A 72,089-nucleotide genomic window follows, 5' to 3' on the forward strand; every position below is an offset into this window, starting at 1 on the left:
ATCGATGTCGGTGATCAGGCCTACCACTGTTGTGTCATCAGCAAACTTAAGGATGGTATTGGAGTTGTATTTGGCCACGCAGTCATGGGTGAACAAGGAGTACAGGAGGGGACTAAGCACGCACCCCTGAGGGGCCCCAGTGTTGAGGATCAGCGTGGTAGATGTGTTGTTGACTACCCTTACCACCTGGGAGCAGCCCGTCAGGAAGTCCAGGATCCATTTGCAGAGGGAGGTGTTTAGTCCCAGGGTCCTTAGGTTAGTGATGAGCTTTGTGGGCACTATGGTGTTGAACCCTGAGCTGTAGTTAATGAACAGCATTCTCACATAGGTTTTCCTTTTGTGCAGGTGGGAAAGGGCAGTGTGCAGTGCGATTGCGATTGCATTATATGTGGATCTGTTGGGGCGGTATGGGAATTGGAGTGGGTCTAGGGTATCCGGGATGATGCTGTTGATGTGAGCCATGACCAGCCTTTCAAAGCACTTCATGGCTACCGACGTGAGTGCTACGGGGCGCTAATAATTTAAGCAGGTTACCTTCGCTTCCTTGGGCCCATGAGCAATGGCGGTCTGCTTGAAACATGTAGGTATCACAGACTCAGTCAAGCAGAGGATGAAAAGGTCAGTGAAGACACTGTAATCCTAGATTCAGATCATTCTGTCAGGCATTCACTTGGCAGCAAGAGCCTCTCGGTGGATGTTGCATTGTACCCAAGTGGCGTCGGGAGCAACTGCTTGCACGCGCATTACCACTCCACTATGTCTCCCTGTCATGGCTTTTGTGCCATCAGTACAGATACCCACACATCTTGACCACCAGAGTCAATTTGATGTCACAAAGATGTCAGTACTTAAAAAAAATATAATCTCCTGTTGTTGTGGTTTCCAGAAGAGATGTCTTCCTTAATCAACCCCCCACACACGTAACGGACATACACTAAAGAAACGTCCTTCTTTTTGAAAGAAAAGCTATTTTCTTGTCCATTAAAAAAAATCTAATTGATCAGAAATACAGTGTAGACATTGTTAATGTTTTAAATGACTATTGTAGATGGAAATGGCAGATTTTATATGGAATATCTACATAGGTGTACAGAGGCCCATTATCAGCAACCATCACTACTGTGTTACAATGGCACCTTGTGTTAGCTAATCCAAGTTTAGCATTTTACATTTACATTTTTTACATTTTAGTCATTTAGCAGACGCTCTTATCCAGAGCGACTTACAGTAGAGTGCATACATTTTATTACATTTTAAAAAGCTAAGACGAACGTACTTTGGTGCGAAAAGTGCAAATCAATCCCAGAACAACAGCAAAGAACCTTGTGAAGATGCTGGAGGAAACAGGTACAAAAGTATCTATATCCACAGTAAAACGAGTCCTATATCAACACAACCTGAAAGGCCGCTCAGCAAGGAAGAAGCCACTGCTCCAAAACCACCATAAAAAAGCCGGACTACGGTTTGCAACTGCACATGGGGACAAAGATCGTACTTTTTGGAGAAATGTCCTCTGGTCTGATGAAACAAAAATAGAACTGTTTGGCCATAATGACCATCGTTATGTTTGGAGGAAAAAAGGCGGAGGTTTGCAAGCCGAAGAACACCATCCCAACCGTTATGCACGGGGGTGGCAGCATCATGTTGTGGGGGTGCTTTGCTGCAAGAGGGACTGGTGCACTTCAGAAAATAGATGGCTTCATGAGAAAGGAAAATTATGTGGGTATGTTGAAGCAACATTTCAAGACCTCAGTCAGGAAGTTAAAGTTTGGTCACAAATGGGTCTTCCAAATGGACAATGACCCCAAGCATACTTCCAAAGTTGTGGCAAAATGGCTTAAGGACAACAAAGTCAAACAATCAATGAATCAAATGTATTTATAAAGCCCTTCTTACATCAGCTGATGTCATAAAGTGCTTTACAGAAACCCAGCCTAAACCCCCAAACAGCAAGCAATGCAGGTGTAGAAGCACGGTGGCTAGGAAAAACTCCCTAGAAAGGCCAGAACCTAGGAAGAAACCTAGAGAGGAACCAGGTTATGAGGGGTGGCCAGTCCTCTTCTGGCTGTGCCCGGTGGAGATTATAACAGAACATGGCCAAAATGATCTGGTTTCCATGGCCAAGTTTCCATGACCAAGATGACTTTGATCTGGTTTCCTTTAAATATCATCCAATTTCATCAAAAACCTGATTTTGACTCTCAATGAACTTTAAACTAACAATATTTTGGTGCTTTTAGGGTTAAAACAGGGGGCTTTGGTGATGTGTAACATGTCTGTTGTCTTTACTAGTTTCCTGCGGTCAGGATTACCGTAAAATGACTGTTTGAGACTGAAAACATGCTGTAATCTCAGAAAATACAGTCTTGGAAAAATACAGTGTCCTGTACAATGGCAACAACATGATGTAGCCTGTGTGTGTGTGTGTGTGTGTGTGTGTGTGTGTGTGTGTGTGTGTGTGTGTGTGTGTGTGTGTGTGGCCAACTAACCTCTAATCCAATGATGAGGGTGCTGCTACTGTAATGTGACCATCTCTCTCTGTGTCAGCAGATGCGTAATGAACTTACTGCACCCTTGCTCACATACACAACAATCACGCAGTGCAACAGTCAGTCATGACGGATAAATGAGGTAACTCAGTGCTTAACTATATTTGTCGATAGCTCAGTATACATTATTCCAATTGCGTGTTTACTCTATACGTGTGTATTTGTGATGCCATAGAAACTATTGTCTTTATAGCCCAGCTCTGAGAACCACCTCCAACCTGTAGGCCTACTACAGTAGACTACATCCTGTATCTCTGTATATCTGACCACATCCTCTCTGCCCCTGCCTCGCCTCCTCTGCCTCTGCTGTTACTGCTACAGGTAGTCTGAGAACATCAACAATACTTCCCTGACATCGGTGGTCGCTGATAGCGATAGTGGTAGCTCAGCAGTTCAGAGTGTTTGGTCAGTAACCAAAAGGTTTCTGGTTCAAATCCCCCAGCCAACTAGGTGATATATCTGTTGACATGCCCTTGAGTAAGGCACTTAACCCTAACTGCTCCTGTAAATTGCTCTGGATAAGACTGGTAGGAGTGAGAGAGCCTAGCTTCGGGTCAGTAGCTTCAGCCACACATACATACACCAATTGATACTCACAACTGCCTGATTGACAATGTTCTTGTCATGCTTTCTGTTTTTTTCTTCATATTATGTCTATCTCCGATAAGCTACCCAGGAAAGGGCAAAACATTGTACATATTAGATGTTGCCTTGGAAATAAGGTTTATGAAATCAAGAACTTGCTAAAATCACATAACATTCATATATTGCTCATCTCAGCCTCATCTAAAGCCTCTTCTTTTGGGGTGCTACTATAGGCCATACACCTTTACATACACCTTAGCCAAATACATTTAAACTCAGTTTTTCACAATTCCTGACATTTAATCTGAGTAAAAATTCCCTGTTTTAGGATCACCACTTTTTTTAAGAATATGAAATGTTAGAATAATAGTAGAGAGAATGATTTATTTAATATTTTATTTCTTTCATCACATTCCCAGTGGGTCAGAAGTTTACACACACTCAATTACTATTTGGTAGCATATCCTTTAAATTGTTTAACTTGGGTCAAACGTTTCGGGTAGCCTTCCACAAGCTTCCCTCAATAAGTTGGGTGAATTTTGGCCCATTCCTCCTGACAGAGCTGGTGTAACTGAGTCAGATTTGTTGGCCTCCTTGCTCGCGCAGGCTTTTTCAGTTCTGCCCACAAATTTTCTATGGGATTGAGGTCAGGGCTTTCTGATGGCCACTCCAATACCTTGACTTTTTTGTCCTTAAGCCATTTTGCCACAACTTTGGAAGTATGCTTGGGGTCATTGTCCATTTGGAAGACCCAATTGCCACCAAGCTTTAACTTCCTGACTGATGTCTTGAGATGTTGCTTCAATATATACACATTATTTTCCTGCCTCATGATGCCATCTATTTTGTGGAGTGCACCAGGCCCTCCTGCAGCAAAGCACCCCAACATCATGATGATGCCACCCCCGTGCTTCACGTTTGGGATCGTGTCTTTGGCTTGCAAACCTCCCCCTTTTTCCTCCAAACATAACGATGGTCATTATGGACAAACAATTCCATTTTTGTTTCATCAGACCAGAGGACATTTCTCCAAAAAGTACGATCTTTGTCCCCATGTGCAGTTGCAAACCGTAGTCTGGCTTTTTTATGGCGGTTTTGGAGCAGTGGCTTCTTCCTTGCTGAGCGGCCTTTCAGGTTATGTCGATATAGGACTCGTTTTACTGTGGATATAGATACTTTTGTACCTGTTTCCTCCAGCATCTTCACAAGGTCCTTTTCTGTTGTTCTGGGATTGATTTGCACTTTTTACACCAAAGTACGTTCATCTCTAGGAGACAGAACGCATCTCCTTCCTGAGCGATATGACGGCTACGTGGTCCCATGGTGTTTATACTTGCGTACTATTGTATGTACAGATGAACGTGGTACCTTCAGGCATTTGGAAATTGCTCCCAAGGATGAACCAGACTTGTGGAGGTCTACAATTGACTCAAATGATGTCAATTAGCCTATCAGAAGCTTCTAAAGCCATGACATCATGTTCTGGAATTTTCCAAGCTGTTTAAAGGCACAGTCAACTTAGTGTATGTAAACTTCTGACCCACTGGAATTGTGATACAGTGAATTATAAGAGAAATAATCTGTCTGTAAACAATTGTTGGAAAAATTACTTGTGTCATGCACAAAGTAGATGTCCTAACCAACTTGCCAAAACTATAGTATGTTGACAAGAATTTTGAGGAGTGGTTGAAAACTAGTTTTAATGACTCCAACCTAACTGTATGTAAACTTCCGACTTCAACTATATATGTGCTATGCTTGGTAATGTGTGTGATGTTAACAGAGAATTATATTTTCTGGGTGACCTGAATAAAGACTGCTTTTCATTAAGCTGTCCGCTCAAGAGAAAGCTTCTCACTATAACCAGTCTGGTTCACATTGTTAATCAACCTACCAGAGTGTTTACGAACAGTACAGGAACTACATCATCCATGTGTATTGATCATATTTTTACCAATTCTGCAGAACTCTGTTCTAATGGTGTATCCATATCCATTGGATGTACTGACCATAATATAGTGTCCATATCTAGAAAAGCCAGTTCCAAAGGATGGGCCTAACATAGTGTATAAGAGATCATACAAAACGTTTTGTACTGATTCCTTATTGAAGACACAGAAAATATTGGTTAGTCTAATGAGGAGCATCCAGATGCTTCACTTGAAGAATTTATGAAATTGTTTCTTCCAGTTATTGATTATTATTATTTTTTTTACATTTTAGTCATTTTTAGCAGACGCTCTTATCCAGAGCGACTTACAGTAGTGAATGCATACATTACATACATTTCAATTAATTTCATAAATTTTTTTTTTTTTTTCCGTACTGCCCCCCATGGGAATCGAACCCACAACCCTGGCGTTGCAAACACCATTGCAAACACCATGCTCTACCAACTGAGCCACAGATAAGCATACACCTATTAAGAAATTGACTGCTAGCACTGTTAATCAAAGCCCCGTGGATTGATAAGGAATTTAAAAGCTGTATGGTTGAGAGGGACGAGGCAAACAGAGTGGTGAATAAATCTGGCAGCACATTTGATTGTCAAATTTACTGTAAATTGAGAAATGATGTGACTAAAATTAACAAAGAGAAAGAAGACAAAGTATGATGGAAAAAGGTTTTGGAATACTTTAAAGAACATGATGGGCAGAAAGAATAATTCAACTCCATCTTTCATTGAATCAGATGGCTAATTTATCACAAAATCTTTTGATGTTACCAATTACTTGAATTACTATTTAATTGGCAAAGTAGGCAAACGTAGGCATTAAATGCCAACAACAAACTGTGTGCCTTCACATTCATGCATAAATGGCCTAATAATGAAATAAAAGCATTGCAATTTCGAATTCTGTAAAGTTAGTGTGGGTGAGGTAGAAAGTCATGTATAAATGACGTAATAATGAAAGAAAAGCATTGTAATTTTGACTTCTGTAAAGTTAGTGTGGGTGAGGTAGAAAAATTATTGTTGGCCATCAATAATGACAACCCACCTAGTATTAACAACTTAAAGAGAATGCTACTGAGAATGGTAGCGAACTATATTACCACTCCTATTTGTCATATTTTTAATCTGAGTCTGGAGAAAAATGTTTATCCTCAGACCTGGAGGGAAGCCAAAGTCATTCCACTACCCAAGAATGGTAAATCACTTTTTACTGGTTCTAACAGCCGACCAATCAGCTTGCTATTTTTGACAACGCAATTTCTCTGTAAACAAATTAACAACAGACGTTCAGCATGCTTATAGAGAAGGGAACTCAAAATGTATTGCACTGACACAAATGACTGATGATTGGTGGAAATAAATTGATAATAATAACATTGGGGGTGCTGTACTGTTTGATTTCAGTACAGCCTTTGATATTATTGAGCAGAACCTGTGGTTGAGGCTTTTCAACCTCTACCATATCGTTATTTCAGAGCTATCGATCTAATAGAACACAGAGGGCTTTCTTTATTGGAAGCTTCTCTAATGTTAAAAATATACTGCTCAAAAAAATAAAGGGAACACTTAAACAACACATCCTAGATCTGAATGAAAGAAATAATCTTATTAAATACTTTTTTCTTTACATAGTTGAATGTGCTGACAACAAAATCACACAAAAATAATAAATGGAAATCCAATTTATCAACCCATGGAGGTCTGGATTTGGAGTCACACTCAAAATTAAAGTGGAAAACCACACTACAGGCTGATCCAACTTTGATGTAATGTCCTTAAAACAAGTCAAAATGAGGCTCAGTAGTGTGTGTGGCCTCCATGTGCCTGTATGACCTCCCTACAACGCCTGGGCATGCTCCTGATGAGGTGGCGGATGGTCTCCTGAGGGATCTCCTCCCAGACCTGGACTAAAGCATCCGCCAACTCCTGGACAGTCTGTGGTGCAACGTGGCATTGGTGGATGGAGTGAGACATGATGTCCCAGATGTGCTCAATTGGATTCAGGTCTGGGGAACGGGCGGCCCAGTCCATAGCATCAATGCCTTCCTCTTGCAGGAACTGCTGTCACACTCCAGCCACATGAGGTCTCGCATTGTCTTGCATTAGGAGGAACCCAGGGCCAACCGCACCAGCATATGGTCTCACAAGGGGTCTGAGGATCTCATCTCGGTACCTAATGGCAGTCAGGCTACCTCTGGCGAGCACATGGAGGGCTGTGCGGCCCCCCCAAAGAAATGCCACCCCACACCATGACTGACCCACCGCCAAACCGGTCATGCTGGGGGATGTTGCAGGCAGCAGAACGTTCTCCACGGCGTCTCCAGACTTTGTCACGTCTGTCACGTGCTCAGTGTGAACCTGCTTTCATCTGTGAAAAGCACAGGGCGCCAGTGGCGAAATTGCCAATCTTGGTGTTCTCTGGCAAATGCCAAACGTCCTGCACGGTGTTGGGCTGTAAGCACAACCCCCACCTGTGGACGTCGGGCCCTCATACCACCCTCATGGAGTCTGTTTCTGACCGTTTGAGCAGACACATGGACATTTGTGGCCTGCTGGATGTCATTTTGCAGGGCTCTGGCAGTGCTTCTCCTGCTCCTCCTTGCACAAAGGCGGAGGTAGCGGTCCTGCTGCTGGGTTGTTGCCCTCCTACGGCCTACTCCATGTCTCCTGATGTACTGGCCTGTCTCCTGGTAGCGCCTCCATGCTCTGGATACTAAGCTGACAGACACAGCAAACCTTCTTGCCACAGCTCACATTGATGTGCCATCCTGGATGAGCTGCACTACCTGGGCCACTTGTGTGGGTTGTAGACTCCGTCTCATGCTACCACTAGAGTGAAAGCACCGCCAGCATTCAAAAGTGACCAAAACATCAGCCAGGAAGCATAGGAACTGAGAAGTGGTCTGTGGTCCCCACCTGCAGAACCACTCCTTTTTTGGGGGTGTCTTGCTAATTGCCTATAATTTCCACCTGTTGTCTATTCCATTTGTACAACAGCATGTGAAATTTATTGTCAATCAGTGTTGCTTCCTAAGTGGACAGTTTGATTTCACAAAAGTGTGATTGACTTGGAGTTACATTGTGTTGTTTAAGTGTTCCCTTTATTTTTTTGAGCAGTGTATATAAAGTTTGGTGTAACACACGGCCGTTTGTAACACTTTGGGCTTCGTGGGTGTGGAGTCAGGCGCAGGAAGCAGGAAAATATGTAAAATATGTAATTTAATAAGTACTGAAAACCGAGGAAATATGTCCAAACACAACAGGGCGAAACAATAACCCCGAAGTCCAAAATACATGTACCACAAAACATACAAAGTGACAACACGTAACAAGCCCGCACACAGAACAGGTGGAGAGGTGGGCTTAAATAATAAAACGAATTACTAATGGGAAACAGGTGTAACTCATAAAGACATAACTAACAGAAAAATGAAAAAGGGATCGATAGTAGCTAGTGGGCCGGTGACGACGACCGCCGAGCGCCACCCGAACAGGGAGAGGAACCGCCCTCGGCAGTAGTCGTGACACCGTTTTCTAGGCCCCATACTCTTTTCTATTTTTACTAATGACCTGCCACTGGCATTAAACAAAGCCTGTGTGTTTATGTATGCTGATAATTCAACCCTATACGAGTCAGCAACCACAGCTAGTGAAATCACTGCAACCCTAAACAAAGAATTGCAGTCAGTTTTAGAATGGGTGACCAGTATTAAACTAGTCTTGAACATCTCTAGAACTAAGAGCATTGTATTTGGTAAAAATAATTCTCTAAGTTCTAGACTTCAGCTGTATTTAATAATGAATAATGTGGCTGTTGAGCAAGTTGAGGAGACTAAATTACTTAGTGTTACCTTGGATTGTAAACTGTCATGCTCAAAACATATTATTTCAATGGCTGTAAAGATGGGGAGACAATGACAGTGACAATGAGATTCTCTTCATTTTTAACACCACATTCCACAAAGAAAATCCTGCAGGCTCTAGTTTTATCTTATCTTGATTATTGCCCAGTCATATGGTCAGCTGCCGCAAAAAAAGACCAAGAAAAACTGCAGCTGGCATAGAAAAGAGCAGGACTTCTTGCTTTTCACTGTAATCAGAGGGCTAATATCAACATTATGCATGCAAGTCTCTCTTGGCTAAAGTAGAGGAGAGACTGACTGCATCACTTATTTTTATAAGAAACATTAATGTGTTGAAAATTCAAAATTGTTTGCATAGTCAATTTACACACATGAACTTACCCCACCAGACATAGTCAATTTACACACATGCACTTACCCCACCAGACATAGTCAATTTACACACATGCACTTACCCCACCAGACATAGTCAATTTACACACATGCACTTACCCCACCAGACACGCCACCTGGGGTCTTTTCACCAGGGCCTAAAATTAACACCCGCCACCCGTCAAATGTGGTTAGATTTTGGCTTTGGTGGGTAACACGCTGGCGGGTGGTCAACGCTCCACACTGTGAGCATTTCTCTCGCATTTGTGAATAAAAATAATCAAGTATGGTCACATTTATAGCTAAATATGCCTTAGTAGCAGTTTTCAAAGTATTTCTTCCGTTTAGTTTCCTAGTTGGTCAATTCATCGCACAAAGTCAAAGAACTAGGAATCCTATAGCCTTTCCCACCTTGCACTGCAACACTGCCTGGCTGGGAGCTGTGCACATGTGAAGAGCTGAGTGAAAGATTCATTTTTAGAAGTGCTGCGCAACCCATAAAAGTTGGTCTCATTAACTTGAAATGAAAGTCTACTGAAGTGAGACTTTTTCCTGGTGTTTCTTGGCTATTTACATTGTTTTGTTCACAAGCTAGGTTGTTTTTCAATGTTTGAGTTTCAACAGCTAGGGAAGAGAAGACAATGGGCTACTAGTCATGACTGGAGCAGTGTACCCACAGTAACCTCCCGCCCTTAAAGGGGTAGGTGAAAATTTTTGTATCCAATATTTTGGTTAAAAGTTTATTTAAATTAAACAATATACCACATTACTTCTTACAAGTAATACATGTATTGTTTTAGAAACATTACAAAGCATGGACATCCATTTCGGGGTGTTTTGTTGGTGTCATTTTTGCACACAAAGGATTTGTGTGCAAAAATGGATCACAAAGTATATTTTAGGCACTGCTTTTCACAGTTCCCCAAAAGAACCTACAGTATTATATAGAGCCATGATTACATGGAACTCCCTTCCATCTGTGATTGCTCATGTGAACAGCAAACCCAGTTTAAAAAAACAGATAAAGCAGCACCTCATGGTGCAACGCCTCTCCCCTATTTGACCTAGATATTTTGTGTGTATGTACTGATTTGTAGGCTATATGTGACGTTTTAAATATTTGTAGTTCTGTTCTTGTCTATTAATGTTCTGTATATGTCATGTTTCATGTTTTGTGTGGAACCCAGGAAGAGTACTTGCTGCTTTCAATAATAAAACACCAACATACCTTCTAATGAATGTGAAAACAAATGTGCATTGTCCCCGGCAACTAAGTTGGTGTATTTAGTGATGGTGTACTACAGTTATACATCACCAAAGTGATATGACATATCTTAATATTTGAGAACCGTTATATTAGACACAGATATGACACTATCCCCTAATACAATAGAATCAGTCAAAAGAGTCCAGAAAAAACACCTGCTTCTCTTATTGTTTCCAATACTGTTGCAATGCATGAATACATTATTCATAAAACACCATCAGTATGTTTTTCAAAACAGTTACCAGGAAATCAGCGAACCCATGGCAGTCACACAGAACACACAACCCAGATTTGTTTGTGAGGCAGGTATGCTTTTACCAGATGATTCTCAACAACTATCTGAGCCTGTGACATAGGCACACACTAGCTTTTGTTCAACAAAGAGCGCTCCCTCTGTGGTTCTCAGCTGAAGCATTGATGATGGTGCAGGACTATGTACAATATTCCCAACGCTCTGTCTACATGTTAAAATCCTTGCTTGTGATACGGCTTTGGAAACCTTTTGAAATTTACTGTCATATAATCAAGAAAGTTTTTTCATAAAACAAAAGGTTAAATTACTACACACCCTTATAGGGCTAGGGTTCCCACATGGCTATATTTCAATGTTACAGCGCTTGTTAAAGGAAGACCGACGGAAGACAGAGGCAACTAACTGTTCTAAATAACTCCGAACACCTGTGTGTATTGGAAGAAGGATGCCAGAAAAGTGTTGTAATCAAAAAATACTGTCGGCTGCAACTGTGTTAAAACTGGTTAAAACAGTGTTTATGTTGCATTTGCAAAATTATTTTTATGTGATATGAAAATAGAGGTCTTTATGTTTTAGAACCGTATCGCTATTGAGAATCGATTGATGTTTAGATGGAATATTTGGCTGTTTTTGCTGCCAGAGCCAGTTTACCTTTGAACATAGCATATAAGGTCTTTAGACTTTAAAGGAGTAGGCTCGCATGCACTCCTTAATAGTAACATTTTGGTCTAAGGCACACACACACACACACACACACACACACACACACACACACACACACACACACACACACACACACACACACACACACACACACACATTCATCCAAAACACATGCACATGCAGACACACACATACACACACATAAGCACATACTCACACAAGAGAAAATTATAGGTAACCTGTTTTGTTTGGCATTGATAGAATAAACCCACTAGAAATAGTCAGTGGTGTAAAGTACTTAAGTAAAAATACTTTAAAGTGCTACTTAAGTCGTTTTTTGGGGTATCTGTACTTTACTTTAATATTTATAGTTTTGACAACTTTTACTTTCACTCCACTGTCCCTGACACCCGAAAGCAGTAGTTACATTGCGAATGCTTAGCAGGACAGGAAAATAGTCAATTTCACACACTTATCAAGAGAACATTCCTGGTCATCCCTACTGCCTCTGATCTGGCGGATCCACTGAACACAAATGATTTGTTTGTAAATGATGTCTGAGTGTTGGAGTGTAAATAAAAATAACAAATAATATCGTGCCTTCTGGTTTAAATATAAGGAATGTGGAATAATTAATCTTTTAGCAATTACATTTACTTTTGATACTTAAGTATATTTAAAACCAAATACTTTTAGACATTTACTCAAGTGTATTTTACTGTGTGACTTTTACTTTTACATTAGTCATTTTCTATAAGATATCTTTATTTTTACTCAAGTATGACAATTGGGTACTTTTTACACCATTGGAAATAGTTAGTCATATCTGAAAGAGGACAAAATAATGAACGATTTAGGTCTATTTACAAGAAAATACTTTTGGTACAGTATGTCTTAGCACTCTGGTTGGAAACACGCACGCGCACATGCACACACACACGCATGAGGGAGCACGCGGTTTCAAACGTTTCACTCAAGCTATAATTTGGTACGCAGGTAATGCGGATGATTTCGGGATCAGAGCGGCGATTGGCTAGAGAGTCGAGCGTGTCACTCTGGCTCACGGGAGTTTAAATAACTGTGTACCTCTCTGTCCCAAACAAAAGCTTCTCATCACATCACTTCTTAATGCGACAAACAGCAGCAAAATGAGGAAATATTGGAGCAGTTTCACAGACGTAATATTTAAAAACCCCGCGGCCACTGACACGGTAGGATGATAAGCAACTGTCTTGGTCTAGCAGTTAATTAAATCATGGTTGTTGGCGGGAGGAACGATATTTTGACCAAAGCCACTTCATTCTGACGACTGTCTTTTTATTTATTTAACTGGGGAGGAGGTTAGCCTACTTATAAAGATAAACGCTTAAAATGTATGACGCGATTAATGGGTTAATATGCTATTATTTGCGCGGTCCAAATAACAAACAGGTAGAATTCAAATTAATCTGGAATAGAGAATTTAACTGTATAGCATACTTCTCTGTCACGGTTGGGATGCTATTCACTGTAAATTAATAAAAACGAATTCCAGTGTGTTGCATGTATGTAACAATGGCTTGACATTGGCTTCTAAGCTTTATGAAATATGCTCTAACTTACTATGTGCGTGTTTGCGTTGTCTGTCTGGCTGTCTGTGATACAGGTTAAGGATGACCATGAAAAGCAGCAGCAGGACTCCCATGTGGGCGGCAAAGATGAGAATATTGACCGAGGGAACTGGACCAATAAGAGGGAGTACATGTTGTCTATGATTGGCTATGCTGTGGGTCTGGGGAATGTATGGAGGTTCCCCTACCTGGCCTATAAGAATGGAGGAGGTAAGTGGACACACGTGTGCACACACACCAGTGGCTCTCGTCGGTGCAGTTAAATTTAGGGATGATGATTTTTGAGCATGGCCTAATTTCTATTACAGCATATTGGATGACTGTCATTCATACTCCATTCACCCAGCTCAATGTTTAGTCTACTACATGATACTCAAATTTTCCCAATACCCATCATGAGGTTGCTACAACCTAGCTTACGAATGAACGTTTATAACGTAGGTACACAGGTTGAGAGACAAATTGGAGTAATCAAGGTGACGGATGGTGACACATTCAATACCGCCTTGCACACTCTTGCCATCATCTAGTTGATCTGGGCTGTAGTCACTAGTCCAAACAGTGGCAACACGGAACATCTAAAAGTAGAGTTTCTATTGGACAAATTCTGATAGTTTCATCCCGTTTTGTTCCGTTTCCTTCTGTTTAAGAAATGTTTTACAACCGGATGGGTGGAATGAATCCACCCCTGATCACCCGTTCACTTTCATAGCAGGCACATACAGCATCATCACTTTGCTTGTTGAATAATTCCTTCTCGGATCTACGCTCTCTCTCCTCTCACCTTTTCCCTTTGCTTGGTGTTAAGTGCACAACACAACAGCTGTCTGTGACTAGGTGAAAAAACATATCTAAGTCAAACCTTCATACCATAACTGCTAACCACTGCACAGCCTACATCGAGTGCGGTTACATGCATACAATAATGCAACTATTGTGGATAGTCAGATTAATTTTAAAGTTTGATTTTAAAAGTTTACACGCTTTGCAAGAACAACGATTTGCCTAATATTCCTGTTTACATGGACACATCTGAAATCAGGCTACCTGATGGCACTGATAAATGCAAAAAATCGGTAATCAAAATAAACGTTCTACCACAGCGAACATGTTATGTTTGGGAAGCATATTTGATTTTGAGTTTGGACATATAACGTTTTATGTGAAAACTACTTCTAAGACATGCATACTACTGTTCAGAAGTTTGGGGTCACTTGTCCTTGTTTTTGAAAGAAAAGCAAAAAACAATTGTCCATTAAGATAACATCAAATTGATCAGAAATACAGTGTAGACATTGTTAATGTGCTAAATGCCTATTGTAGCTGGAAACGGCAGATAAAAAAAGATATATTTATTTATTTATTTTGTTTGTTTGTTTGTTTTATGGAATATCTACAGAGGCCCATTATCAGCAACCATCACTCCTGTATTCCAATGGCACAATGTGTTAGCTAATCCAAGTTTATCATTTTAAAAGGCTAATTGATCATTAGGAAACCCTTTTGCAATTATGTTAGCACAGCTGAAAAGTTGTTCTGATTTAAAGAAGGAATAAAACTGGCCTTCTTTGGACTGCTTGAGTATCTGGAGCATCAGCATTTGTGGGTTCGATTACAGGCTCAAAATGGCTAGAAACAAAGAACTTTCTTCTGAAACTGTCTATTCTTGTTCTGAGAAATGAAGGCTATTCCATGTGAGAAATTCCCAAGAAACTGAAGATCTGGTACAATGCTGTGTACCACTCCCTTCACAGAACAAAGCAAACTGGCTCTAACCAGAACAGTGAAGAGGCGACTCCGGGATGCTGACCTTCTAGGCAGAGTTCCTCTGTCCAGTGTCTGTGTTCTTTTGCCCATCTTAATCTTTAATTTTTATTGGCCAGTCTGAGATATGGCTTTTTCTTTGCAACTCTACCTAGAAGGCCAGCATCCCGGAGGCGCCTCTTCACTGTTGACGTTGAGACAGGAACACGACTTTCCCGAAGTGGATCCTCTGTTTGGTCCACCACTTAGGACAATGGATCGGATCCCAGCAGGCGACCTAGAACAACAGCAGGGTAGACGGAGCGGTCTTCTGGTCAGGATCCGTAGACGGGCACAACGCCCACCGCTCCCATGTATACTACTAGTGAATGTCCAGGCTATTGACAACAAGGTAGACGAGCAAGGGTTACCTTCCAGAGAGACATCAGAGATTGTAACATTCTCTGTTTCACGGAAACATGGCTCACTCGGGATAATTTATCAGAGTCGGTACAGCCACCTGGTTTCTTCACGCATTGCGCCGACAGAAACAAACCTCTCTCTGGTAAGGAGAAGGGCAGGGGTGTATGTTATGATTAACGAGTCATGGTGTGATCAGAACAACATACAGGTACTCAAGTTCTTTGGTTCACCTGACCTAGAATTCCTTACAATCAAATGCCGACCACATTATCTACCAAAAGAATTCTCTTCGATTATAATCACAGCCGTGTACACCCCCCCCCCCCCCCCCTCCCAAGCAGACACCTCGACGGCCCTGATAGAACTTCATTGGACTCTATGTAAACTGGAAACCACATATTCTGAGGCTGCATTTATTGTAGCTGGGGATTTTAACAAGGCTAATCTGAAAACAAGGCTCCCTAAATTATATCGAATGCGCGACCCGGGCTGGATCGTTGTTACTCCAACTTCCGTGACGCATACAAAGCCCTCCCTCACCCTCCTTTCAGCAAATCTGACCGACTCCATTTTGTTGCTCCCAGCCTATAGACAGAAACTAAAACAGGAAACGCCCGTGCTCAGGTCTATTCAACGCTGGTCCGACCAATCGGATTCCACGCTTCAAGATTGCTTTGATCACATGGACTGGGATATGTTCCGGATAGCGTCGAACAACAACATTGATGCATATGCTGATTCGGTGAGCGAGTCTATTAGCAAGTGCATCGGTGATGTTGTACCCACGGCGACAATTACCTTCCCCAACCAGAAACCGTGGATTGATGGCAGCATTCGAGCAAAACTGAAAGCGCGAACCACTGCTTTTAATCAGGGCAAGGCGTCCGGAAACATGACCGAATACAAACAGTGTAGCTATACCCTCCAAGGCAATCAAACAAACTAAGCGTCAGCATAGAGACAAAGTAGAGTCGCAATTCAATTGCTCAGACACGAGAGGTATGTGGCAGGGTCTACAGTCAATCACAGAATACAAAAAGAAAACCAGCCCTGTCGTGGACCCCGATGTCTTGCTCCCAGACAAACTAAACAACTTCTTTGCTCGCTTTGAGGACAATACAGTGCCACTGACACGGCCCGCTACCAAAACCTGCGGGCTCTCCTTCACCGCAGCCAACGTGAGTAAAACATTTAAACGTGTTAACACTCACAAGGCTGCCGGCCAAGACGGCATCCCTAGCCGCGTCCTCTCAGAGCATGCGCAGACCAGCTGGCTGGTGTGTTTACGGACATATTCAATCAATCCCTATCCCAGTCTGCTGTTCCCACATGCTTCAAGAGGGCCACCATTGTTCCTGTTCTCAAGAAAGCTAAGGTAACTGAGCTAAACGACTATCGCCCCGTAGCGATAGTCATCATGAAGTGCTTTGAGAGACTAGTCAAGGACCATATCACCTCCACCCTACCTGACACCCTAGACCCACTCCAATTTGCTTACCGCCCCAATAGGTCCACAGACGATGCAATCGCAATCACACTGCACACTGCCCTAACCCATCTGGACAAGAGGAATACCTATGTAAGAATGCTGTTCATTGACTACAGCTCAGCATTTAACACCATAGTACCCTCCAAACTCGTCATTAAGCTCGAGACCCTTGGTCTTGACCGCGCCCTGTGCAACTGGGTCTTGGACTTTCTGACGGGCCGCCCCCAAGTGGTAAAGGTAGGAAACAACATCTCCACCCCGCTGATCCTCAACACTGGGGCCTCACAAGGGTGCGTTCTCAGCCCTCTCCTGTACTCCCTGTTCACCCATGACCGCGTGGCCATGCACGCTTCCAACTCAATCATCAAATTTGCAGATGACACTACAGTGGTAGGCTTGATTACCAACAACGACGAGACGGCCTACAGGGAGGTGAGGGCCCTCAGAGTGTGGTGTCAGGACAATAACCTTACACTCAACATCAAAAAAACAAAGGAGATGATCGTGGACTTCAAGGAAACAGCAGAGGGAGCACCCCCTATCCACATCAACGGGACAGTAGTGGAGAAGGTGGAAAGTTTTAAGTTCCTCTGCGTACACATCACGGACAAACTGAAATGGTCCACCCACACAGACAGCGTGGTGATGAAGGCGCACAGTGCCTCTTCAACCTCAGCAGGCTGAGTAAATTTGGCTTGTCACCAAAAACACTCACAAACTTTTACAGATGCACAATCGAGAGCATCCTGTCGGGCTGTATCACCGCATGGTAAGGCAACTGCGCCACCCACAACTGCAAGGCTCTCCAGAGGGTAGTGAGGTCTGCACAACGCATCACCGGGGACAAACTACCTGCCCTCCAGGATACCTACACAACCCGATGTCACAGGAAGGCCAAAAAGATCATCAAGGACAACAACCACCTGAGCCACTGCCTGTTCACCTCGCTATCATCCAGAAGGCGAGGTCAGTACAGGTGCATCAAAGCTGGGACCGAGAAACTGAAAAACAGCTTCTATCTCATGGCCATCAAACTGTTAAACAGCCATCACTAACATTGAGTGGCTGCTACCAACATATTGACTCAAATCTCTAGCCACTTTAATATTAATACTTTAAATGCCACTTTATATAATGCTTACATACCCTATATTACTCATCTCATATGTGTATACTGTACTCTATACCATCTACTGCATCTTGCCTATGCCGTTCAGCCATCGCTCACCCATGTATTTATATGTACATATTCTCATTCATTCCTTTACACTTGTGTGTATAAGGTAGTTGTTGTGAAATTGTTAGATTACTTGTTAGACATGGTCGGAACTAGATGCACAAGCATTTTGCTACACTTACATTAACATCTGCTAACCATGTGTGACCAATAAGATTTGATTTGCGGGTACTATTTAATGATGGTGCCAGTTGAGGACTTGTGAGGCATCTGTTTCTCAAACTAGACACTCTAATGTACTTGTCCTCTTGCTCAGTTGTGCACCGGGGCCTCCCTCTCTTTCTATTCTGGTTATAGCCAGTTTGCGCTGTTCTGTGAAGGGCGTAGTACACAGCGCTGTACCAGATCTTCAGTTTCTTGGCATTTTCTTGCATGGAATAGCCTTTAATTCTCAGAACAAGAACAGACTGGGTTTCAGAAGAAAGTTACTTGTTTCTGGCCATTTTGAGCCTGTAATTGAACCCACAAATGCTGATGCTCCAGATACTCAACGAGTCTAAAGTTGGCCAGTTTTATTGCTTCTTTAGTCAGCACAAGTTCAGCTGGGCTAACATAATTGCAAAAGGGTTTTCTAATGATCAATTAGCCTTTTAAAATGATGAACTTGGATAAGCTAACACAATGTGCCATTGGAACATAGGAGCGATGGTTGCTTATAATGGGCCTCTGTACGCCTATGTAGATATTCCATAAAAAATCTGCCGTTTCCAGCTACAATAGTCATTTACAACATTAACAATGTCTACACTTTATTTCTGATCATTTTGATGTTATTTTAATGGACAAAAGAAATGTGCTTTTCTTTCAAAAACAAGGACATTTCTAAGTGACCCCAAACTTTTTAACAGTATTGTACATTGTTGCGCCCAACACCCTCACTCGCCCTAAAGAGGGAGGCTCGCTTGGCAGGTGCAAGCACACGCACAGAACAAATACACTGCTGGAATGCCTTTTTTATTTTTTAAATTTGAAGGTGTTTACATGTCCTACTCATTTCAAAGATTACTTTGAAAACCAGGAGTTTTAATCGGCATTTGTTTACTTCGATTTTTACCTTAAGCCGATTTAAGATAAGCAGAGTAAGATTGTGTGTGTATATGACTATTGCATAATCTGCCTAGTGCCATAATCAGTTTAATATGAAATTATTAGTGTGCACGTAAACGTACTGTCTGTCACCATATTAGCTATTGTCATAGTTCTAGTAGGCCTAGCTATGTTGACTAACGCATTAGTAAACCCAGAATCCAATCTATGTGTACAGCTAGCAGTTAGACTGGCAGGCACCGGCGGCAATACATTACTAAAACCGAAAGCTTACCTTGACTTGGACGAGTTGCAGTGTTGGATTGCCTTAGCCAGCTAGCTAACATAAATGGCATTCCTCGTTGTTTGAGTCAGGTTGTTAGCTAAGTGAGTGAAAGGTAATGAACTGCTTATCCTTAATTTAAGAAATGTATTTGTTCAAAACTGTTCAACTATTGTCTTTCTGAGTCAACAACACACCACACTTTATGCATTGCTGTGCTAGCTATCTAGCTGTAGCTTATGCTTTCAGTACCAGATTAATTCTCTGATCTTTTGATTGGATGGACATGTCAATTCATGCTGCAAGAGCTCTGAGGTTGGAGGACGTCCTCCTGAAGTCGTCATAATTACTGTGTACGTCTATGGAAGTGGGTGAGAACCGTGAGCCTCCTAGGTTTTGTATTGAAGTCAATGTACCCAGAGGAGGATGGAAAATATATTTTTCCTCTAGCTACATTATTATTCTACCCTAGAAGGTGCTGTTGAGGCTACTGTAGACCCTCATTCCAAAACAGTGTTTTAATCATTTTGGTAACATTAATATATTTAGTATAGTTTTATCTTATGTTTACATTAGCTTTTTCTGAAATTCACTGAGTAGGATGGTCCTCCCCTTCATCTGAGAAGGAGCCTCCACTGACAAACACATACACAGTGACCTAAGCTTGCTTAGTGTGCACTAATGACACACCTGTTCAATAGTAACTCAATACCCTATAACGGGTCTCCAGTTGCATTCAGCCGTGTGCCAATTATTATTTTTTTCTTTCCTTGAGCAGATGGTCGGGGGCCGGAACATAGTTATAAACTCAGCAAAAAAAGAAACGTCCTCTCACTGTCAACTGCGTTTATTTTCAGCAAACTTAACATGTATAAATATTTGTATGAACATAAGATTCAACAACTGAGACAAACTGAATAAGTTCCACAGACATGTGACTAACAGAAATTGAATAATGTGACCCTGAACAAAGGGGGGGTCAAAATCAAAAGTAACAGTCAGTTTCTGGTGTGGCCACCAGCTGCATTAGGTACTGCAGTGCATCTCCGGCTCATGAACTATACCAGATTTGCCAGTTCTTGCTGTGAGATGTTACCCCACTCTTCCACCAAGGCACCTGCAAGTTCCCGGACATTTCTGGGGGGAATGGCCCTAGCCCTCACCCTCTGATCCAACAGGTCCCAGACTTGCTCAATGGGATTGAGATCCAGGCTCTTCGCTGGCCATGGCAGAACAGTGACATGGCCAGCGATTTTCTTGCAGGAAATCATGCACAGAACAAGCAGTATGGCTGGTGTCATTGTCATGCTGGAGGGTCATGTCAGGATGAGCCTGCAGGAGGGTACCACATGAGGGAGGAGGATGTCTTCCCTGTAATGCACAGCGTTGAGATTGCCTGCAATGACGAGCTCAGTCCGATGATGGGACACACCGCCCCAGACCATGACGGACCCTCCACCTCCAAATTGATCCCACTACAGAGTACAGGCCTTGATGTAACGCTCATTCCTTTGACGATAAACACGAATCCGACCATCACCCCTGGTGAGACAAAACCGCAACTTGTCAGTGAAAAGCATTTTTGCCAGTCCTGTCTGGTCCAGCGACGGTGGGTGTGTACCCAATGGCGACGATGTTGCCGGTGATGTCTGGTGAGGACCTGCCTTACAACAGGCCTACAAGCCCTCAGTTCAGCCTCTCTCAGCCTATTGCGGACAGTCTGAGCACTGATGGAGGGATTGTGCGTTCTTGGTGTAAATCTGACTGTTGTTGCCATGCTGTAGCTGTCCCGCATGTGTGATGTTCGGAAGTACTGATCCCATGCAGGTGTTGTTACACGTGGTCTGCCACTGCGAGGACGATCAGCTGTCCGTCCTGTCTCCCTGTAGCGCTTGCTTGGGCGTCTCACAGTATGGACATTGCAATTTATTGCCCTGACCACATTTGCAGTCCTCATGCCTCCTTGCAGCATGCCTAAGGCACGTTCACGCATATGAGCAGGGACCCTGGGCATCTTTCTTTTGGTGTTTTTCAGAGTCAGTAGAATGGCCTCTTTAGTGTCCTAAGTTTTCATAACTGACCTTAATTGCCTACCGTCTGTAACTCGTTAGTGTCTTACTAACGACTGTTCCACAGGTTCATTAATTGTTTATGGTTCGTTGCACAAGCACGGGAAACGGTGTTTAAACCCTTTACAATGAAGATCTCTGAAGTTATTTGGAATCTTACGGATTATCTTTGAAAGACATGGTCCTGAAAAAGGGGACGTTTCTTCTTTTGCTGAGTTTAAATTTGAACATTGCAAATTGACCGCAAAAATCCTAACCGATCACATATTTGACAAAAACAGAATAATTTAAAACCTTGATAAGCTCACATGCCTCTATTTATGCGTGGGTTTACATGGCAACAGATTTCCTAAATTAAAATCACTTGAAGCTTATTTCCTGGTGATTTTAGTCTTATGTCCCAAAATAATTTTAAGTGTCAGAATAAAATCACCTACTGGCCGACTTTGGACCGCAGGCCGCCTATTTGGGAATCCTACCCTATAATCACTTATAAACTTGACCATGGCAGAACATTCTTAAAGATTCATTTCAGATTATTGGAGTTAATCCCATATACGCTCCCACCATCCACTGGCTACCTCATATTCCTGCATTTGTTATAAGTGTCAAGTTCTCTGTCCTCTCTGTCTCTAGGTGCTTTCCTCATCCCGTATGTCATCATGCTGGCTGTTGCTGGTATACCTCTGTTCTTCCTGGAGAGTTCCTTTGGTCAGTTCTGCAGCCAAGGCCCTGTCAATGTGTGGCGGGCTCTGCCCGTATTTCAGGGTAAGACTAACCCTTGTACCCCTAATTTACCACCTAAGCCCAAACCGGTCCCAATTCAATGTCTACCCATTAGTCTTGGTCTCAACCCTTCGATGTTTGCAGATACAGTACGTAAGGTATAAGATATGTTTTTGGAACCTTCACCACTACACTGCTTATACCTAACCAGACTCTCCAGATCTGCAGACATTGAAGGGTAAGGGCCAAAGGGAATGGTTAAGGAGTGAATTGGGACTGGCTGTATGACTGTTTTTTTCCTCCACTTCTAGGAACTCATCCATTCACTTCACCACTCAGACCTTTTGGGGAGTGTTTTCTACTACTCTCTGTTTGAATGTTGTGTGAGCTGCCAGCCCATTACACCACTGGATCAGCTTTATTGACCTTAGAGGAAAATTGTCTCAAGTTTGTTTGAGCAGTGTATTAATGGTTAACCATATGACCTGAATCTAAACTCTGTTTGAGCTGGAGGAACTATCAGTCAAGCCCCAGGGCTAACCCTATAAGACTGCTAGTCCATTTACTGTATGTACCCAGCCCCTGAGCTAACCTATAACCCTACCAAGCCCAATGGGTTATTGTGTCTCTCTGTCAGACTGGCCTCTAGCTGCTGAATGTGCCAAAACACAGAACACATTCATGGTGCATATTGGACCATGTCCTTCTCTACTGCTATTGGTTAGTTATAAAACTGTCAAGGGTAGTGTTTCCAAATCCTGGTTTTTGTTTTTACCCTGGCATTACGCAACGCACCTGATTCACATTGTTGTTTATTTCAATCTGGGGCAAAAACAAAAATGTGCACCCCTTTTGGATCCCCAGAACCAGGATTAAGAAACACTGCTCTAGGATGTGCATATAAGCAATTTCTTAGTAATACTTGTTTGTGAGCTGAAGTAGAAGATCCTAGAAATGTTCCATAAGTACATCTTATTTTGTTATTATGTTTAGCACAAATTTGTTTACATCCCCATTAGTGATCATTTCTCCTTTGCCAAGATAATCCATCCACCTGATAAGCATGGTATATCATTGCACAGGTGAACTTTGTGCTGGGGACAAGAAGCCACAAATGTTTTGTCACATAACACAATGCCACAGATGTTTTGAGGGAGTGTTCAATTGGCATGCTGACTGCAGGAATGTCCACCAGAACTGTTGCCAGAGAATTTAATGTTTTGGAGAATTTGGCACTACGTCCAACCGGCCTCACAACCGCAGACCACCTGTAACCACGCCAGCCCAGGACCTCCACATCCGGCTTCTTCACTTCCACCCATACAGCTGATGAAACTGTGGGTTTGCACAAGTGAAGAATTTCAGCACAAACTGTCAAAAACCGTCTCATGGAAGCTCATCAGCGTGCTCGTTGACTTGACTGCTGTTTAGCGTTTTAACCAACTTCAGTGGGCAAATGCTCATCTTTGATGGCCACTTGCATGCTGGAAAAGTGTGCTCTTCATGAATGATTCCCTGTTTCAACTGTACCGGGCACTTGGTGATGAGTGCTTCTACACCTGCATTGCTTGATGTTTGGGGTTTTAGGCTGGGTTTCTGTACAGCACTTTGAGATATCAGCTGATGTAAGAAGGGCTTTATAAATACATTTGATTTGATGAGTGTCGTGTGGTGGCAGGCATAAGCTACGGGCAACGAACACAATTGCATTTTATCAATGGCAATTTGAATGCACAGAGATACCGTGATGAGATCCTGAGGCCATTCATCTGTGTGCCATTCATCTGCTGCCATCAGCTCATGTTTTCAGCAGGATAATGCACAGCCCTATGTTCGCAAGGATCTGTCCACAATTCCTGGAAGCTGAAAATGTCCCAGTTCCATGGCCTGCATACTCACCAGACATGTCACCCATTGATCAAGTTTGGGATGCTCTGGATCGACATGTACGACAGCGTGTTCCAGTTCCCGCCAATATCCAGGAACTTCACACAGCCATTGAAGAGGAGTGGAACAACATACCACAGGCCACAATCAACAGTCTGATCAACTCTATACAAAGGAGATGTGTCGTGCTGCATGAGGCAAATGGTGGTCACACCAGATACTGACTGGTTTTCTGATCCACGCAACCTACTTTTATTTTTTTTAAGGTATCTGTGACCAACAGATGCATATCTGTATTCCCAGTCATGTGAAATCCATAGATTCGGGCCTAATGAATTTATTTAAAGTGACTGAGTTTCTTATATGAACTGTAACTCTGTAAAATCTTTCGAATTGTTGTTTATTTGTGGTCAGTGTAATTTTTGTACATTGCCACTGCAGTTATTATTTCATGTGCTTTGGCGGATACATCCTAGCATAGAATGTCTCACTTATCATGTGTTCTCTGTTATGTCTTCCTTGGAAAAGAGAATGTTTTCCTCAATGGGACTTCCTTGATTAGATAAATCTTAAGATGAGGAACTACAATGTGACCGGTTGACCAGTATACCAGGAAGCACTGGTTCTGGCTGTTTGCCTTTGGCTGAATCAGTATGTGATAAAGATGGAACTTCATAGAACTTGTCAATAAAGTGACTGCTATCAGGGATGGTGACAATTCAATCTATTCAGGAAGTGAATTGAAATTCAAATATTGAAGAATCTGCCTTGATTTACATCTAGCTCAATTCCTGCTCTCTCTCTCCTTCTCTCCTCACTCTCCCTATCCTCTTTAGGTGTGGGTGTAGCTATGGTTTTGGTCAGTACGTTAGTAGGCATCTACTACAACGTCATCATTGCCTACAGTCTCTACTACATGTTTGCCTCATTCCAGTCCCCTCTGCCATGGAGTGACTGTTTCTACTGGTCCAACAGCAACTGTAGCCTCACACCAAGAGGTACCTGTTTTATAATGTAGTGTTTCAAGTGTCCCTGTTGTGCAGCTTTTACTCTTCTATCATGTTAATTAGGCTCCAAATAACCTTGACCAGTATTTTCCATTGCCTGAATGTTTTCCATGATATGCTTTAATTAAAATGATCCTGAACAGAGTGCCATGTAACTTTACCAATCTGACTATGGCTTCTGATCTCTACAGAAGTGTGCAACATTACCCTAGCTGCCAACTGGAGTGAACCAGTAATTGTAGCCAACATGACACTGTGGGAGAATGAGACTTGCCCAAAGGAAAACATCATAAGCATCCCAGTACAGAGCCCCAGCGAACAGTATTGGGAGTGAGTAACACACTCACACACACACACACACACACACACACACACACACACACACACACACACAAACTTGATTCTATTTCAATTTCACTCAGTTGAAAATACTTCAGAGGTCGCACAGGTTGTGTTGAATGCTAGGTTGTCTCTATAATGCTGTGTTTAAACTGAGCCTGTCTGTAAGATTGTCTGGCTGTAAGGTGGCCAATCTCTTTGTCCATTCCCAGCCTGGTGGCCTTACAAAGGTCTAGTGGTCTGGATGAGACTGGTCCGGTGGTCTGGCATCTGGCTCTCTGTCTGCTACTGGGATGGCTGCTCATCGCTGCTGCCCTTTACAAAGGCATCAAGTCCTCAGGAAAAGTCTGTATGACCCATTTCTTGTTTGTGTGTGTGTGATAGTGATGTGCGTGTTGACTCATAACCCACAATCGCTGTGGTTATATCCACGAGGCGGGCAGGTTTAGGGTCATGAAATATTGAATAAAGGGAAAACAATACCTTATATTATTTTAGGCTAGCTGGCATTAGTGCATAAGCTTTGTGGCTAAATGTACGTGCACCAAGTAGCTTACATGCCAGTCGCCAAATGCATTTGGAACGGGCAGGACAAGTTAACGTCAATCCACGGAGGGAAAAAAGGACAATGTCTGAGTTTAGAGAAAAGCTGCGAAATGGAGAGTTGAAAATAAAGACAAGGGAGGGCCAGAAAAGTAATATTATAAGTGGTAAAAGAGGATGATAGCAGTGCTGGCTATGTTATGTGTGATTGTCAAATTTGTACAGTGCCCCACAGTCACAAGATGGGGATTTCAAAAAGGCCTATGGCACGTCAAGGGAACTGTAGCCTACTGTTGATGGGTTAAATGGAAACTAAAATCTGGACACTGACGGAAGGTCTATAACTTCTCACTTAGTCTTAATATTACCGCCTGCAGAATTTAAGCATTTCTTGCAGTAAAATGATACAGCAAATGTAGGCAACATTTTTACTCACAGGAGTGGAGAAATATGATTTATTTCTTTCAGCATCTTGAGAGAATGCAAATCTGCAGTTAGATACAGTCTGTCTCGGTGCTATCTTTATCAGCATCATAAAAGCTGATCGTATTTCAACCACAAAATATGCATCCAAGCTGAACTGAAATCTTATCAGAAACACGTTGGGTTGTTTTCACAGCTTTCTATTTCCTTACAACCGGTCAAACTGATATTATTTGGACATTTTACACATCTTTTTTTAGTTTTAGTTATTTCATTTTCTTGCCGGTCCCTAAATGTCTTTGCTCCATGGGAGTATCAGAGATGACTGAGAACTTTTACCGATGTCAACTAGATTCTGGTAAGCAAGGGTTTATTTAGCCTTGGGCAACATAATGACAGAAGAGATGCTGCACGTATCTAATTATAGACAAGTTGACTTACAAATAGCCTACCAAAACATTGGAAGTTACAAGCAAAAACATAGTTTTTTTTTTTTGTTGTACTAATGGTAACTTACAACATTTTCTATAATGGAGGGTTAGGGTCGGGTGCGGGCCACCGATTTAAACTTATCACATATAGTCGGGTGGTTGTGGATGGGTTATTAGCAATTGCGAGCGAACAAAGAGCTGACCTGCTCACCACTAGTGTGTGAGTTGATCCTGTTTTTCTAATGTGTGTCTTTCAGATGTGTGTGTCTCTCTAATATTTTTGTGTGTGTCTGTCCCCAGGTGGTGTATTTCACCGCTACGTTTCCCTATGTGGTGTTGCTGATCCTGCTGATCCGGGGAGTTACACTAGAGGGCGCCAGAGATGGGATCGAGTTCTACATTGGCTCCCAGTCCAACCTCACAAAACTGGGCGAGGCAGAGGTTAGAGCCTAACCTCTTATCTGTCAGCTCAAAATACACATGCTTGACTGAAGTAACTAAGTAGTAGGTCTTTCTGGCAGGTGTGGAGAGATGCAGCCACGCAGATCTTCTATTCTTTGTCAGTAGCGTGGGGTGGTGTCACGGCCCTGTCTTCATATAACAAGTTCCACAACAATGTGTTCAAGGACGCACTGACCGTCTGCCTCACCAACTGTGGTACGACTCAAACACCACACACGCACCAGATGCATGCTAATGGCATCATAAAGAAGAAAATATACATTGAAGAACACTTTCAAGGTTTCATTGTGTTCCAGTACATCTTTTTTCCTTTCCTGCTTAATGTCACTCTATAGGTACCAGTGTGTTTGCAGGCTTCGCCATCTTCTCCATCTTAGGTCACATGGCTCATGTCTATGGAAAGCCTGTATCAGAGGTGGCCCAGGCAGGTGAGTAGTACACCACTGTACTGTGTTTAGCTTTACCTTACTGACACAATAGCCACTTAACAAACACTAACAAAGTGTGCGCATGTGCGTGCGTGTAGGTTTTGGCCTAGCATTTATTGCGTACCCTGATGCCCTGTCCAAGCTGCCCATTTCTCCTCTCTGGTCCATCCTCTTCTTCTTCATGCTGCTCACCCTTGGACTCGACTCGCAGTTCGCTGGCATAGGTCAGTCAGACACACACACACCCATGCACATGGGACACGCACGCCATGGTATTTCAGTTGCTGCCAACTATTTGGGGTATTTCAATTACTTTCAAAAACATTTGGAAGAAAGTATTTAGATATTTTTTTTGAAAAGACCAGTTGTTGAATATTGGTATGTATTTGGAAATACACTTGGAAAGTTTTTGAAAATACTCACACTCCCATGCATTTAAAGATGCACTATGCAGAAATTGCTCTGCAACTTCCTGATTGCTAAAATTCGAATACTTCACCTAATTTCAGTTTGTGACAAAACAAGCAAGTATAGTGTAGAGAGTCATTGTACCATCTAAAACGCAGTGAAATATATTTTCCATAACAACAAATATTGTATTTTCAGCTGTTTGAAGTTGGTGTACAAAATACTAAAATGCACAGAAAAATAAGTATTTAAAGAACAAATAATAAAATACGCGTGCATTTTAACCCAGGGCTGATATACACACACACACGGCACAAGTCAAAAGTTTGGACACCTACTCATTCCAGGGTTTTTCTTTATTCCACATTGTAGAATAATAGTGAAGACATCAAACTATGAAATAACACATGGAATCATGCTATGGACTGGCCCGCCCGTTCCCCAGACCTGAATCCAATTGAGCACATCTGGGACATCATGTCTCGCTCCATCCACCAACGCCACGTTGCACCACAGACTGTCCAGGAGTTGGCGGATGGTTTAATCCAGGTCTGGGAGGAGATCCCTCAGGAGACCATCCGCCACCTCATCAGGAGCATGCCCGGGCGTTGTAGGGAGGTCATACAGGCACGTGGAGGCCACACACACGACTGAGCCTCATTTTGACTTGTTTTAAGGATATTACATTAAAGTTGCATCAGCCTGTAGTGTGGTTTTCCACTTTAATTTTGAGTGTGACTCCAAATCCAGACCTCCATGGGTTGATAAATTGGATTTCCATTGATTATTTTTGTGTGATTTTGTTGTCAGCACATTCAACTATGTAAAGAAAAAAGTATTTAATAAGATTATTTAATCGATTCAGATCTAGGATGTGTTATTTTAGTGTTCCCTTTATTTTTTTGAGCAGTGTATTTTACAATGTAGAAAGTAATCAAAAGTAAAGAAACCCTTGAGTGAGTGTCCCAACTTTTGACTGGTACTGTAATTATTCAGACTCTTTACTCAGTACTTTGATGAAGCACCTTTGGCAGTGAATACAGCTTCAAATATTCTTTGGGTATAACGCTACAAGCTTGGCACACCTGTATTTGGGGAGTCTACTCTGCAGATCCTTTCAAGCTCTGTCAGGTTGGATGGGGAGCGTTGCTGCACAGATATTTTCAGGTCTTTCCAGAGATGTTCCATCGTGTTCAAGTCCGGGCTCTGGCTGGGCCACTCAAGAATATTCAGAGACTTGTGCCAAAGCCGCTCCTGCTTTGTCTTGGCTTCGTGCTTAAGGTCGTTGTCCTGTTGGAAGGTGAAACTTCACCCCAATCTGAGGTCCTGATCGCTCTAGAGCAGGTTTTCATCAAGGATCTCTCTGTATTTTGCTCTGTTCAGGTGAGACTTGAAATTGAGCTCAGGCGCATCCTGTTTCCATTGATCATCCTTGATGTTTCCACAACTTGATTTGGAGTCCACTTGTGGTAAATTCAATTGATTGGACATTATTTGGAAAGACGCACAAACCTGTTATGTAAGGTCCCACAGTTGACAGTGCATTTCAGAGCAAAAACCAAGCCATGAGGTTGAAGGAATTGTCCGTAGAGATCTGAGACAGGATTGTGTCGAGGCACAGATCTGGGGAAGGGTACCAAAACCTTTCTGTAGCATTGAAGGTCCCCAACAACACAGTGGCCTCCATGATTCTTAAGTAGAAGAAGTTTGGTACCACCAAGATTCTTCCTAGAGCTGGCCGCACGGCAAAACTGAGCAATCGGGGGAGAAGGGCCTTGGAGGTGACCAAGAACCCGATGGTCACTCTGACAGAGCTCCAGAGTTCATCTGTGGAGATGAGAGAACCTTCCAGAACGACAACATCTCTGCAGCACTTCACCAATCAGGCCTTTATGGTAGAGTGGCCAGATGGAAGCCACTCCTCAGTGAAAGGCGCAAGACAGCTCGCTTGTAATTAGTTAAACGGCCCCTAAAGGACTCTCAGACCATGAGAAACAAGAATTCCTTGGTCTGACGAAAACAAGATTGAACTCTTTGGCCTGAATGCCAAATGTCACGTCTGGAGGAAATCTGGCAGCATCATGCGCTGTGAATTTTTTTATTTTGTCTCAGCAGTAGGACTGGGAGACTAGTCAGGATCGAGGGAAAGATAAACGCTGGAAAGTGCCGATGTCCTTGCTGAAAACCTGCTCAGGACTTCAGAATGGGGAGAAGGTTCACCTTCCAACAGAACAACCCTAATTACACAGCCAAGACAACACAGGAGTGGCTTTGGGACAAGTCTCAATGTCCTTGAGTGGCCCAGCCAGACCCTGGACTTGAACCCAATCTCTGGAGAGACCAGAAAATAGCTGTGCAGCGATGCTGACCGAGCTTGAGAGGATCTGCAGAGAAGAATGGGAGAAACTCCCTAAATACAATCAAGAAGACTCAAACCTGCTGCCAACAGTGCTTCAACGAAGTACTGACTAAATATGTAAATATGTGATATTTCGGGTTACATTTGTTTACAAATGTGTTAAAATAAACAGTTTGTGCTTTGTTGTTATGGGGTATTGTGTAGATTGATGGGGGAAAAAAGTTTTCATCCATTTTAGAATAAGGCTATAATAGTAAATAGTAAAGGGGTCTGAATACTTTCCGAAGGAACTGTGTGTGTGTGTGTGTGTGTGCGTGTGTGTGTGTGTGTGTGTGTGTGTGTGTGTGTGTGTACACACACTACTAACTAGACCTGGACAGTGACCTCTGACTCTTGCCATGTTCCCTCAGAGGTCATCTCCACCTGCCTACAGGATGCCTTCCCTGAAAGGTTCAAATCAAAACGCTCTATCATCTCTGTGGGAACCTGTGCCATCCTTTTCCTGCTCGGCCTGCCGTGCGTAACCCAGGTAAGTCCTTAGTTACCATAACTAAAATAGGTCCTTTAGATACCACAATTTCGTTCACATTAATTTATTGTGAGTACGTGTGATTACTTTGTGTGTGTGTGTGTGTCACTCCAGGCAGGGATATATTGGGTGACTCTGATGGATCAGTTCTGTGCTGGCTTTGTTCTACTGATCGCTGCTCTGCTGGAGCTTGTTGGGGTATTCTACTTCTACGGTAAATGGAAGTACAGTGAGGGGGAAAAATTATTTGATCCCCTGCTGATTTTGTACATTTGCCCACTGGCAAAGAAATTATATTTGACCCCTGGTGGCTTAGTACTTGACCCCTGGTGGCTTAGTACTTTGACCCCTGGTGACTTAGTACTTGGTGGCAAAACCCTTGTTAAAAATCACAGAGGTCAGACGTTTCTCGTAGTTGGCCACTAGGTTTGCACACATCTCAGGAGGGATTTTGTCCCACTCCTCTTTGCAGATCTTCGCCAAGTCATTAAGGTTTCGAGGCTGATGTTTGGCAACTCGAACCTTCAGCTCCCTCCACAGATTTTCTATGGGATTAAGGTCTGGAGACTGGCTAGGCCACTACAGGACCTTAATTTGCTTCTTCTTGAGCCACTCCTTTGTTGCCTTGGCCGTGTGTTTTGGGTCATTGTCATGCTGGAATACCCATCCACAACCCATTTTCAATGCCCTGGCTGAGGGAAGGAGGTTCTCACCCAAGATTTGACGGTACATGGCCCTGTCCATCGTCCCTTTGATGCGGTGAAGTTGTCCTGTCCCTTTAGCAGAAAAACACCCCCAAAGCATAATGTTTACACCTCCATGTTTGGGGGGATGGTGTTCTTGGGGTCATAGGCAGCATTCCTCCTCCTCCAAACACGGCAAGTTGAGTTGATGCTAAAGAGCTCCATTTTGGTCTCATCTGACCACAACACTTTCACCCAGTTGTCCTCTGAATCATTCAGATGTTCATTGGCAAACTTCAGACGGGCATGTATATGTGCTTTCTTGAGGAGGGGGACCTTGCGGGCGCTGCAGGATTTCAGTCCTTCACGGCGTAGTGTGTTAACAATTGTTTTCTTGGTGACTATGGTCCCAGCTGCCTTGAGATCATTGACAAGATCCTCCCGTGTAGTTCTGGGCGGATTCCTCACCGTTCTCATAATCATTGCAACTCCATGAGGTGAGATCTTGCATAGAGCCCCAGGCCGAGGGAGATTGACAGTTCTTTTGTGTTTCTTCCATTTGTGAATAATGGCACCAACTGTTGTCACCTTCTCACCAAGCTGCTTGGCGATGGTCTAGTAGCCCATTCCAGCCTAGAGCTCTTTGGTCTTGGCCATGGTGGAGAGTTTGGAATCTGATTGATTGCTTCTGTGGACAGGTGTATTTTATACAGGTAACAAGATGAGATTAGGAGCACTCCCTTTAGGAGTGTGCTCCTAATCTCAGCTCGTTACCTGTATAAAAGACGCCTGGGAGCCAGAAATCTTTCTGATTGAGAGGGGGTCAAATATTTTTTTCCCTCATTAAAATGGAAATCAATTTATAACATTTTTGACATGCGTTTTTCAGGATTTTTTTGTTGTTGTTATTCTGTCTCTCATTGTTCAAATAAACCTACCATTCAAATTATAGACTGATCATTTCTTTGTCAGTGGGCAAACGTACAAAATCAGCAGGGGATCAAATACTTTTTCCCCTCACTGTATATTAGATGTTATAGCTACATCTGCAGAATATATTATGTGATAGGTACATGTAGAGGATATTTTATGTTATAGCTACATACACTGAGTATACCAAACATTAGGGTGCCCCCTCCCCCTTTTCCCCCTCAGAACAGCCTCAATTCATTGGGGCATGGACTCTACAAGGTGTCGAAAGCGTTTCACAGGGATGCTGCCCCATGTTGATTCCAATGCCTCCCACAGTTGTCATGTTGGCTGGATGTCCTTTGTGTGGTGGATGAAACCCCAGCAGCATTGCAGTTATTGACACAAACCGTGGCGCCTGGCACCTACTACCATGCCCCGTTCAAAGGCACTTCAATATTCTGTCTTGTCCATTCACCCTCTGAATGGCACACATACACAATTATGTCTCAAGGCTTAAAAATCCTTTATCCTGTCTCTTCACCTTCATCTATACTGATTTTGAAGTGGATTTAACAAGTGACATCAATGAGGGATCATAGTTTTCACCTGGATTAACCTGGTCAGTGGAAAGAGCATGTGTTCTCAATGTTTTGTATACTCAGTGTATATATTGTATGTTATAGCTGTATACAGTATAGTACATGTTAAAGAGTATGGCACATTCTGTGTTTGAAGGAGGAAATCGTTTCATTAAGGACATAGAGATGATGATTGGGACGAGGAGCTCTCTCTTCTGGCTGTGGTGGAGAGCATGCTGGTTTTTCATCACTCCTGCTGTCATCACTGTGAGTACTCTCTCGGACTTTCTCTTTATAACTTACATTCTATTCTACCTGGCTCTCTGTTTCAGGGTCCTCATTTCCTTAACTCTGTTTCTCTGGCACGCATACACCCTTCTCTGTTGCCTGTGTGTGTTGTGTAGGTGATCTTGGTGTGGTCGTTGTTGACTTTCCGCCCGCCATCCTACGGTACGGTGCAGTACCCTGCATGGGGCGTGGCTCTGGGATGGTGTATGATCGCCTTCTGTCTCATCTGGATACCCCTCATCGCCATCTGGAAAATACTCTGTGCCCAAGGAAACCCGTGGCAGGTAGGTGTGTCTGGCAGAGATGTGGATGCTTAGGACTTCTGAGAGTGTTTGGAACTTCTCCTGGAATTGTCAATCCTTTTGTAGCCAGGTATCAAACCCAGGTCCTGGAAAGTTCAGGTCAAAATGCATGCAGTATATCAAATCAAATTCCCCAAATACAGGTGTGCCAAGTTTGTAGTGTCATACCCAAGAAGACTCTAGGCTGTAATTGCTGCCAAAGGTGCTTCAACTAAGTACTGGGTAAATGGTCTGAATACTTATGTAAATGTGACATTTAGTTTTTTTTATTTTAATACATTTGCAAAAATTACTACAAACCTTGGGGGGGGGGGGGGTTTCTTAGTGATTACAGGGTATTGTGTTTAGATTGAGGGATTAAAACAAATTCAATTTTAGAAGGCTGTAACGTAACAATGTGGAAAGTCAAGAGTTCTGAATTCTTTCCTAATGCCTTGTATACAGGGAGTACCAGTACCAAGTCGATGTGCAGAGGTAGTTGAGATAGCTATGTACATATATGTAGGGGTAAAGTGACTAGGCAACAGGATAGATAATAGACAGTAGCGTGTGTGTGTGGCATGTTATGAGGTGTGGATTCAGGCTGAGGGTCAACATCAGATATGTCATGATTAATTTCTTCCCCACCATCTGAGTCATTTTCATTCATATCTTGTAGCGGCGCTAACGCAGCATGTACATCCATTCGTCTTGGTCTTCTTGCCATTGTAAATTACGCACGATCTCACTGTGTACTCCAGGTAGGCCAGAGTAGACTGATAAGACTGTTTGGATTCAGTGGACTCATATAAGGTACATACCGCATTGAGATTAGAATATACCAATGCAGTAGAATGGCCCACCCTGTTCTTCATTATGCATTATTCACTTCCCCTCGCTCATCAACGCACCCTTTCTCCCCATCATAACTTACTGCAAAACCATAAGAAAAATGACATTCCCTTCTAAAACTGGTTCTAACTCCAGTTATGTTTGTGATATTAAGATTGTAACAACTGCAGTGTGTTATATAGACTTATTTAGGAAAAATTAAGGACGGCGGGGGGCTTGACTTAAATGGTGGAGTAATATTTTTTTTTTTTAAATGCAGCCAAAGTTACTTCTTTAGCATTTCTAGTGTTAATGTCTCCCTATTAATTCTGCCTGTGTCTCTCCAAGCATCCTGTCTATTACAGTGCATTGTGTCTCTGTCTGCAGCGTATGTGTGCTGTGTGTTCTCCTGTGGAGATTTGGGGTCCATACCTGGAGGTCCACCGGGGAGAGCGTTATGCAGACGGACAACGGTACTATAGGGAGAACTCTCTCCACCTGCCAGACAACAACGTTTACCACATCTCCAACCACCTCACACGCCTCTAATCCCCTGGAGGGGTGTGTGTGGTGTCAACATTTGGTGTCACCACTTTTCATAAGATTTTTATAAGCGTTGTATACTTATTTTTTTTTACCACTCTGATCACAATGATTAATGCTTAGTTTCACTTTGCACTGTGGTGTGGTCAGTTTATTTTAATTCATAACGTCACAGATTTTAAATGTTTTTTGTGTTTGTGTATATGTTTCCTACGTGTTAAATGTAAATGCTTTAACTTAAACTGTCATGTTAATGACCACTTAGTGTAACCTCTGTGTGCTTTGTATCGTGTCTGTTAGCGTGGTAACGTTTGACCGTAATAAAGGACTACTCTCTCTGCTGTTCGCTGTTTGTAAAATGGATTCTATTGAAACTGAACTGAAAGAGGGTGTTTGAGGCAATCCGTTTGAGCAAGGTTGGCTGTCATTGTAAATAAGAATTTGTTCTTGCCTTGTCTAGTTGAATACTTAAAAATGTTTTTTTTGTTTATTGAAGTTGAGGTGCAGAGTTGCTAATATTGATCACATACTGAGTAGTTATGTGGGATGGAAGGTGATTTGTAGATCAGTGATTCTGCACAGTTCAAGTGCAATGTAGTTGACCTCAAAGGAAGTAAAGTGACAGACAGCAGGATGCAATCATATTTTGGGAGTTTATTAGAGTGGGTTAGACATTACATGGTGCTGATGTTAGAATGGGCCATGACAACCGGCCCTAACAACCACACAGCCTTTAGACCCAGCTCCTTCATGACATACTTAGGGGTCGGAACTATTTAATGAAGCTGATGAAACGACCTGGGAGAGATGAGATGGGGTTGAAATCATTTCAACTACTATTTGAACCCAGATCTGTTTGAGATCTTGATGGAGAGGGTTGTGAATGTAACAGAGTAATATGCTACTCCATTACCCTCTAGTCATATATTTTCCCCCACAGATACAAACACAGATCTTGTTCTGGAAGCTCTTGATGTTATCGTATCTGACCGACACGTTCTGCTTGTTGTAGGGCACCATCTGGGTAGAGTCCCAGACCTCAATCTCTCCCTGCTTCAGGAAGGTGCAGATCTAAAGACACACGTTAGGGTTGGGAGTTTACATCGTCTTCAAAGGGAAGCCTGCTTCAGGAAGCTGCAGATGTAATCACACACACACTGTTTGAGTCCAAAATGGCACCCTGTTCCCCATATAGTACACTACCTTTGACCAGAGCACACAAGTTGGGCACTGTGTAAGGAATAGGGTGTCATTTCACACCTACTGTATCCTGGTCCTGTGTCAGTTACTTCGTAGTAGGCCAAGAAGCCAGCCTGTCTGGTGAAGAGTCCGGAAGGGCCGGGGCCAATGGTGGGAGCGCCTACAGCAGTGTTAGCGCCACTGGCCAGCTGAAAGGTGTGGCAAATTCAGCCAGGAGCTTCTCGGCAGGGGCACTGTTGCTTTTCCAGTACTTCATGGCATAGTCCTTAGAACACACAGTATCTGGTAGTGAGAACACTAGATAGCGAAGGTTGGAAAAATAAAGATGTTACTCACGCTCAACTGGAACCTAGACAGGCAGGAAGAGACTGATTTGATAAACAGGGGAAGAGATGGGTAGAGAGAAATATGAGGGGGAGATAAAGAGGGAAGTAGAATGAAAGTGTTTCGCCACTTTGTAGTAGATATGGTTTCCCTGATCAGCCGGTCCTTGGTAGAGGGCTGTTTTCTCCAGTGTTGAATTCCCAAGATCCATGGAAGTCATAGGTCATCACATTCAGAAGGCCAAAGGCCAACAGCCTGAGTGTTAGGGAGAGAGATACAAATATTTATTTAGTGGCTTGAATAAACAAACCATTTCCAATATGCAAGGTATTATTTGATAGATCATGTATGTTTTTGTGCACACATTTTGCATGAGAATTGATATCATTGAGTCCCAGTGTGTATGTACTGACTGTCCAATCTTGGGGATCTGGTATGCAGTGTCAATGGTCCTCTTTCCAGACACAGCTGCAGTCAGAATCAGACGAGGACGGTTGGTCCTCTTTTCTAGTTGTCTAAATTGGATCTCAGTAAAATCCAGACCTTGCCTCGTAACTAGTTACGCCAAGAGAACTTGACCTAAAGGTGGAAACACCCATTTCTGACCCGAGGGTGACCACGAGCTGCAGCCAAGGTTTGATTAGTTGTAACTACAAAACGCAACACGAGGTTGAAGAAGACAAAGGAACCTTTTAACAATCTATGCTATGGATGAGTAGCTGTGTAAGAGGTTGAATTCAAGCAGGACCACCCGGTTATTCTCTCCAAGGAATCGTGTGTCTACACTGCTTTCATTCCCACGCTGGAACCACCTATATGGCTGATTAGCCATCCTCAGAAGACCCCTCTTTAAGAACAAGTGCGAGGAAACAGACCACTAAGAGAAAGGACACTGACATTGTGAGGACAATCAGAGAGTTACACCCGGTAACCGAAGAAGTGCCGTCATGAGAGAGAAGGTGAACCCGGTCCACAAAGAGACACCCCATTGGAGACCTTCGATACGTAATTACATCATTATATTCTGACCCATAAGAGCGGCAGTTCGGGTCAAGGTTAGGGTTAGACTAAGCATAGTTTACAAATGTACCCAAGTGTGCTTTTCTCTTGTACTCTCTCCCTCTTTCTCTCTCTGTTGAAATCCCCATTTTGTGTAACACGTGTCATATTGTGTTGGTCAGACCTGTTTCAGTGTACTAAGATCTATTCAATAGCCTAGACTGTGTTTGTGTATGTGTATCTTATATTATCATTTTAGCTTGTTAGTAAATAAATAATCAACTCAATTGGTGTGGTACGGACTTATTTAGTGTGACTCGGGTTTGTGCAGATTCCTGGATTATGCGACGTTCAGAATGAGACTGTAGAGGAAATTAATTAATAAGCGACTGTTGTAAAATCAATATTCTGATATTCTTTGTGTTAATTTGGGAAATAGAAACTCAATAAAGCCAAACTTTCCCATGGTGCCCCAGGTTACTGAATTAATAATTACCTGATTCATTTAATCACGTAATTATAAACAGTTAATCATTCGATGAACAGCAGTCGTCACATTAATCAATCGAACATTACAACAGGTGTGTGTGTTCATTCGTGTTTGTTCAGTCACATGTGTGTGTGAGTCTGACCTGCACCAAGATGGTGAATCTGTACTTGTCTGCGGGCCTTTGGATCTAGGGAACTCCCAGTCAAAGTCCAGGCCATCAAACTTAATCGCACTGTTGATGAACTTCTGGTGGTTGGCTGTACTGGACACTATCTCTGTTAACCTTGGGACACACACTGCTCAGACACAGGGTGTGTGTGTGTGTGTGTGTGTGTGTGTGTGTGTGTGTGTGTGTGTGTGTGTGTGTGTGTGTGTGTGTGTGTGTGTGTGTGTGTGTGTGTGTATCTCCACTTGTGGCTGAGTGCCAAAGTTCCCTCCAATTGCCAGCAAGGTCTTTAGGTTGCTGTTCTTGTAAACAAATACAAGAGTTAGGGTTAGTCCTGGTTTAGGTATGTGTGTGTACGTACCTGAATGAGAATGTGTGTACCTGCTTTTGTGTGGGTATGTGCCTGCATGTGTACATGCCTGCATGAATGTGTGCACACCTGCATGAGTGTGTATGTGCGTGCCTGCCTGCGTGAAAGAGTGTGTGTTTGTCTGTGTGTTTGTGCATGTGTGTCTATTTCACTGGTTCTTGAGGGCCTGGAACTATTCCAAAGAGTATCTCATCATTCCAATCGGAGGTTTTGATCTCGTTGTTGCCCATGCAGGCGAAGGTATAGGTCAGATGGTCACAGAGGAAGGGGTCCAAGTCAGCGATCAAATACTTGCCTGCTCCTGGATGGTACTGGCCCCAGTTTGTGAAATAACATGACAGGATGTAGGAGGATCCTATGGAAGGGTATCAGTAATGGTAGAGTTGGGAGTCAGGCAGTTTCAGAGTCAGGGTTGACAGACTCTGTAATTCACATTATTGTTTTCTGATTTGCTACATGTAAATCTCAAATGTACGTAAAATGGCCTCTCAGCAGCCTCTAAGGTGCAGAGTTACGTAACCGGGTGGAAGCCGCTTGTTGATGGCTATTTAACAGTCTGATGGCCTTGAGATAGAAGCTGTTTTTCAGTCTCTCGGTCCCAGCTTTGATGCAATCTGTACTTAAGTCATTTTTTGGAGTATCTGTACATTACTGTACTATTCATATTTTTTACAACTTTTACTTTTACTTCACTACATCCCTGAAGGAAAGAATGTACTTTTTACTCATACATTTTCCCTGACACCGAAAAGTACTTGTTTCATGTTGAATGCTTAGCAGGACACAAAAATGGTCCAATTCATGCACTTATCAAAAAAATATCCCTGGTCATCCCTACTATCTCTGCACTGGCTGACTTTGTCTGTAAATTATGTCTGAGTGTTGGAGTGTGCCCCTGGCTATCCATAAATGCAAAACCCAAGAAAATGGTGCTGTCTGGTTTTCTTAATGTAAGGAATTTGGAATTATTTATACCTTTGATACTTGTTTATATTTTAGCATTTACATTTACTTTTGATACTTATGTATATTTAAAACCAAATACTTTTAGACTTTTACTTAAGTAGTATTTTACTGGGTGACTTTCATTTTTACTTGAGTCATTTTCTATTGAAGTATTTTTACTTTTACTCAAGTATGAGAATTGGGCACTTTTTCCACCACTGCTTATAATAACCTCGCCTTCTGGATGATAGCGGAGTGAACAGGCAGTGGCTCGGGTGGATGTTGTCCTTGATTATCTTTTTGGCCTTCCTGTGACATCATGTGCTGTAAGGTGTCCAGGAGGGCAGATAGTTTGCGTTGGGCAAACTGCACCACCCTCTGGAGAGCCTTGAGGTTGCGGGCGGTGCAGTTGTCGTACCAGGCATTGATACAGCCCAACACGATGCTCTCAATTGTGCATCTGTAAAACTTTGTCAGGGTTTTAGGTGCCAAGCCAAATTTCTTCAGCCTCCTGAGGTTGAAGAGGCGCTGTTGCGCCTTCTTCACCACACTGTCTGTGTGAGTGGACCATTTCAGATGGTCAGTGATGTGTACGCCGAGGAACTTGAAGCTTTCCACGTGCTCCACTGCGGTCCCGTCGATGTGGATAGGGTCGTGCTCCCTCTGCTGTTTCCTGAAGTCCACAATCATCTCCTTTGTTGTCAACATTGAGTGAGAGGTTATTTTCCTGGCACCACACTCCCAGAGCCCTCACCTCCTTTCTGTAGGATGTCTTGTCATTGTTGGTAATCAGGCCTACTACTGTTGTGTCATCTGCAAACTTGATGATTGAGTTGGAGACGTGCGTGGCCACACAGTCATGAGTGAACAAGGAGTACAGGAGGGGGCTGACCGCGCACCCTTGTGGGGCCCCTGTGTTGAGGATGAGTGAAGTGGAGGTGTTGTTTCCTACCTTCACCACCTGTGGGCAGCCCGTCAGGAAGTCCAGGACCCAGTTGCACAGGACGGGGTTCAGACATAGGGCCCCGAGCTTAATGATGACTTTGGAGGTTTTGGTTTTGAATGCTGAGCTGTAGTCAATGAACAGCATTCTTACAAAGGTATTCTTCTTGTCCAGATGGGATAGGGCACTGTGCAGTGCAATGGTATTCTAGTTTGCTCAGTTTTATTGTAAATTCTTTCCAATGTATCAAGTAATATATATATTTACTTTTCTCATGATTTGGTTGGGTCTAATTGTGTTGCTGTCCTGGGGCTCCATGGGGTCTGTTTGTGAACAGAGCCCCAGGACCAGCTTGCTTAGGGGGCTCTTCTCCAGGTTAATTTCTCTGTAGGTGAGGGCTTTGTTATGGAAGGTTTGGGAATTGCTTCCTTTTAGGTGGTTGTGGAATTTAACGGTTCTTTTCTGGATTTTGATCATTAGCTGGTATCGGCCTAATTCTGCTCTGCATGCATTATTGATTGTTTTACATTGTACGCAGTGGATATTTTTGGAGAATTCTGCATGCAGAGTCTCAATTTGGTGTTTGTCCCATTTTGTGAATTCTTGGTTGGTAAGCGGACCCCAGTATTTTTTGCCAGATCCTAATTGGTATGTCGAATTTTATGTTCCTTTTGATGGCATAGAAGGCCCTTCTTGCCTTGTCTCTCAGATCATTCACAGCTTTGTGTTTAGGTCGAGGTATGTATCGTTTTTTGTGTGCTCTAGGGCAACGGTGTCTAGATGGATTTTGAATTCGTGGTCCTGAAAACTGGACCTTTTTTTGAAATTCAGAACTGCAAAAATAATGACTAATGTGCCGTTGTTCTACTACGCCTTCCCCTCAGACATGAATATACACACTGTGGAAGACCAGGGGGTTTGATCTAAATGTTTACACAGATCAGACACAAAACAATAAAGAAAAATAAAAGAAACTGGCCTCCCCCAGGAGACCTCTTCTGGGTTACTGTCTTCTGGGCTCCACGGAATGCTCTCTCCTCTGGGAACCCCTTGGTTCTAGCAGACCGTGAGGACGTCTATCCGGTAGCAACCTCTCACTACCTCAAATATAATCAAATAAATACAAAAATGTCACATGCGCCGAATACAACAGGTGTCGACCTTACCGTGAAATGCCTCCTCAAAGCCCTTCTAGTTCAAGAAAAAGAGACAAGAAAAGATTTACTAAATAAACTAAAGTAAAAAAAATCTAATAGCAGGTTAGTCGAGGTAATTTGTAAAGTGACTATGCATATATAATAAACAGCGAGTAGCAGATATGTAAAAACAAAGCAGGGGGGTCAATGTAAATAGTCCGGGTGGCCAATTGATTAATTGTTCTGCTGTCTTATGGCTTGGGGGTAGAAGCTGTTAAGGAGCCTTTTGGTCCTAGACTTGGCGCTTCGGTACCGCTTGCCATGCGGTAGCAGAGAGAAGTTTATGACCTCTCCCGTGAGCTGCCCTCCTGGCAACTTTATTGGCCCTGTATGATGGTGAGCAATCAGCCCCTTGATTACTCACCAGCCCCAATTAGTCCTGGCCGGAGGACACGTCGAGACCTGGCATGTCCAACAGAGGGAGCCCCCACCAGGCCGTGGTACGCCGCAACTCTTAGAAAGAAAGGTGCTATCTAGAATCTACATGGGTTCTTCGGCTGTCCCCATATATTAACCCTTTGAAGAACCCTTTTTGGTTCCAGGTAGCACCCTTTTGAGGTCCATGTAGAACCCTTTATACAGAGGCTTCTACATGGAACCCAAAATAGTTATACTGGAACCAAAAAGGGTTGTCCTGTGGGGACAGCCAAATAACCCTTTTAGAACCCTTTTTTCTAAGAGTGTAGGCTGGTCATGGGGCTGGCAACCCCAGTCCTTAGAAACAGACTTTGACCACAGCAGCATTGACAAAATGCATAGCTAGAGGACATTTGCCAGTGGCCTATTCCCTCCCCAGGGAGCCAGAGCCTTAGTATAGAGCCATGTATATTTGAATGTCGGTGATTGTCATTACAATTAAAATATAAATAAAATGTTAGCTTTGGTACAGTTAGTTATAAGCTAAATAAGCCAGAAAGTGCTTCTACTTACCAACACCAATGAGTAGTTTGCCCATGGTTGCTCTGTACTTTGCTCCATGGGCTGCTGGACCCTTTTATACTCTCAGCAACTTCTCCTATCTCTCTCATATCTCTATGGCTTTTCCATTATGCAACAAAACTCAATAAGCATATCAAATCAAATCAAATTTATTTATATAGCCCTTTGTATATCAGCTGAAATCTCAAAGTGCTGTACAGAAACCCAGCCTAAAACCCCAAACAGCAAGCAATGCATGTGAAAGAGGCACGGTGGCTAGGAAAAACTCCCTAGGAAAAACTCCATAGGAAAAACTCCCTAGGAAAAACTCCCTAGGAAAATCTCCCTAGAAAGCCTCATTCACCTGTTTGAACAAGGGTTTCTGCTGCCTTCACTAAAACTCTGATAAACTTCATACATCCTTGTATTAAGATATTATTAGCTGACAATTAAAAAGCAAGTCTGTTTTCAGTTGTAATAATTTGCAGAAAAGTACAACCATAGGGACGGGATCCTTAATAACCCCTTAGCCTCTTCAGTACACCCTAGCCCCTACGACTATCCCTTGCACCTTAGCTAGCCCCCTTCTCCTACCACCAAACCCCCTATATACTTGTAAAAATTGACCTTGAAATGGGATAGATGTAAATTATATGGTGAACATTCCACCAAGTCCAGCTCAAGGTTGAGCTCGGCCCATATACCTATCTTATGTTTCAGTTCTACTTTCAGTGGGCTGGAGGTTGGGGTAGGGAAGTGCCTCTGGGATAGTGGTATGAGGAGTGACTAAAGGGTAAGGGGCAAGGGGTCGATTTAAAAATGAACGTCAGGCTTAAGACAGACCTGTGTAACCTCATGATCTGCCTGGCAAAAGTTTTGGTACTTGCCAAATAGTTAGGTTGGTTTATCTGGCTGTAGTGTAATTGTAATAATGTATTACAATGCAGCCATATATAAAGTGCAAAATAACAGATATCTCTAGCTTAAATTGACACATTTTGATGTGGATTTTGTTATTATGTTAATTAGGTTGACGCACCGGTGTGTCAATCGACTATAGGGGGTTAAACGAGAAGTAGCTGTTCTGGAACCAAGAAATCCTGGACTCCCTTATCTGGTTTAGAGAAGCCGGATATGTTCAGGGAATCCTGAATTTGTTAAACCATCTTTCAGGGAATACCCTGCTGGCTATGGATAGAAGCTATTTCATGCCTTTTCCCATTTGTTCGGCCCATTTCCACCCCTGATCATAGCTAGCTAGAAAGGTATTTGGTAAACCATCTAGAAAACATTGGCTAATAAGCAAGCATTTAAGCCTGTAAGCTATCGCTAATAAGAAAGCAAACTAAGCTAGCTAGTGAATATGCTTCATTATATTAATCTAGCTAGCTAAAGAGTTGTAATTTTAGCCACGGTAAGCTGTATAATGGTATAGCTAATAAACCCAGCTATCGAGATGGATAATGTGTAATTAAATTATCCTAAACTGCCTCTGTCACGCCCTGACCTGAGAGAGACGGTTTATTTCTCTATTTTGTTAGGTCAGGGTGTGGGGTGGGCATTCTATGTTTTGTATTTCTTTGTTTTGGGCCAAGTATGGTTCCTAATCAGAGGCAGCTGTCTATCGTTGTCTCTGATTAGGAATCATACTTAGGCAGCCTTTTCCCCACCTGTGTTTGTGGGTTATTATTATTTCTGTGTGTGTATGCCACAATTGTGTTGCTGTCACGTCCTGACCAGAATAAAGATTATTTGCTATTGTAGTTTGGTCAGGACGTGGGAGAGGGTATTTTGTTTATGTCTTTCGGGGTGATGGTTTATGTAGTAGGGTGTTTGATTTATTATTTCCGGGTTTTTTGGTCACTGCTCTATGTTAATCTATTTCTATGTTCTTTCTAGGTAGTCGTTTCTATGTTTGGTTAGGTTTTCTTCAAATAAAGATGTGGAATTACCGGCACGCTGCGCCTTGGCTCATATTTGACAGGGAATTTGAAGATAGAGAACGTGACACTCTCAGTAGCTGTCACTGCCGGTGGAATGTATTCATGGAAGCCAGGCTTCCGCAAATGATTTTACCCACACTACTGATCATTGCAAGTTATCTCGTCCCCTCTTCTGTTTACCTGGCTATGCAAATGAGATGACATCATCAGTCTAGGTAGGTGAATGAGGATAGAGATGTGAAATTTGTCAACATTTGTGGGAGATTTGATATCTTTTTGCTGAATAGGATGGTTCACTACAGTTTAGTCGTTGATGTCATATCACGACACATGGAGAAAAATTATGTTATGCAGTCAAAACTGGCTTTTTAATGTTGGTTGCACCATATGATGTGTTTTTCAAATGCACGGACAAAAGTATTTTAAAATAAAATTATTCCTTCCTATCTGTCACACCCTGATCTGTTTCACCTGTCTTGTGATGGTCTCAAACCCCCACCAGGTGTCTCCCATTACCTCATGTTTATTTATACCTGTGTTTCCTGTTTGTCTGTTGCCAGTTCGTCTTGTCCCGTCAAGTCCTACCAGCGTGTTCCTGTGCTCTAGCTTTTGTTTTTCTTAGTCTTCCTAGTTCTGACCTTTTTGCCTGTCCTCCTAACCTTGATCCTGCCTGCCGTCCTGTACCTGCCTGACTCTGATTTGGATTATGACCCTTTGCCTGCCTTGACTTACCTTTTGCCTGCCCCTTGAACTGTAATAAACTATGAGACCCCTGTGTCTGCATCTGGGTCTTAGCCTGAGTCCTGATAATCTCAATATTTGGACAATATTTCATTATATAATCACATAGTTAAATATTTGCTGTTTTCTTAAGCGTTACAACAATTTCACAACACTTTTTCTGTTGAAATTCAACCTCGGTCGGTTCCACCACATGACATTTTTACAGTTTGACATGCAATAACTGTAAAAATTTATAATTCCTTGTGATAAATTGATGCGGTGCCAAACAGGGAGAACATCTAGAAATGTACTGTAAGAAGATTTTTTGTATTTATAGTTTTTTTTAATATAAAATATTATCATTGGACACAAATAACAGGCCACATCAATTGTCCATGAATGTATAGCCACACCAAATCAAAGCTCTATAATGGAAGGTCACAATGTTGAAGATGATAACTTAGGAGTAACACAAAGTTACTAAGTTAACCAACTTAATTCTCTGCATCTCTGCAATATTGTAACAAATCATAACAATTAGACTGTCCCCATTGCCTAGATCTTTCCATATATTGTACATAATATGACCCTGCTGGTGTGATTAAACATTTTGTGCAGTAGTCTAGTATTTACTTTTTGTCGGAAACAGTGAACACAATAGCACACATTTCTCTGATGACAACAATGTGTTAATATTCTGTGAACAAAACACTTCAAAGTGAATTTTGCATTCACTGATAACATTTGTATTTAAAGTTTTGCAAAATGTGGTCTAAGATATGCAAGTCAGGTACAAAGAAAGTAAAATAATCAGAAGTACTGTAAATGTATTTGAGCATTTGCCCATTGCTGTTCTGCCATAGATACGTTTCAGCACAGATCCAAAAATTGCTTTTACACTATTGAAAAAAAAACGTAAGCCTCTCCTGAGCTCATTGTGTTGAGAATTTAGTTGCGATGGAGGTAGGACTATATACTTTAAATGTATATTCCTCAAGGGGCATCAGCAGTACACAACACATGCAGTTCAATCTGGATTTTACCTATCTGCAGGGTGATGCAATTTTTCATTTAATTTTTAATTTAACTACCTGTTTGGGAGATATTATGTATGGTTAAATGTTTTCTGAGGCATTGCCAGTGCTTAATTTCTAAATCGGGAGGAGCCGGACCAAAAGTGAGCATGAGAGGGAGGTGACCTGGGGAGATCTGAGGTACCAGAACACATGAGAAAAAAAAAAAAAAAAAATCACCTTTATAATAAAGCGTTGCATGCATATCATCGTATTTGCGTAGTGGCATACAGCAGTAGAGTAGAGGCACTTACAGTAGTTGCACACATGGGGGAACATTTTTAGTAGCCTAGGGTCCGGGAAAAATGTTGCCTTTTATAAATGCGTTTAACACAATTCTATGTTATTTTACATGACTGGAGACTGTCAGAATCTTTTTTTAATACCGCACAAATGATCGAAATGGCAGGGTACTTTGACACTGACAAACTGAGAATCTGAGATCCATAAAAACGACCTTGTCTTGAATCCATCAATAGACTTGGCTTAGGTGTATGGAGATACATATTGTAGGCTTCCTCTACGATGCACTCGTGCCAAAAGCCTATCTCTCACGCTCTCTCTCTCTTGTTTGCAATATTTGGAAGTTGATGAAATATTTTGGTAGCCTACAGCATAGTCTTTTCAGCTGGAGACATTTGCTTTCCTATGTAACAGTCTTCTCCTTCATCTGACGATATGTTAAAATCACTGTCAGAAAAGGTGGACCAATACGCAGCGGGTTGCGTGTTCATCATGACCATTTATTAAATAAACGACAGACCGACAGTTTTACAGGCTAAGTACTTACATACAGCTGTGCAAAATCAGCTACCCACAAAAACCCAAACCAAACACACACCTATATATAGGACTCTCAATCAGAGGCAACTAGAAACACCTGCCTCCAATTGAGAGTCCAACACCCAAACATAGAAAAACTAAACTAGACAGAACGTAGAAATACATACAAAACACAAACCTTCTGCCACATCCTGACCAAAACTAATACAATTACTCCCTCTGCTGGTCAGGACGTGACATCCTACCTGTGTTTTTCCTTGATTGTATTTGAAATATTGCAAAATGCCTGTTTTGTCTGCATGTTGTTTTGTCTGCATGCTATTCCTTGTTATTGGGCTACAATCCACAGCTAGGCAATTAAAAAAATATATCTATTGGTCCTCTGTGGTTAAATTATAGGCCTTCTTGTGCTGTAGTAGGCTATTCTAAATGATTTCATTTATTTCTGAACAGACAGCAGTAATTATAAAACTTTGGCACATGCATTTAAATGTATCAGGGGTACTGCAGTTCCTTCAGAACCCTTAGTGCGATTCTATAAATAAATAAATTATGAAGTGCAAGAGATATGAGAGTTGCAGGCTGATGTCTATCAGAGCAGAGAGGGAGAGCGATAGATAGAAAGTGAATCTCATTCTAGGTATGTGAGAGATACTGGCGCGCTTTCAGTTGGCTTTTCATAGCCGATCATTCAAAGTATCTCTACCGCTCCTGCTGTCTCTAGGGAGTTGAAAACAGCAGGTCTGGGACAGGTAGCACGTCCGGTGAACAGGTCAGGGTTCCATAGCCGCAGGCAGAAGTTCATTGGACCACATAGGAACACATCCAGTCGTTGATTTCTGGTCAAATGGATTGAAAAGGGGTCTTAGAAAACATCTACCAGAAAAAATCTTAAAAGGTCATATAAGTACATCGGAATACAATAATGTTGACGTAAAGACCCCTGACAAATAATATCAACATTTAAACTTAGTTTTGGAGAAATTATTTGCCTTTGGTAAGTTTAAGAAATATTGCTAGTGTCTTGTCATTCTGTTACCAAAAACCCACATATCTTGAAGATATTTTCTAATTTCTCTGTGAGGAGGGAGGATAATTAACATTTACAGACTGACAGAAATTCCCAAATGTAGACCTACCAATTAGTTATAGTGTTTTTACTGATAACAATTTGGATAGTGATTTATTAAGTGATTACAACACATCATTCTGTTACCAAATGGGTAACAGAATGTCCAAAACAATCTGTAACAGAATGACTGCAACTGAAGTGGCTATAATGAGAATTCATAGTAGTCACAAACCAAATTTGGGTCACCTGCTACTCTCCTCCCTTCCAATGGCATGCTGTTATGTTCAGCTCAATGTTTTCTTTCACTTTCTGTCATGTGCTGGTCAAAGCAAGAGTCTGGACAACCCCTCCCTCTTTTTGTCCTTGTCTCTCTTCTCTCACTCTCCAGTTAATGTCACATTTCCCGGCCCTCTCACCCACTGATCACCGACCAACACCGGATGTCCATGGATGTATAACCAATCATAGATGTCTGTTTCACAAGTTTGAACTGCACAGTACAGTACAGAGAAGTAGATTATAGGTTAGTAAAATACAGTGCATTCGGAAAATATTCAGATCCCTTGACTTTTTCCACATTTTGTTACGTTACAGACTTAAACTAAAATTGATTAAATTGTTTTTTCCCCCTCATCAATCTACACTCAATAACCCATAATGACAAAGTAAAAACAAGTTTATAGAGATTTTAGCTATTTTATAAAAAATAAAAACCTTAAATATGACATTTACATAAGTATTCAGACCCTTTTCTCAGAACTTTGTTGAAGCCCCTTTGGCAGTGAGTAAAGCCTTGTGTCTTCTTGGGTATGATGCGCAAGCTTGGCACACCTGTATTTGGGGAGTTTCTCCCATTCTTCTCTGCAGATCCTCTCAAGCTCTGTCAGGTTAAATGGGGAGTGTCGCTACACAGCTATTTTCAGGTCTCTCCAGAGATGTTCGATCGGGTTGAAGTCTGGGCTCTGGCTGGGCCACTCAAGGACATTCAGAGACTTGTCCCAAAGCCACTCTTACATTGTTTTGGCTGTGTGCTTAGCATTGTTGTCCTGTTGGAAGGTGAACCTTCGCCCCAGTCTGAGGTCCTGAGCGCTTTGGAGCAGGTTTTCATCAAGGATCTCTCTGTACTTTGCACTATTCATCTTTGCCTCGATCTTGACTAGTCTCCCAGTCCCTGCCACTGAAAAACATACCCACGAGGGGCTCTGGCGGGCCCATATCCTCTTCCAGTCCATGGTTGTGGGTCACCATAAGGCTGCATGGGAAAAGGCTCATATCCTGCAGGCACCAGGTTCACAGGTACCAGGTGTGACTGTGGGGGGACTACAGGCTGTGGTTGTGGTGGGCCTGTAGTGTCACGTCCTGACCCTAGTAAGATGTCATTTTCTATAGTAGAGTAGGTCAGGGCGTGACAGGGGGTGTTTTGGGTTGTTCTATGTTTTCTATTTCTATGTTTAAGTTCTAGCTTTAAGTTCTAGTTCTATGTTGGGGTTGTTTGGGTTGATCTCCAATTGGAGGCAGCTGATCCTCGTTGCCTCTGATTGGAGATCATATTTAAGTAGGGGTTTTTCTTCCTGGGTTTTGTGGGTAGTTGTTTAGTGTATGTCCCCTGACGGAACTGTTTTCGGTCGCTGTTGTCATCCACCTCCTTCAACAGAGTCCTCTTGAGAATAATTGTGGTTGCTTCTCCATTTTCTTCTGTCAGTGGTATGAGAGGGTAAATCTGTGTATAGTCATCCAGGGTTCCTTTGGGTTGATTGTCATACGGCGGCGGGGCAGTGGGGAGTACTCCTGTTCTGCCTCTGTCCTGACCCAGTTCTTTCTTCCCGCACTCTATTGCTCTCTCCAGCTTTAGTTTTGTCACAGTAGCCTTGTTCATGAAGATCTGTCCTTCCAGCATCATCATTCCTATCACAGTTTCTGATACAAGGGTACTCTTCTTCATCCCCTTCCTTTTGTAAATTTTTCTTGTCTGAATTATCTCCTTGACTAAATCCAACCTAGTCTTGTTGAATGACCCAGCCATTGGATATCTATTTTCTCCTGCCATCTGTCCAGACATGCTATTTCTTAAAAATGAATGTAAATTCCACAGCAGGAAACTTCTTTTGCATATATTCAACAGGCGTGACAGGCTTCATTAATCCATGCTTTTGTCACTTCTAGGTTAGACTACTGCAATGCTCTACTTTCCGGCAACCCGGATAAAGCACTAAATAAACTTCAGTTAGTGCTAAATACAGCTGCTAGAATCCTGACTAGAACCAAAAAATTTGATCATATTACTCCAGTGCTAGCCTGCCTACACTGGCTTCCTGTTAAGGCAAGGGCTGATTTCAAGGTTTTACTGCTGACCTACAAAGCATTGCATGGGCTTGCTCCTACCCATCTTTCCGATTTGGTCCTGCCATACATACCTCACAAGACGCAGGCCTCCTAATTGTCCCTAGAATTTCGAAGCAAACAGCTGGAGGCAGAGCTTTCTCCTATAGAGCTCCATTTTTATGGAATGGTCTGCCTACCCATGTGAGAGACGCAGACTCGGTCTCAACCTTTAAGTCTTTATTCAGTAGATCCTATGATTGAGTGTAGTCTGGCCCAGGTGTGTGAAGGTGAACTGCCTGGCCGGTTTCCCTCTCTCCACTGGGATTCTCTGCCTCTAACCCTATTACAGGGGCTGACTCACTGGCCTACTGGAGCTCTTCCATGCCGTCCCTAGGAGGGGTGCGTCACTTGAGTGGGTTGAGTCACTGACGTGGTCTTCCTGTCTGGGTTGGCGCCCCCCCTTGGGTTGTGCCGTGCTGGAGATCTTTGTGGGCTATACTCTGCCTTGTCTCAAGATGGTAAGTTGGTGGTTGAAGATATCCCTCTAGTGGTGTGGGGGCTGTGCTTTGTCAAAGTGGGTGGGGTTATATCCTGCCTGTTTGGCCCTGTCCGGGGGTATCATCGATATGGGGCCACAGTGCCTCCTGACCCATTTTTACATTTACATTTTAGTCATTTAGCAGAGACTCTTATCCAGAGCGACTTACAGTAGTGAATGCATACATTTAATTTTTAAAAATTCTGTACTGGTCCCCCGTGGGAATCGAACCCACAACCCTGGCGTTGCAAACACCATGCTCTACCAACTGAGCCACACGGGACCACACGGGACTCCTCCTGTCTCAGCCCCCAGCATTTATGCTGCAGTAGTTTATGTGTTGGGGGGCTAGTGTTAGTCTGTTATATCTGGAGTATTTCTCCTGTCTTATCTGGTGTCCTGTGTGAATTTAAGTATGCTCTCTCTAATTCTCTCTTTCTTTCTTTCTTTCTTTCTTTCTTTCTTTCTTTCTTTCTTTCTTTCTTTCTTTCTTTCTTTCTCTCTCTCTCTCTCAGAGGACCTAAGCCCTAGGACCATGCCTCAGGACTACCTGGTATGATGACTCCTTGCTGTCCCCAGTCCACCTGGCCGTGTTGCTGCTCCAGTTTCAACTGTTCTGCCCTTGGCTATTCACCGGACATGCTACCTGTCCCAGACCTGCTGTTTTCAACTCTCTAGGGGCAGCAGGAGTGGTAGAGATACTCTCAATGATTGGCTATGAAAAGCCAAATTACATTTACTCCTGAGGTGCTGACCTGTTGCACCCTCGACAACTACTGTGATTATTATTATTTGACCATGCTGGTCATTTATGAACATTTGAACATCTTGGCCATGTTCTGTTATAATCTCCACTGTTATAATCTTCAGTCTTAAACAGTCATTTTACGGTAATCCTGACCTCAGGAAACTAGTAAAGACAACAGACATGTTACACATCACCAAAGCCCCCTGTCTTAACCCTAAAAGCACCAAAATATTGTTAGTTTAAAGTTCATTGAGAGTCAAAATCAGGTTTTTGATGAAATTGGATGATATTTAAAGGATACCAGATCAAAGTCATCTTGGTCATGGAAACTTGGCCATGGAAACCAGATCATCTTGGCCATGTTCTGTTATAATCTCCACCCGGCACAGCCAGAAGAGGACTGGCCACCCCTCATAGCCTGGTTCCTCTCTAAGTTTCTTCCTAGGTTTTGGCCTTTGTAGGGAGTTTTTCCTAGCCACCGTGCTTCTACACCTGCATTGCTTGCTGTTTGGAGTTTTAGGCTGGGTTTCTGTACAGCACTTTGTGACATCAGCTGAGAAGGGCTATAATAAATACATTTGATTTGATGATTGCTCCTATCTGCTCATTCTGGTTTCACTGTGCCATGGTGCTCCGGCTTTTTATTTGGATAGTCTGCGTGTAATGTGTTTTCCAATTTCTATAGGGTTGTCCTAAAGTGTGTGTAAAATGTAGGAATATGCCTATATAAATTATTCTCTATCTCTTTTCAGTGTGTGTTAAACAACAGTGGGTGATACTGTAATCCTAATTCTACTCTCACTTAATCCAGGCTATAGTAAATGGTTCTACTAAACTCAAATATATTTCACACGCGGGCCTCACAGAGACAACCGCATGCTAGACTTCAATTAATAATATTGTATCTTAAGGGTGTAGAGTAACAGTAGGACGTTATACAACAGTGCCCCCTGGTGATAGAATCACAAAGTAACTTTTTATGAACATTTCTACAGAACTTCCTTGTAATAATTTTACTGGTATTCTAAGGGTTGTACATTTCCTATACTGTCCTATGGTAGGAAAGTGTCACTAACAAATACGTTCAACCTTTAATAATTCAAATAACTTCTGTCCTACTCCTAACTTTTTATTCCACCATTGGGCCATTACCCAATAAACCCCGCCATAATCCACAAACAAACAAACAATGAAACATACATGGCACTATTCATAAACAACTCAACTCATTCACTGGGTAAATATCACACAGAATTACCACTATTCATAAACAACTCAACTCATTCCCTGGGTACCTCTTCAAAATAAACTCTTAAAAAAATAAAAAATAAATAGTATTCAGTAATGGTCGCCCTCATTACAACCCAAAATAAAAATAGATGATTAACACTGAACCACCTCTTCAAAACCAAAATAACAAGTATTGGGTAACTGTCGCTGAATTACCTCTATAAAATAAAAAAGATGATTGTTATCACTGAACCACCTCTTCCAAAATAAAATAACTAGTATTCAGTAATGGTCACCCACATTACAACCCAAAATAAAATGGAAGAAATTAGTATTATAACCACCTCTCCAAAACCAAAATAACTAGGATTCAGTAATGGTCGCCTGCATTACCACCCGAATTAAAATAGATGAATATTACTGAATCATCTCTCAAAAATAAAAAAGTAGTATTCAGTAATGGTCGCCTGCATTACTACCCGAAATAAAAAATAAAATCATCAATCATTCATTTCATTCACCTTATATTGACATCATGCATTTCAACAATAGCCCGTTAAGTAATTTCTCTAAACTAAAATCCGACTATGTCATATTCAAAGTGTAAGTCTATATTTTAGAGTAAGTGAGGTGCCACTTACTTGTTAGAGGGAAACCACACCAGTGAATGCCAATTAATTACAGACTTAGATTAAACAGGTGTCTGCTTACCTTGTTTAATTTGGAGCTCTGGCACCATGGTGTGGAATCTCCTCCAAACGGGGTGGACACTCACTCCTGGCAAGCTCGCCAAGTGTTGGGGTTCGTTCCTTGTTTCTTGTCAATCATTGGCTCATTGGTGAAATTAGCATTTCTCAGACTGCCTCTTATAAAGAAACTGAGATTAGAAAAGACTGTGGAACAATATTAAACATATATAATTAATATATATATTGTTAATCTGTAGTCTAGGACCCTATAAATGTAAGGAGGGAGGGGTCTTATAACCCCTCCCCTTCTATTAATACAACATAAGCATAATCAATTATTAGAATACATCAAACATTTGGTACAGCCCCTATCATGACCCCAAGGTGAACCTGACAGTGCCTTTTGGCAAACTCCAAGCGGGCTGTCAAATCAAATCAAATTTTATTGGTAGATGTTATTGCGGTTGTAGCAAAATGCTTGTTCTTCTATCTCTGACAGTGCTGTAATATCTAACAAGTAATATCTAACAGTTTCACAAAATATACCCAAAATACACATAAATCTAGGTAAGGAATGGATTAAGAATATATATATACATATGTCAGAGCGTCATTGGACTGAGATACAGTGGCATAGTATAGAGTACAGTGTACACATATGAGATGGGTAATGTAATATTTATAAACAATTAAAGTGACTAAGATACCATAGAATAGTATAGAGTACAATTTACAGATATGAGATGAGTAATGCAAGATACGGAGACATTATTAAAGTGGCTAGTGTTTAATTTCCTTAAAGTGGCCAGTGATTCCTAATCTATGTCTATAGGCAGCAGCCTCTGATGTGCTGGTAATGGCTGTTTAAAAGTCAGTGGTGTAGTATAGAATACAATACAGTATATACATATGAAATGGATGATGCAATATGTAAACACAATTTAAAAGTGACTAAGATAACGTAGAATAGAATGGAGTGTTGTTTATACATATGGAGATGAGTAATGCTAGATATGGAACATTATTAAAGTGGATAGTGATCCATTTCTAAAAGTGGCCAGTGATTCCTAATGTGCTAGTGATGGCTGTTTAGCAGTCTGATGGCCTTGAGATAAAAGCTGTTTTTCAGTCTCTCGGTCCCAGCTTTGATGCACCTGTACTGACCTCGCCTTCTGCATTATAACAGGGTGAACAGGCAGTGGCTTGGGTGGTTGATGTCCTTGATGATCTTTTTGGCCTTCCTATGGCATTGGGTGCTGTAGGTGTCCTGGAGGGCGGGAAGTTTGCCCCCGGTAATACGTTGGCTAGACCGCACCACCCTCTGGAGAGCTTTGTGGTTGTGGGCGGTGCGGTTGCCATACCAGGTGGTGGTACAGCCCGACAGGATGCTCTCAATTGTGCATCTGTAAAAGTTTGTGAGGGTTTTAGGTGTTAAGACAAATTTCTTTAACCTCCGAAGGTTGAAGAGGTGCCGTTGCGCCTTCTTCACCACACTGTCTGTGGGTGGACCATTTCAGTTTGTCAGTGATGTGTACGCCAAGGTACTTCAAAAAAATTTTAAATCAATCAAACGTATTTATAAAGCCCTTCTTAAATCAGCTGATGTCAAAGTGCTGTACAGAAACCCAGCCAAAAACCCCAAACAGCAAGCAATGCAGGTGTAGAAGCACCTTCTTTCCACCTTCTCCACTGTGGTCCCATCGATGTGGATAATGGGGTGCTCCCTCTGCTGTTTCCTGAAGTCCACAATCATCTCTTTTGTTTTGTTGTTGTTGAGTGAGAGGTTATTTTCCTGGCACCACACTCCCAGAGCCCTCACCTCCTCCCTGTAGGCTGTCTCATCGTTGTTGGTAATCAAGCCTACTACTGTTGTGTCGTCTGCCAACTTGATAATTGAGTTGGAGGAGTGCTTGGCCATGCAGTCATGGGTGAACAGGGAGTACAGGAGGGGGCTGAGCACGCACACTTGTGGGGACCCAGTGTTGAGGATCAGCGAAGAGTAGGTGTTGTTTCCTACCTTCACCACCTGGGGGCGACCCGTCAGGAAGTCCAGGACCCAGTTGCACATGGCAGGGTTCAAACCCAGGGCATCGAGCTTGATGATGAGCTTGGAGGGTACTATGGTGTTGAATGCTGAGCTATAGTCAATGAACAGCATTCTTACATAGGTATGCATCTTGTCCAGATGGGACAGGGCAGTGTGGTGGCGATTGCATCGTCTGTGAATCTATTGGGGCGGTAAGAAAATTGAAGAGGGTCTAGGCTGGCAGATAAGGTGGAGGTGATATGATCCTTGACTAGTCTCTCAAATCACTTCATAATGACAGAGGTGAGTGCTACGGGGCAATAGCCATTTAGTTCAAATACCTTTTGTTTTCTTAGGTACAGGGACAATGGTGGCCATCTTGGAGCATGTGGGGACAACAGACTGGGATAAGTAGAGATTCAATATATCTGTGTGAACACACCAGCCAGCTGGTCTGCGCATGCTCAGAGGACGCGGCTAGGGATACCATCTGGGCCGGCAACCTTGCGAGGATTAACACACTTAAATGTCTTACGTTGGCCGCGGAGAAGGAGAGCCCACAGTCCTTGGTAGCGGGCCGCGTCGGTGGCACTGTATTATCCTTAAAGCGAGCGAAGAAGGTGTTCAGCCTGTCCGGAAGCAAGACGTCGGTGTCCGCGACGTGGCTGGTTTTCCTTTTATTATCCATGATTGTCTGTAGACCCTGCCACATACATCTCGTGTCTGAGCCGTTGATCTGGGACTCAACTTTGTGCCTATACCAACGTTTAGCCTGCTTGATTGCTTTACTGTTTGTATTCTTCCATATTCCCAGTCTTCTTGCCCTGGTTAAATGCAGTGGTTCATGCTTTCAGTTTTGTGCGAATGCTCCCATCTACCTACGGTTTCTGGTTGGGGTAGGTTTAAATAGTCACAGTGGGTACAACATCTCCTATGAACTTCCTGATAAACTCATTCACCATATCGCATTTATGTGTAGATATTATTTTCTGAAGCTACTCTGAACATATCCCAGTCCATGTGACCAAAACAATCTTGAAGCGTATATTCTGATTGGTCAGACCAGCGTTGAATAGTCCTCACCACAGGTGCTTCCTGTTTGAGTTTCTGCCTATAGGAGGGGAGGAGCAAGATGGAATCGTGATCCGATTTGCCGAATGGAGGGCGGGGGAGGGCCTTATATGCATTCTGGAAGGTAGTATAGCAATGGTCGAGGGTTTTAGCAGTGCGAGTACAGCAATCAATATGTTGATAGAATTTCGAGAGCCTTTTCCTCAAATTTGCTTTGTTAAATTCCCCAGCTACAATAAATGCAGAATCAGGATATGTGGTTTCCAGTTTGCATAAAGTCCAGTGAAGTTCTTTGAGGGTCGTCGTGGTATCCGCTTGGGGGTGATATAGACCGCTGTGGCTATTATTGACCAAAATTATCTCGGGAGATAGTACGGTCGGCATTTAACTGTGAGATATTCTAGGTCGGGTGAACAGAAGGACTTGAGTTCCTGTATGTTATCACAGTTACACCATAAGTCATTAATCATAAAACATATACCTCCACTCTTCTGCTTCCCGGAGAGATGTTTGTTCCTGTCGGCACGATGTACTGAGAACCTGATAAGAGAAGTATCTATTAAAGGTAAATGAATCAATAGACCATGATGAATTATTAGTCATACAGAATGGTTAATGAATAATCAATGTAATGATCAATGTAGGGATCGATAAGTTTGATTAGTTCTGGAAAGTCCAGGAACCACGGGATAGGGAAAGAAATGTGTGTATGCAATTAGGAGGGACACCAGGAGACAGATGGTCCTGGGAGTAAAAGCTTCAAAGCATTTCTAACCTTGAGGGAAAGGAACAGGCGAGCTCGGGATAGAGATAAACAGTGTGAGAAGTTTTCGGGTGATGCAGGTCACCAACAGTTTGTGTGTAAATGCATGTGCGTAAGAAAGCAAGAACTATATAATGACTGTTTTGTTATCCTGACCTCAGAACGTTCTCTGAATAAAGCTACAGATACCTTTTGCAGAAAGCTGAGTCCTTGCCTAATTATTTTAACCCATTGTCTTACAAACCTTGGGCATTAGTCAAGGCGAATTGATTATTGATTATTATCATCAAAGATATAAAATTCCTTTAACAGAACCCAACTTGCTTTACAGACTGAGATAGTATATCTCACGAGAGCCATGTTTCCATGAAGCAGAGTATGTCACAATCCCTGGTGTCCCTCTGAAAAGCAACTCTCGCCTTTATTATCCAGAGATTGGACATTAGCGAGTAAAATACTCGGGTGTGCACGCTTCCTAAGTCGGACCAGAAGACCGGCTCGAGTACCTCTGCTTCGCAGGCATTGTTTTGGGTCAGCCTCTGGAAAAGTTTGATTGCTCTCGGGAGAGCAAACAAAGGATCTGCTCCAGGGAAGTCGTAATCCTGGTCGTAATGCTGGAAGTTCTGGTGAGTTACCGGCGCTCTAATATCCAATAGTTCTTCCCGGCTGTATGTAATGACACAAAACAATTCCTGAGTTAATAACGTAAAAAATAGTACATAAACAAACAAAATACTGCAGAGTTGCTTAAGAGCTAGTCACGATGCTGCCATCTCCGTCGGCGCCATCAAAAGCTAATGGGCCTTTTATGTGCCTTTTACTTTGGAGTGTCTTCCATCTGGCCACTCTACCATAAAGGCCTGATTTGTGGAGTGCTGCAGACATGGTTGTCCTTCTGGAAGGTTCTCCCATCTCTACAGAGGAACTCTAGAGCTCTGTCAGAGTGACCGTCAGGTTCTTGGTCTCCTCCCTGACCAAGGCCCTTCTCCCCCGATTGCTCACTTTGGCCGGATGGCCAGCTCTAGGAAGAGTCTTTGTGGTTCCAAACTTCTTCCATTTAAAAATGATGGAGGCCACTGTGTTATTGGGGAACTTCAATGCTGCAGAAATGTTTTGGTACCCTTCCCCAGTTCTGTAACTCAACACAATCCTGTATCTGAGCTCTACAGACAATTCCTTCGACCTCATGGCTTGGTTTTTGCTCTGACATGCACTGTCAACTGTGGGACCTTACAGTTGAAGTCGGAAGTTCACATACACTTATGTTGGAGGAGTCGTTAAAACTCGTTTTTCAACCACTCCACACATTTCTTCATAACAAACTATAGTTTTGGCAAGTCGGTTAGGACATCTACTTTGTGCATGTGTTAGGGTTCGTTCTTACTTCGTCCTCGTCAATCATTGGTTCATTGGTGAAATTAGCATTATGACAATATCGTTAATTAAATCATTCAAAAACCTTTATTAATGCAATTGCAGACAGAAGTTGACAATCAGGAACATAGCACGCATGTTTCCGAATAAGTTCTGCATTAAACAAAAGGTCTCAAGTTGTTTTATTAAACCGAAGTCCTGCCTTAGTGATGTCACTGACTACGTCATTACCTTTTTACTCCTGGGACCAAAACCCTGCATCCGGGGTCTTCTTTATTTATATATATATATATATATAAAAATAAGAGAGAGAGAGAGAGAGTGAGAGAAAACAACTGTGGAACAATTCTAAAACTATATAATGAATATATATATATTGTTAATCTGTAGTTCCAGAAAATTATGTCATGGCTTTGGAAGCTTCTGATAGTCTAATTGACATCATTTGAGTCAATTGGAGGTGTACCTGTGGATGTATTTCAAGGCCTATATTCAAACTCGGTGCTGTCACGTCCTGACCAGTGAAAAGGGTCATTTGCCATAGTAGAATGGTCAGGGCGTGGCAGGGGGGTTGTTTTGTGTGTTTTGGGGTATTTTGGTTCTTGGGGAATTTGTTCTAGTTTTCTATTTCTATGTTTCGTTTTCCATGTTTGGCCGAGTATGGTTTCCAATCAGAGGCAGATGTCTTTCGTTGTCTCTGATTGGAAGCCATACTTAGGCAGCCTGTTTTCCTTTGGGTTTTGTGGGTGGTTATTTTCCGTTTAGTTTATTGAAGCAACATCTCAAGACATCAGTCAGGAAGTTAAAGCTTGGTCGCAAATGGGTCTTCCAACTGGACAATGACCCCAAGCATACTTCCAAAGTTGTGGCAAAATGGCTTAAGGACAACAAAGTCAAGGTATTGGAGTGGCCCTGACAAAGCTGGGTCAAACGTTTTCGGTACACTTCTGATCCACTGGGAATGTGATGAAAGAAATAAAAGCTGAAATAAATCATTCTCTCTACTATTATTCTGACATTTAACATTCTTAAAATAAAGTGGTGATCCTAACTGACCTAAGACAGGGAATTTTTACTAGGATTACATGTCAGGAATTGTAAAAAACTGAGTTTAAATGTATTTGGCTAAGGTGTATGCAAACTTCCAACTTCAACTGTATATAGACAGGCGTGTGCCTTTCCAAATCATGTCCAATCAATTACATTTACCACAGTTGGACTCCAATCAAATTGTAGAAACTTCTCAAGGATTATCAATGGAAACAGTGCGCACCTAAATTCAATTTCGAGTCTCATAGCAAAGGGTCTGAATACTAATGTAAATAAGGTATTTCTGTTTTTTATTTTTGATAAGTGCGCAAACCTTCAAAAAAACAGTTTTCGCTTTCTCATTATCGAGTATTGTGTGTAGATTGCTGAGAAAAAAATTATATTTGATCCATTTAGAATAAGGCTGTAATGTAACTAAATGTGGAAAAAGTAAAGGGATCTGAATACGTTCTGAAGGCACTGTACAGTACAGTACTGTAAAGTAGACTAGAGTTTAGTACAGTACAGTACTGTAAAGTAGACTAGAGTTTAGTACAGTACAGTAGAGCACACTATAGTAGAGTAGAGTATAATTGACTGTATAGCACTTTACTGAACTCCACTGGACTTTACTGTATTGAACTAAACTGTACTGTACTGATCTCTACTCCACTATGCTCTACTGTGCTGTACTGTGATGTCCAAACTTATGAAACATGTAGGTCTATGATTGGTACAGATTTGGTCCGGTCTGGAACAACCACATTTGATCTTGTTTGGAGGCGAAGCTCATTAGAATAATTGCCAGTGTGTAGAATAATACCCAAACATGCAAAGGAGGATATTACATTTTTTCTACCTACTCAGGATACATCACCATGAAGAGAATAACATTCATAATTACGCATTTCTGTCCTATAGATCAGGGACCCATGATGTCATCTTGTTACTATCATACTATTACCAGGTGTTATGCCATTTCACTTACTGTATTTCAATAACCAAAATAGATTTTTTTCATCATAGCTGACACCCCATTCTTTCTGCAGACACGTTTTGGAAAACGTGGTTCACATAAAAACTGAGGGAGATTTTACAGTTATTCTGATACCAAACTTTACATCTACACATCTGTTCTTCGAGTAAATGTGTTTTTGTAAAATGTTCTGTGGAAGTTGTTAAAAGCAGTCCTTGTGCATATATTTATACGGTTTATTTAACTTTGCAAACAATGTTTTTTGTTTTTCATTCCGTTATCATGGGATTGCCCATTAACAACTTCCATGAGGATTTGTTGACCTCTGGTGGCGTCTCACGCAGCAAATCGTATAATTGATTGGAACAAGATAAAAAGATAAAGGGGTGTTTACTAGATTAACCGATTTTCTACAACACGCAATTTTATTCGTTGGGATATTTTTTGTATTTGAAATGACATTGATATATGTGTTTGATTTATAAAAGTCGGTAGCTACAATTTATATGACATATATATTGCATAGCAATTGTCGTGGAATAAAACGATACCTCACTTTCGTTTCCACAGATGGTGCATCCCAGGAAGTTGTTTTCAACTGGTCCTTGTTTAGGGAAATTAATCTGTATTCGAACGGACCCGTTGTTCATACCGTTATGTGAGAGTTGTTATCAATTTAACGGACGTTTTAACTGTGAAAGTAGTTGTGGCTTTAGTTGGCTTTTAAGCCAGCTAGTTAGCTACCAACATAAATCAATTCCCGATTGTGTTTCAGCAAATCGCAAAGGCTGAAAAGGTTTCAACAACCAAAGCTACATTCTAGGACCCTACATCATGTCAGAATGGTTAATGTTGTGTTTGATTTTCGTCTTGTTGAGTCTTGTGACAATAGTAGGGTACGTTCTGTACTCGGGACTGTTGTCAGAAATACACATCCGGACTGGTTCTCCTCCAATCAAGAACATCACAATCGCCTACAAGTTCAAACAGGGACCATATAAAGACTGTGGACAACTTTTTACTGAGAGTTGCAGCATTGGACGCAATCTGTCTAGTATTGGAGTGTTCTACGATGATCCTAAAAAGGTAAACTAGCTAGCTATAGAACACAACCCCCTGCCTGCGCAGTGCTAGCCAACTTCCTGTGCACACATGCATCATTACTAGAAATCAGATTTTAGGCCTACTTATCAGCCCGTATTTAGTTATGACAGTATACTCATAGTGATATGCATACTACATAAATCCAATTTCTACGAATTGGTATATTTGTCATAAGAATAACAGGCTATTATCAGGCCTATGTCTGACAGTACTGAAGCCCATTGCTCTCTAGCTGACATCATAAAGGCTGGCTGGCATGCACTGCTAGATGGCCACGGTCTGTAATTACTGTGTTCAGGGGTGTTGAAGATGTTAGGGATGCCATTTTATCCAAAGTGACATACAACTGTGAGTAGTAGCCTACATTATTGTATAGGTGGCTGCAGTGGGCCCCAGGTGGCCCCTGTAATCTAAAATAAATTACGTTTCACGAGTCTCAGTTGGTCATGCAACATGGTTGAGTTTGAACCTCGTATTGTAGGTAGGACCTATTACTAGAAGGCTACAGTTTCTGTGAGCTTACCTAGCTCTGACTCAAGGATTTAGTCTCGTCTGATTAATCAGGCTATAATGCACAATTAATTGACATACTATGCAGCCTGACACGTTTGAGTTCAACATTATGTTCCTTTCATGCCAGAATGTTGAATAAAATTACATTTAAACTTACTCTATCGATTGTTTGTGCTGTTTGTCTTTCACCCACTTGAAATTTGAGCCAAAATATCCACAGGAAATTATTGTTTACCCAACTTTTTAGAGAGCTGGTAGGTTTGTCACTGCCAGCTGAATGTAAGCAACGTTCAGTCTGTGGTGTGGTTTGGTTACACTTGGTTATTGTTTATTGTGCAAGTGTTTACGTTGCAGTAAAATACACAACAGAAAATCAAGCTGACAGAACCATACCTACCAGCTCTCAAAAAATTAGGGTAAACGATCATTTCCTGTGGATATTTGTAAAAACATATGTAGCGCTAAAGGACAAACTGCACAGACAACCGGTAGAGTAAGTTTAAATATCATTTTATTAAACCTTCTACCTTGCAAGGAACATTTAGGCTTTAACAATTTTTCACTCAAATGTGTCAGGCTGTATATACCAATGAATTATATATTACAGCCTGATTAATCAGACCAAATTTAGCCTAGCCCCAAAGTAACAATTACAGCATTGTATGGGCCTATCAGCAGCAATGTCTTTTCAACATTATTTTATTCACTACCACCACAGATGGATAGGGGAAACCCAGATGGATCGCAGGGGGTGAAAATGTGAAGTATTCAGTTTGACAGACTACAACCTATTGGTGTATTGCAGCCACCTACTGTTTGGGATTTTTTTATGAACTCAATCAAAAACCATCCCACTTCTTCAGTCAGTTCAATCACATCCCTACACAGGCTCAGGGGCCTGTGAGGACGTAGCATTAATCGATTCCTTATAATGCCTCTGTTGTAAGAAAAAAAAACTTAAAGCCGCACTCAAAGCTATGTCTGTTTTCTCAGATTTTCTTTCTGTTTGCACTGTGCAGTTGATAACCAATGCAATAAACGCTACAAAGTTCACCTTCTTAACATGCAACATGTCAGGATCCTTCTGTTGACAAGGAATATTCACTGCTGTCGCTACTCCTACTACCATTATTTCCTCAACGTCACTCCTTTCTCCCACTCTTCTCACCGCCTTCAGATAGTAGACATTATTCTTCCCGCCTGTGTCTCCTTCACCCTAACAGGGCATTTAAAGAATTCGGGTGCATGTTCACCACCACAATTGCAGTATTTAGTCTCAGCTTGCATACGATACTCCTGCCCTCTACATACACTTGACATATTATGAAATAATTAGCAATTATCACACTGCATGGGTTTGGGAAGGAAAGCTCTTAAAGTAGGAATCATCAACTAGATTCAGTCTCGGGCCAATTTTCTTCTTGTCCAACGCATCCATGATTTTCATATAGACTTCAAACGGATCTCCGAGGTAACTCCATCGATCCAAAACCCTCACTCCGTCCAAAAAAGAATCAGAACTAGGCTTGGATTTACTAAATCCCACAACCACATTACTTCTCTTATTTCAGTTTGTGTTTGCAACTGTAATCCTTCTCACTCTCATCTCCATTCGACATGCCATCTGATTCAAACAGAAAATCCGCTTACGCCATCTTCTTCCCCGTTGGGTCTCTAGTTGTAGCTTCCACTCCCCACCAAATATGGTGGAAGGAGGAGACAGCTCTATAGAGGCCGGTGTGCGAGATTTCTGAAGAGAGTAAGTCAGAGAGTTGTTAAATCGCCTCTACCCTCCGTTCTAATGGTCTACGTGCAATCACTGGAGAATAAACAGGATGAGCTCTGTTCGAGACTATCTTATCAATGTGATCTGAAGAACTGTAATATCCTATGTTTCTCTGAGTCATAGGTGAACAAGGACTTAGTTAATATAAATCTAGCTGGTCTTTCTATACATCAGCAGGACAGAACGGCTCCGTCGGGGAAGCTGAGATGAGGGGGTGTGTGTATCTTTATTAACAACAACTGGTGTGCGATCTCTAATATTAAGGAAGTCTTGGGGTTCTGCTCGCCTAAGTTAGAATACCTCATGATACGCTAGCTGTACACCATACCAATTACAAAGAGATTTCATCTATATATTTCGTAGCTGTCTATTTACCACCACAAACCGGTGCTGGCACTAAGACCACATTCAACAAGCTGTATAGGGCCTTAAGCAAACAAGAAAATGCTCACCCAGAGGCGGTGCACCTAGTGACCGGTGACTTTAATACAGGAAAACTGAAATCCGTTTTACCTAATTTCTACCAGGAACTAAGGGTGAAAAATCTGTAGATCACCCTCCACTGAAAGGTTGCTGGATCGAATCCCCGAGCTGACAAGGTAACAATCTGTCGTTCTGCTCCTGAGCAAGGCAGTTAACCCACTGTTCCCCAGGCTCCGAAGACGTGGATGTTGATTAAGGCAGCCCCCTGCACCTCTCTGATTCAGAGCGGTTGGGTTAAATGCAGAAGACACATTTCAGTTGAAGGCATTCAGTTGTACAACTGACTAGGTATCCCCCTTTCCCCATTTGGCAAATCTGACCATAACTCTATCCTGATTCCTTCTTACAAGACAAAACTCAAACAGGAAGTACCAGTGACGCACTCAATATGGAAGTGGTCTGATGAAGCGGATGCTAAGCTACAGGTCTGTTTCACTAGCACAGACAGAATATGTTCTGGGATTCATCCAATGGCATTGAGGAGTTTACCACATCAGTCACCGGCTTTATAAATAATTGCATCGATGCACATATCCCAACCAGAAGCCATGGATTACTGGCAACATCTGCACCGAGCTAAAGGCTAGAGCTTTCAAGGAGCGGGACACTAATCCGGAAACTTATAAGAAATCCTGCTATGCCTTCCGACGAACCATCAAACAGGAAAAGCATCAATACAGGACCAAGATCGAATCCTACTACACAGGCTCTGATGCTCGTCGGATGTGGCATGACTTGCAAACTATTACTGATTACAAAGGGAAATCCAGCCCGAGCTGTCCAGTGTTGGTAGCCTACCAGATGAGCTAAATACCTTCTATGCGCGCTTCGAAGGCTAGCAAACAGTGAACTATGCATGAGAACACCAGCTGTTTCAGACGACTGTGTGATCACGCTCTCCGTAGCTAATGTGAGTAAGCCCTTTAAACAGGTAAACAATCAGAAGGTCGCAGTGCCAGACAGACTATCAGGACGCGTACTCAGAGCATGTGCTGACCAGCTGGCAAGTGTCTTCTCTGACATTTTCAAACTCTCCCTGACCTAGTCAGTAATACGTACATGTTTCAAGCAGACCACCATAGTCCCTGTGCCCAAGAACGCCAAGGTAACCTGTCTAATTGACTATTGCCCCATAGTACTCACATTTGTAGCATGAATTGCTTTGAAAGGCTGGTCATGGCTCTCATCAAAAAGCTCATCCCAGACACCCTGAAACTACTCCAATTTGCATACCACCCCTACAGATCCACAGATGACACAGTCTCTATTGCACTCCACACTGCCATTTCCCACCTGGACAAAAGGAACACCTACGTGAGAATACTGTTCATTGACTACAGCTCAGCATTCAACACCATAGTGCCCTCCAAGCTCATCACTAAGCTAAGGGCCCTGGGCTTAAACACCTTCAGAAAATATTCATACTCCTTGACTTATTCCACATTTTGTGTACAGCCTGAATTAAAAATGGATTACATTGTAGTTTTTCTCACCCATCTATACACAATAACCCTTAATGATAAAGTAAAAAATTTATAGAAAATGAAATACAAAAATATCTTATTTAAACAAGTATTCACACCCCTGACTCAATAATTTGTAGAAGCATCTTTGGCAGCAATTACAGCTGTGAGTCTTTCTGGGTAAGTCTCTAAGAGCTTTCCACACCTGGATTGTGCAACATTTTCCTATTATTTTCAAAATTCTTCAAGCTCTGTAGAATTGGTGGTTGATCATTGCTAGACAACCATTTAAGTCTTGCCATAGATTTTCAAATAGATTTAAGTCACAACTCTAACTCTGCCGTTCAGGGCCATCACTGTCTTCTTGGTAAGCAACTCCAGTGTAGATTTAGCCTTGTGTTTCAGGTTATTGTCCTGCTGAAAGGTGAATTCAGCACCCAGTGTCTGGTGGAAAGCAGACGGAACAGGGTTTTCCTGTGCTTAGCTCCATTACGTTTTATTTTGAAAAAATCCCCAGTCCTTAACGATTACAAGCATACCCATAACATGATGCAGTCACCACTATGCTTGAAAATATGGAGCGCGGACCCAAATATAACACTTTGTTTTCAGGACAAAAAGTGAAGTGCTTTGCCACATTTCTTTTGTAATTACTTTAGTGCCTTTTGGAATATTTTGTATTCTGTACAGACTTTCTTCTATTCATTCTGTCAATTAGGTTAGATGTGGAGTAACTGTTTCAAAGTCACCATGGGTGAGATCCCTGAGTGGTTTCTTTCCTGTACAGCAGCTGAGTTGGGAAGGATGCCTGTATCTCTGTAGTGACTGGGTGTATTGATACACCATCCAAAGTGTAATTAATATGTCTGCTTTTTAAAAATGTTTACACATCTACCAATATGTGCCCTTCTTTGAGAGACATTGGAAAACTTCCCTGGTATTTGTGGTTGAATCTGTGTTTGAAATTCACTGCTCGACTAGAGACCTTACAGAGAATTGTATGTGTGGGGTACAGAGATGAGGTAGTCATTCAAAAATCATGTTAAACACTATTATTGCACACAGGGTGAGTCCATGCAACTTATTATGTGACTGTTAATCCAATTTTTATTTATGCTTGCCATAACAAAGGGGTTGAATACTTGACTCAAGACATTGTGTGTAGACCAGTGACAATCCTTTTTTGTTTTTAAATACATTTTAAATTCAGGCTGTAACACAACAAAATGTGTCATAAGTCAAGGGGTATGAATACTTTCTGAAGGCACTGTACCTCTGAAACTGGATCCTGGAATTCCTGACGTGCCGCCTCAGGGTGGTGAGGGTAGGCAACAACCCATCCGCCACCCAGACCCTCAACACGGGGGCCCCTCAGAGGTGCGTGCTTAGTCCCCTCCTGTACTCCCTCTTCACCCATGACTCCAATACCATCATTAAGTTTTCAGACAACACAACGGTGGTAGGCCTGATCACCGACGACGATGAAACTACAGGCACGAGGTCAGAGACCTGGCAGTGTGGTGCCAGTAAAACAACATCTCCGTCAACGTCAGCAAGACAGTGTAGCTTATCATGGACTTCAGGAAACAGGGGGCCGAGAATGCCCTCATCCACATCGAGAGGGTTGTTGTGGAGCAGGTCGAGAGCTTCAAATTTCTCGGTGTCCACATCACTAAGGAACTTTCATGATCCACACACATGACACACATGAAGAGGGTATGACAACGCCTCTTACCCTTCAGGAGGCTAAAATATTTGTCATGGGCCCTCAGATCCTCAACAAGTTCTACAGCTGCACCATTGAGATGATCTTGACTGGCTGCATCACCGCTTGATATGCTTGGCATCTGACTGCAAGGCGCTACAGTAGTGAGAATTTTGACTTGGTCTATGCCAGGAGAACGCTACCTGCCCAAATGCATAGTGCTAACTGTAAAGTTTGGTGGAGGAGAAATAATGGTCTGGGCCTGTTTGTCTTCGTGTTATTTTTCCATTATTCCTCGTGTTATTTTTTTTTCAAATTTTCTACTATTTCTATATTATTTTTTTGCGTTGTTCGCAAGGGCCCATAAGTAAACATTTCACTGTTAGTCTACAGCTGTTGTTTACGAAACATGTGAGAAAGAAGATTTGATTTGACTTCTGTGGCTCCAATGAGAGGAGGCAGTCATTCTCCCCTGGTATTTCCAGATTGGATTTGTAATTTACTCCATTATCCACTAGATGGCGATAATGGTATCAGAAAGAACCCAGTGCTATTTGGAAGTGGTGGGGTGGAATATGATAGCATACACATTACCTTCAGGAGGAATTACCACATCAATATTGGATTCGTCTCGTTTGTATATAATTAGCTTATCGTGTGTTAAAGAATATGGATGTTGTTTCCCAGGGTATCCATTCTATACCCAAACATGTAACCAGAAATATGGTCTATAGACCTTGAACCTATAGACCTTGAACCAAAGGTCAGCATATGGTGTTGTACGAAGAAGTTGAAAGTGTTGGTCATTTGAATGATGTGTGTTTTTGACAGGGGGTATCCATGACTATGTTAACACAGCTTCTGTCCCCTATATGGTTTTGGGGGATATATACTTTGAATCCCCCTATGCCTGATCCCTAGACCTGTGCTCTCAGGACTTCAAGCCAAGGGGCTAGCCTCTAAACATGGTTCCCCCTCTCTGGTCATGTGAATGAGGGTAGCCCATTGTAGTCCCGCTTGTTACTCTTCCATCCACTCTGCTGCCCCCTCTCCATTCTTTCTCTTCCCACCCCGCTGCAGTGTCAACACCATCCACTAACCTGCTGGGTGTCTCTGTGACACTGTTTTCTCCAGCCTCCTGCTGGTCCCTGTGTGAAGGCTGAACTTCCGTTACCCCATGGGTAAATCCATTTGATTTCTATCACTTTCTGACAACACCCCTTTTGATTTGAACGAAACCTTCCATACATTTTTGCCCATTGTAGAAGTGGTCAGAAAGTGACTTTTGGACCTGAATGCCAAAACATTGAAGAGATAAAGGTGCTCAAAGTTGACCTATTTTACACACCCCACCATACCATTAGACATGTCTTCATCACTGGAAAATATAAATATTTGAGATTGATATCTTTTAAAAGCTTACAAATAGGATTGTCAAACTATTTCAAAATGTCTTGAAAAAAAGTGTATTTAATGTTTTACCTTTAACATAAATGATCTAAAAATGCCTCCATTAGTTTTTTTTCTTCATATTGACATTTGTTGTAGCTTAGACCCTATTCTACATCATCTGAGGTGTTTGTGTTGTGCCCGCTATCGGTTGAGACACATCATGCCCTTGAATACATTGTGGATGTCATGTTTTAGCTCATAAATGTACTAAAATGGGACTTTCAAATCGTACCACAGAGATGGTTGGAGTTCCACACATCATAGAATGTTGACTTGAATGGGAATATCTGTTGTTTTAAATTATGCTGTCAATTCTCCATAGGAAATCATAGAAATATAGGTAATAGAAAAACATTTAAGTTGTCATTCGATGGTGGGTGGACCGGCGGCCGTCTTTGGTAGTAGTTCGATTTAAAAAATAATAATAATCTATTAAATTCCAATTTCAATGGTGTACCAGCTAAATTGCAGTGATCTGAAGGGATAGGTCCATTCTATGAAATCTATTTCTATGATTGAAATGACACCCACCCTGTATTCGAGCAGGTTGTGTCTTAGCCGATGGTGGGCACAACACAAAAAACCTCAGATGTGAAATAGGGTCTAATCTACAACATATCAGAATATTAAAAAAATCGGAGTTGACGCATTTTTAGATAATTGATGTTAAAAAATAAATTATGAAATAGTTTGACAACCCTGTTTTGTAAGATTTTAAATTATAACTCAACTGTTTTATCTTTTCCATTGATGAAAACATGGATGTCTCATGGTATGGTGGGGTATGCAAAATGGGTAAACTTTAAGCACCTTTTTCTCTGGAATGTTTTGGCATTCAGGGGAAAAAAGTCACTTTCTGACCACTTTTTCAATGGGCAAACATGTAGAGAAAGTTTTTAAATCGAAAGATGTGTTCAAACAGTGATTGAATTCAAATCATTTTACTCCCCATCTCTCTCGCTCTCTCCCCCTCTCTCTCTCCTTCTCCCCCACCTCTCTCTCTGTCTTTCTCCCCCCCACACCCCCCTCTGTTCCTCTGCTCTGGAGTCCACAATAGATTGGCAATGGTAGCCTCTGACTGCTCAGCATACTGTACTTCTGTCCATCCCCACTCACAATACTTTCAGATTACTTAATGAATTTGTTCACCATTCTCTTTATAGGACTGCTATTTGGTTCCATGCCTCTCCTCTCCATCTCATTGGCTAATACTATGAGCTGGAGTTACAAGAGCAATAACTGTACCCTTCTCGCTATCTGAGCCTGATTCATACCCACAGCAACCTTATGGAATGTTAGCTACCAGAGTTGAATGACTCTTCCCAGCTCTGCTTCCAATCCCCCTTTGTGACACCGACACCCATCTGCTTTTTCCCAAGCCCGCAATTAGCAATGGACAAGTCCTGATGTAAGTTTGGCTAGGCCTAATTGGCGTAATGATCTCAGCTCGTTTGTTAAAACCCCGGGATGTTAACTGTTCCCAAGGTCAGAAGCCCTCAGTGCTTTGGGCTCCCTGGAGGGAGGGTAGGGGGACGGGCAGAAAAACAGAGGCGGTGTTCTAAGTGGGACCCTATTTCCTGTCTAGTACATTACCTTTGACCAGGGCCCATAGGGATTAGGGTGCCATTTTGAACACAATCAGAGTTGGAATAGTGTTTTCTACTCAGAGAAAGGCTATTGGTTTGTATGGAAATGGGAGTTTAAATTGACAAAAGCACAACTGTCAGAGGAGAGGTTGGTTTTCAGTTAAGTGTGGCTTCTTCTTTCCTCCATCGTATATATCCTCATATTTTTTACAGGTCTAAAGTCTTCTCTTTTTAATCACTTCCTCTGTGGAAACAAAAGAGTCAGAGAGAAAGGGCTCGAGGTGGTCCTGAGATGGTTTGCATAAATACAGAGCTGTGGAGCAACTGTTCTACTCTTCCCATCCTTCCCTTCAAACAGCTGACATCACCAGGCGTAAAGTCTGTCTCATCTCGCTCTCCTCTTTTCCACAGCCTCTCCTCCTCTCTCGACATAGTTCAAAGGCTGAGGTTTTTCTCACTCTCCCAGTCTGCCCACCACTACCCCACCTCTCTCGGAAGCGCTCCACTCGTTTCTCTATCGCTCTCTTAAATACATCTAAAACCAAAAGCATTGTATTTGGTTCAAAACATTCTCTAAGACCTAAACCTCAACTGGAGTTGTACATAAAGGGTGTCATTGAACAAGTTGAAGAAGCTGAACTCCTAGGAGTAACATTGGATGGTCAATTATCATGTTCAAGTCATAGTGACAAAGTTGTTATGAAGATGCAGAGAGGTACAGTTGAAGTCAGAAATTTACATACACTTAGGTTGGAGTCATTATAACTCGTTTTTCAACCACTCCACACATTTCTTGTTAGCAAACTATAGTTTTGGCAAGTCAGTTAGGACAACTACTTTGTGCATGACAAAAATAATTTTTCCAACAATTGTTTACAGACAGATTATTTCATTTATAACTCACTGTATCACAATTCCAGTGGGTCAGAAGTTTACATACACTAAGTTGACTGTGCCTTTAAACAGCTTGGAAAATTCCAGAAAATTATGTCATGGCTTTAGAAGCTTCTGATAGGCTAATTGATATCATTTGAGTCAATTG

At 42.2% G+C, this 72,089-nt stretch overlaps 2 protein-coding genes and 1 pseudogene across 2 annotated transcripts in view; 2 read left to right on the forward strand and 1 right to left on the reverse strand.

The window, feature by feature from the left end:
• The first annotated feature begins 12,654 nt into the window (after positions 1 to 12,654).
• On the forward strand, positions 12,655 to 35,385 carry slc6a14 (solute carrier family 6 member 14). The gene is made up of 15 exons (XM_029695200.1): positions 12,655 to 12,717; positions 13,152 to 13,326; positions 22,023 to 22,154; positions 24,836 to 24,997; positions 25,198 to 25,336; positions 25,558 to 25,690; positions 27,043 to 27,183; positions 27,264 to 27,399; positions 27,540 to 27,632; positions 27,731 to 27,856; positions 30,810 to 30,928; positions 31,043 to 31,142; positions 33,259 to 33,368; positions 33,506 to 33,673; positions 34,889 to 35,385. The coding sequence occupies exons 1-15, from the start codon at positions 12,655 to 12,657 to the stop codon at positions 35,048 to 35,050; spliced, it is 1,959 nt and encodes a 652-aa protein (XP_029551060.1). The 3' UTR covers positions 35,051 to 35,385.
• Positions 35,386 to 35,696: 311 nt separating this feature from the next.
• On the reverse strand, positions 35,697 to 42,632 carry LOC115151193 (acidic mammalian chitinase-like; annotated as a pseudogene).
• An 18,908-nt stretch (positions 42,633 to 61,540) lies between these two features.
• Positions 61,541 to 72,089, forward strand: part of LOC115150320 (testis-expressed protein 264) — a 74,678-nt gene continuing 64,129 nt past the window's right edge. The window contains exon 1 of the mRNA XM_029693481.1: positions 61,541 to 62,041. Coding sequence (XP_029549341.1) covers positions 61,790 to 62,041 — 252 coding nt within the window. The 5' untranslated portion in view covers positions 61,541 to 61,789. The remainder of the gene's footprint in view (positions 62,042 to 72,089) is intronic.

This window comes from Salmo trutta, chromosome 16 (genome assembly GCF_901001165.1).
Source record: "Salmo trutta chromosome 16, fSalTru1.1, whole genome shotgun sequence".
In the NCBI taxonomy this organism is placed as follows: domain Eukaryota; kingdom Metazoa; phylum Chordata; class Actinopteri; order Salmoniformes; family Salmonidae; genus Salmo; species Salmo trutta.

What these genes read in the sequence shown, in the direction of transcription:
- slc6a14 (XM_029695200.1), top strand. Translation starts at nt 12,655, where the DNA reads ATGAGGAAATATTGGAGCAGTTTCACAGACGTAATATTTAAAAACCCC. An exon ending in GCATCAAGTCCTCAGGAAAA is followed by an intron (nt 25,691 to 27,042) that starts GTCTGTATGACC and finishes GTCTGTCCCCAG; the next exon opens with GTGGTGTATTTCACCGCTAC. An exon ending in CTCGCAGTTCGCTGGCATAG is followed by an intron (nt 27,857 to 30,809) that starts GTCAGTCAGACA and finishes ATGTTCCCTCAG; the next exon opens with AGGTCATCTCCACCTGCCTA.